This window comes from Hypanus sabinus, chromosome 8, assembly GCF_030144855.1.
Source record: "Hypanus sabinus isolate sHypSab1 chromosome 8, sHypSab1.hap1, whole genome shotgun sequence".
In the NCBI taxonomy this organism is placed as follows: Eukaryota; Metazoa; Chordata; class Chondrichthyes; order Myliobatiformes; family Dasyatidae; genus Hypanus; species Hypanus sabinus.
The window spans coordinates 154,360,698-154,429,235 of NC_082713.1; the positions used below are offsets into that span (position 1 = coordinate 154,360,698).

A 68,538-nucleotide genomic window follows, 5' to 3' on the forward strand; every position below is an offset into this window, starting at 1 on the left:
CCCTTCGGCCCAACTCGCTCAGGCTGACCAAGGTGAGTTTTCCTTCACCTCGCACTATCTCCCCCTAATAATGCTACCTAACTACAAATGTGTCCTTCTGCTCCTTACGAAATTTATATGTCACTTTTCTGGTGACTGTTCCCTGTCCAGTTATCCTTCGTATCGGTCACTACCCTCCCGGGGTTATCTCGCTATCCTACCTACACTAGTTCATGCTGTGCCTCGCACAGACTCTGCTCTTCACTGCTCGTTCATCGCCTCCAGCTTCTCGCACACGTCTCGCTTTATAACGTGGGTTATACTTTACCTTCCCCTCACTCCCTTGGCAACGGATTCGGCCATTGGCCCGTATCCGCAGCCCTGATCCTTTCTATGATTCATTGAAAATGAATGTGCATTTCCCGTTGTGACTGGAAACTTCACGTCGTTTGCACTAAGATTGAAAACTCCAAACACAGCCTTAGGTAACTGGCACCCTTCCACCAAACCCGGCGATCGCTGCGAAGACTATCTTCCTCTCACAGACTCCTCCTTTATCCCCACAGCCTTTCTGAAACACCCAGCTGTCTGGAGAGATATGTCAGGCGAAAAAATCGGAGAATTCGAGGTAAGACGGGCGAGAAGTTTTGGAGCTAACAGATTTACTTTGCCCCTGCAAATGTAATAAGCGACGGCCGGTTTGCGGGAACGAATTCAGTACAGTTAAAAGGTGGTTGTGCATTTGGCAATTTATGCGCTTATCAATGTGTTCAATAGGGGCCGGTCATCCGTAGATAGCGGGACACATTGCGGAGTTACTCAACATGTAACTGAAAATTGAAATCCTCCAGCTAGGGTTCTCCTCTAAGTCCAGAAACTGTGAGACTGTTAACTTAATCACCTAAAAATGCATGAATTTAATCAGGTTTGCATTTTAATTAGAAACTATTCACGTACCATCTTTCTAGGGATGCAGGAATTTGCCGAGGGTTCACTGTGAAAATATTCGAACACTTGGAAATATTTCCGTTCATTTCAACAACCGAACCCCAACCATATCTTGTTTATTAGGCCTATCCTCTTTGGAGATATTATTTGTTCGGAATTGGAACTATTGGAAGGAAAGGGACATTCGGTGTTTTTGAAATAAAAACACAAAATGCTGGCAGAACTCAGCAGGCCAGACAGCATCTATGGGAGGAGGTAGTGACGACATTTCGGGCCAAAACCCTTCATCAGGAGTTTTTATTTATTTCCAGCATCTGCAGATTCACTCGTGTTGCCGGTGTGTTCGAAAGTCCGGGGGCAGATGTTCAAAGAATCTACTGAACCGAGCAATGAGTCTGTTAGAATATTTCCCAGCAGACCAGTAACGTCGAGATGGCAATGGGTCCCTGGAGTGGAGGTTTCTCAGCCCGGTGGGCAGGGTGAAGGGAGGTACCCGATCGAGCACAACATAGCCAGCAGCAAATTTCCCAGCAGATTGGTGCAGCGTTCTTCTGAATTCTCGTGGGTGATCTCCCAGCAGATGTCCACAGTGTTTACAGAGGACTCTGCTGGGAGATGTCCTAGGAGATGTTAAGTGTTTACAGAGGTAGGAGATTCCCACGCAGATTGTCAGGTGTTTACAGAGTACTCTGTTGGGAGAGTTCCCGGCGGATATTCAAGCGTTTGCTGGAATCACTCGATGATAGGTGCTGCCCCCTGGTGCCTGGTCTGTAGTGACGCCGCTACCGCCAGGGGTGTGGTGCACTGTGACTTTCTCCTTTAAATGCGCTCAGGCACCCAAAAGTTTTTCTTAGGCATCTGACTGCGGGCACTTTCGGCGCGTTATATAGGAACGATTCGAGCTTTTCGTAAAGTAATTGTTGTCACCTTTCTCAGGGACTTTTATATCCGTCGCCGATCCGAGATCACGGGAATATTTACAAACCTAATAACAAAATGGAAGATGAGAAGATGAAAGAAGAGTACGTGCTTGATTATCACACCAAAGAGATCGACTTAGTGAACAGAGACCCAAAGCACCTGAACGACGATGTGGTGAAGGTAAGAAACAGGCCAGTTCTGGTTAAGTTGGGGTTTTTGCAAGGACAGAACATATTGCAAATAGGCAGCGCAGACTGCCCTCGATATTATGGTAAACACGGTAATTGCATAGAGTACTTTGCTTTCACTGCTGGTTCCGCGACTCGAATGAGGGGAGATTCAGGGACTTGCTGTCAACAGACGATTATTCTTATCGAAGAGTTCCAGACGGTGGAGGAGAAATAAACATGAAGATAGTTGAGTGGCAGTTCATCCGTGAACACCCGTTGATCCCAGGGCGACAAGAGCCAGCGCTTGTCTGCAGTCGTTTCCCGAAACCTGGCGCCCTCCGCGCTGTCCTGGAGGGTCCATGCGGTGAGCCATTGTTGGGGAGACGGGATGATCACCCCCTCGCTCTCAAATACCACGAACCCTCTGCAGCTTTAATGCTAGCAGCCAGCCTCAACTGTTCGAAATACATCGAAATCTCCTCATCCTCTTACTCCTCTCCCCCCCCCCCCACATTCCGAGATACTCCGCCGAGCACCGCACCCCGCCGAGCTATCCAAACCAGATACCCTGCTCCCACTGCCCAGAGTAGTTATCCTGGTGTCACTGTACCTTAAATCCCACACACCCTGGCCCATGGTTTCAATGCCAAATAGTTAGCTGATAACCTCACCCGTACTCCGCCGTACTTGAATCGCCCTTTCAGCCTAGAACCACCGCACTGGCCACCTGCTCGCTCAATCTTGCCTAAATTAGCCTGTTTGCCCCCAGGCCTCCTCAAAGGACCCCCCCCCCCCCCCAAGTTCACCCCACCCGGAATATGTTCCTGAACTCCGGACGGACTGCACTCAGTCCTTATTGCAGGCTATCAAAATAAACCCACCCACCCACCTCATTCCACTTGTCACAACCCAGTTTACGCAAAATATCCCACTTCAGCGCTTCCTTCCCAAAATACCAGGGCCGAATCCACCAATTCCCCGCCCACTCAACTCATCCCCAGAAACCCCAGCCCAACCTGAGTCCACCCTTCTGAACATACCACAGCCAGCTCCATCCATTCCACCCAAGACTCTCAATTCACCTAGCCTAGCAAAAGCCCTGAATATCGCACCTGTCCCATAATCACTCCACTCTTTTCTGCCCTTGCCAATACCAGCTGTGAGGACACTGTAACCAACCTCATACTCCTTCCAGCTGGCACCACACCCATTCTGCCCATCCCTTTCCCCCAACCTATGCATGGGGTAACTAACAGCAAACCCACACCACTATGTTCCCCTTCTGCCACCAATTCAGTACTACTTTGACTAACAAATCCACACTGCCTAGTCCACTCCACCATCTATTTGGTTTCAGAGCCACTCTGCCCATTCCACACCATTCTTCCCAATCCTGTGTCCAGAGGGTTCAACTGCCCAGTCCACTTTAGTACACCTACCACCCTTATTCATAAAAATTCTAACATACAGGAGGTTAATATCACAGTATACATAAGAATCAACTTTAACAGAATCTGTCCTGATTTTTTTCTGATTCATGTGCCTTTTATTCAAGGAAACTAACACAAATAGCATTGTCATGCGGTACAAGGGGAGCTAACTTTGTTTACAGAAAACTATCGGTTGTTTTAAACATGGCAAACTGTTTCAGACCAACCTAGAAACACAAAAAGCTTGAATTCTTTTTAGTTGCCATTATGACATTGCCCACATATCTGATTGACTCAAATAAGAAAGTATTTGATAGTTTATTGTAAAGGAGTATGGTGGACGTTTTGGGCAGAGACCTTTCATCGGGGTCTCTGCCAGAAAAGTCGACTGTTTACTTTTTTCCATTGACGCTGAATGCCCCGCTGAGTTCCTCCAGCATTTTGTGCGTGTTGCTCGGATTCCCAGCATATGCAGATTTTCTCCTGTTTGTGATATTGTGTATGATTCCCTTTAAACCAATATTCCAAAAAAATTCAGCAGTAATAGACGCTGTGAAATTCAAAAGTATTGAATTTGGGGACAGCAACCTTGCTAATCAGTCAAATGCACACTTGAATAATTAAATATCAATTATTGCCTTAAAGGGGGCAGCACAAACTTCATAAAGTGTAATTCATATATGAACAGGTGCAAGACAATGTCAATATCATAGAACTGACAGTAACTTTGCTTTATTGCATGTTGCTAAGACAGAAGGACATGGTTCTTTTTCTCTGCTATCTCAAACTTGTCATTTCCGCCATCCCATTCCTGCAAAGGAAAAATGTGCCACCTTAGTTCAGAGGATAGTGGTTTAGTAATTAAATATTCAAAAAACTTTGAAATTAACCATCACAGGACAATTTGCATTGGTAATACACCATTGCATATTGCATAATATTTTCTCTGTGCATTGAAGTGGTGAACAAGTAAATTTCACCAAGTCTATAAAATGCATCTTCAGTTTTACAGATTACAATAAATGGTTATCAAAGTGTTATGTTCTTAAAATGGAAATGTACAGTATCTGTTTTGACATCTGTACGTTTTAATTCTCAATCTCTTTGCTGTTACAAGTACAGCTCTCATTTGTAGGCCCCTCTAATAACCCCTCTACTTTTCATAGATGAAAGGAACGGCTTTTATGTTGTCAGCCATTGGTGAAATCATTTTAAAGATCATAAACTGGAACAGTTGAAAGGGTTGCCATTTGAAAATGTTCAAAGAGCCAAGCAATCGTTACTTTTAAGAAGATTTGCAAATTCATATTAAAAATTATTTGCAAATATGGATTTTGTAAAATAGTTCATGGAAGTAAAAGTAATGGTGTTCTATTAATGCTGGATCTACACTTATTGATATTGTAACAGTGGTAATTGTTTTTTTCTGAATGCACTGCTGAATAGCTCTTACAAAGCTTCAAAATGCAGTTGAGCCTATTTTTATTTGTTTATTTGCAATCTTAACATTGCAACAATTAAGTGATATGTTCTTTCATGACATGGTTCAATTGAATGCTAATTGGGATCTTGGGATTTTCATTTTCTTGTGCACTGCCACTGATCTCTGCTTGGACTACCACCAACTGGTGATCAAACACAACTGTCTCTCTTCCTGATCTGTTCAGCTTGGGTTTTATTTTTAATTCAACTGCCACTAGTTGGGGAGTTTTGTATTCAGTGGTAACCATCACAAAAGAGAGCACAGAGAGTCTATCTGAGCGATAATCTTCCAGAATGAATAGATTTATTGTTTCCCCCCCCCCCCCACCCTGTGAATTATATGCCATTTCAGCAAGTGGCTGGAATTGTGCTTCTTTGAACCAGATTGAAGAGGAGAGATGTGATCTTTCGAAAGCTTATTTCTTGTAACTCCAATGGTGCTTGGGTCGGTAAATCTGCTGGGTTCTTGCTGCAAGGGGAAAACCTCTACCAATAAAAACCATACAGTGCAGAGAAAAGTAAACTCATTCCAAGTTCTCTGAATGAAATGCTTAATATTGAGAGTCTGCATGTGTCCAATCAACTTACACTAGAGCTGAGTAACAACATGGGGATTCCATGCAACATTAATATGACGCCCGAGACTTCCACCTGATGTTTTGATACAGGAGTCATGCCAAGAAAATGAATAAGAATGAGTAGTTAACTAAAGGGGGGAGAAGGTAAGGAAAGCATGTCTATAATCTCAATGTTCTTGATAAAAAAATTAAGGGAAAGAAAATCCCAAGGATGAACATTAGTCTGAAAATGAATTGCTGAAAATCAGTATAGTTTTAGACAGAAAAGAGTAGGTCCAATCCAAGTATACAGAGCCATGAAGAGATCCTTAAAGGCCAATCAGAAGAAATATTAATTGTTGCTAATTAGATTAGCAAATGGAACTTAAGACTATCACTAAAAACAATGAAAGGAAACACTAGCAGAATTAGCAGGATTTCTAACTGAAAAGTTTGGAAAATTTTTAAAGTAAAAAATGGTACATGTCCACAGATCCCTGAAAGTTGCCTCACAGGTAGATAGGGTAGTTAAGAAAACTTATGGGGGGTTAGCTTTCATAAGTCGAGGGATGGAGTCGTGAGGTAATGATGCAGCTCTATAAAACTCTAGTTAGGCCACACTTGGAGTACTGTGTCCAGTTCTGGTCCCCTCACTATAGGAAGGATGTGGAAGCTTTGGAAAGGGTACAGAGGAGATTTATCAGGATTCTGCCTGGTTTAGAGAGTATGGATTATGATCAGAGATTAAGGGAGCTAGGGTTTTACTTTCTGGAGAGAAGGAGGATGAGAGGAGACATGATAGAAGTATACAAGATATTTAGATAGAGTGGACAGCCAGTGGATTTCCCCAGGGCACCACTGCTCAGTACAAGAGGACATGGCTTTAAGGTAAGGGATGGAAAGTTCAAGGGGGATATTACAGGAAGGTTTTTTACTCTGAGGGTGGTTGGTGCGTGGAATGCACTGCCTGAGTGAGTTGATGGAGGCAGATACACTAGTGAAATTTAAGAGACTACTAGACAGGTATATGGAGGAATTTAAGGTGCAGGGTTATATGGAAGGCAGGATTTAAGGGTCGGCACAACATTCTGGGCCAAATGGCCTGTACTGTGCTGTATTGTTCTATGTTCTATAAAAATGGATGACTATTGGAGAAATGTTGAATATTACATTTGCCAAGTCTGCTAATTTAAATTGGTTACCTCTTAGAACTAAGAACAGCGTTAGTAATGTAGGTGTGAGTCAGTTATTCTGATGCAGGTAGCATACTTATACAGCAGATTTGCACAGACAAAGGAATTACTTCTGCAGCTTGGGATCAAGAGGACTTTTCTGTTTGCTGCGAAAGTCAATAACAGAAGTTCCAGGTATCAGGATCACCTGCTGCATAAAGATCACCAGCAGTCAAGGTCAACAAAAGTGTCTTCAATTGTTATTTCAACTGCATTACTAACTACTGGCGTATGGCCAAGTGGTTAAGGCATTGAACTAATGATCTGAAGGTCACTACTTCGAGCCTCGACTAAGGCAGTGTGTTGTGTCCTTGAGCAAGGCACTTAACCACACATTGCTCTGCCAAGATGTATCAGCACTTGCCCTTCCCTTGGCCAACATTGGTGGTGTGGAGAGGGGAGACCCCCAGCATGGGCAATTGCTAGTCTCTCATTCAACACTGCCCAGGCCTGCACCCTGGAAGCCTTCCAAGGCATAAATCCATGGTCTCTCGAGACTAATGGATGTTTATTACTAACTACTGTTTTCCCATAATTCACAGAAGCAATTTCTAGCAATCATTCAAACCTAACATTCATATGCCTCATCGTGGCCTTGCTCATATAATACTGCCATAAGACACTTGATCACAACTTACTGCGGGTGTATAGTGCTGACATTTCAACCACAAGAAGCATTTCCTTTTTAGACAGTCCATCTAGAACAAGAGTGGCCTATTACTACTCCAGTTCTGAACCTGTGCATGAATTGTGTTGTTATGAGTGCTGAACAGACCTGATGGAAAATGGGGTGCAGGGTTAACCCCCCCCCCAGGAACTATGCTGCTAATAGGAGAGAGAGAGATGAAGAACAGAGGTAGAGACATCTGCTACAGATAAGAGTGAGAGAGAGAGAGAGAGAGAGAGAGAGAGAGAGAGAGAGAGACAGTTGATTTATGTATTTTGGCTCTTCACTGATTATTTACCTTTTGCTGCAAGGACGTTTCTTTGCTCGTTAACATTCCTGAGGAGACAGCAGGAGTGGCCTAGTTTGATGCACATAGACGTATTGAGTTGATGGATGGCTGATACCCTGTCCATGGGGATAAAAGACGGGTCTGGGGAGACACCCCTCAGACACACCAGTGGATACTGAAAGAGTGTTGTGCACCCACAGGAAGGTGGGGGCTTAGAGGACTGAATTGTGAGATCAGTCACAAAGCTCACAGTGGGACGGCTGGGCCGGTGGGGGCTTGTATGTGTGTCCACTCATGCCAGAGTGATGAGTCCACCATGGAAGAATGGTCTAGCTGAGAACGGAGGGGTCCTAACCGAATGACCACAATGGTACGATGGAATAAGAAGACAACAGAAGGTTTGCTGGATGCAGCTGCTCAATCTCTTGCTCGCTCTCTCTCTCTCTCCAACATTACAACACAACAACCAACTACTTCAGCACGAACTCACGAACTGAACTGAAATTTATATTCTTCTATGACAATTCATTTACCCCTAGACCTTGATAGAACTTGTTTCTTATTATTTATTATTATTCCTACACTTCTGTTTTTATTATTGCTAACCTGTTTTATATGTATATTTGCATTATTGATACTGTATTGCTTAGTTTACTAATAAACACCTTTAGTTACAGTACCGCCCAACTCCAATGTGTGCTTCCATTTCTGCTGGTCTGTTAACCCAGTTACGGGGTACGTAACTAATTGGGGGCTCGTCCGGGATTTTGATTATCAAATTGGGGGACTGGTGAATCGGGATACAAGTCCCTTGTCTGATCTGGTTGTATGGATAACCAGAAGGAAAACCAACTGAGATGGAGATTGACAAATTTTTAAAAGACCCAACTTCGGGGGCATTAGAGGATGCCAGAAAGGTGGAATTGTTGAGTATTGCAAGACAGTTGAATCTCTCGGCGGTGAAACCAGCGATGAGAAAGTTGGAGATACAGAGAGCAATAGCTGTGTATTATGTATCCCAGGAGGTGTTCCTGTCAGAGGCATTGAAGCTGTTCCCTGAGAGGAAACCAACCGAGAGTGAGCTTCAGTTACAGTTGGAAAGATTAATGTTGGCTGAGGAGGATAAGAAAAGGGAGCATGAACTCCAGATAAGGCAGCTGGAGAGAGAGAGGAGGCTGAAATGGAGAAGGAGGAAGCTAATAAGCGGAGGGAGGAAAGGGAGAAAGAGAGGCAGTTTGAGCTGGAAAAAAGAAGTTAAAGGCATCGAGGGGAGAGGACCAGGCAACAGACCCAAACAAGGGGTTCAAGATTGGTCAGGAGATTAAGTTGGTACCCCCATTCGAGGAGATGGATGTTGATAGGTACCCCCTCCATTTTGAGAAAGTTGCTTTGAATCAGAAATGGCCTAAGGAGAAGTGGGCTGTTGTGTTACAGAGTGTACTTAGGGGGAAGGCTCAGCAAGCCTATTCGGCATTGGCTATGGATGAGGCTAAAGATTATGATGAAGTAAAAAGGGCTATATTGAGGAGTGATGAGTTGGTTCCAGAGGCATACCGGCAGAAGTTCCGGAATTTGAGGAGGCCGTGGGACCGCACATATTTAGAGTTTGCCAGTGAGATGCAAATGTACTGGGATCAGTGGTGTGCCTCAAAAGGGGTCAATGGAAATTTTGATAGGCTGCAACAGCTGATGCTCATCCAGCAATTTAAAAGTTGCGTCCCTGATGGTATGAGGACGTAACTGGACGAGAAGGAGACAGCGACTCTGTCTGCGACTGCCAAGTTAGCAAACGAGTATGCCTTAACCCACAAGATAAAATTTCCCCCAAATAAGAGCTACGAGAGAGGCAGTAGGGACGGTAGAAAAAGCCCACCGGCTAAGGGAGAGAATAAGCTGGGGACTACCGGAAAAGGCAAGGAGGAGGAAAAGCAGGCTGGCAAGAAGTTTCCCAGCTTTATGTGTTATAATTGTGGGAAAGCTGGCCACATAGCATCTAAGTGCTTTGCTTATAAGAAGGAGACAGGAAAAGGAAAGATGACAACTCCGACTGGTTGCATTGAGCCGGTCAACAGACCGATGAGGAAGGCGAGGTTAGATAGAGCCCAAGAGGGGCATGAGAGGTTTATTTTGGAAGGGATGGTATCGGTGAAGGAAGGAGAAACCCCAGTTCCAGTGCGGATCTGGAGAGATACTGGGGCTGGTCGGTCATTGATTCTGAGAAAGGTGTTAGACTTCGGTGCTGAGACAGAGACTGGGGAGGTAAATGTGTTAAAAGGTATCGGAAAAGGGACTGAGGCCGTACCTTTGCGCAGGATATTTCTGAAATGTGACCTGGTATCTGGAACAGTCGAAATAGGGGTGCAGTCGGAACTACTGATGGACGGTGTGGAAGTCCTACTCGGTAACGATCTTGCAGGTGGGGATGTGTATTCAGCAGTGAAGCTGACAAGCAAGCCTGTAAGTGCTGAGGACCCGCCCATAGATTCCAAGATTTATCCTGCCTGCGCAATAACTCACAGCATGTCTAGAAAGGCGGCTGAGACAGGAACCAGTTTAAATGAGTCTGGCATTGATTTAGCAGAGATGTTTTTACCAGCCCTGTACCAGGAGAGGTTAGAGGATGGTAAAACGGAGAATAGTGGGGCTAAGGAAAGTAAGGGAGATGAAGTAGATTTAGTGTTGTCAAGGAACGGGATTTCGAACCTTGCCCATAAGATACCCCTAGGTGGACATTTTGGAGTGAGGAAGGAGGTTATGGAGGCACAGAGCCAAGATGAGAAACGGATGCAGCAGCTAGAAGGTCCAGGGTTGGACACTGGTGATTTATGTAGCTTGAAAGAGGCGGTTGTAGTTGAAGAAGTTGGCTTAACCTGCAAAGGTTGAGTTTACTCCGGATGGCAGTTGCTCAGAGAGTAACTGGGAGGATCAGGGGAATTTAGAATTTGAAAAGCGGACTGGTATTGAAAGCCTAGAAGAGGCAGATGTCCCGTTTGCCTGTGTTCAGTTTGTGAAGGTACCTGTGGATGCACAGGATACTGAACTGAGTGTTGAAGCTCAGGGAAAGTCTGAGGGGTCTGACTTGGTTGAAAAGGAATGCAGTCCTTTTGGGTCAGATGGAATTGGTCCAGTGAAGAAAGGGTTAACCTTGGCACCAGGAGAAAGTGAGGATTCTCAGTCACTGTTATTAAAAATTAGCGATGAGATGAATGCTGGTGAGATGGATATTATTGAAGATATTGGGGGAATAATGTTCCTAGACTTTTGAATAAAGTAAATTTAAAGTTGTGTTTGGTTCCAGGACTGTTGATCAAAGTGAAGGGACCATTAACTAAACAATGATTTGTCAACAAGGTGCCTGTGAATCAACTACAGTTTGTTTTGAAATTTAAGGATAAACAACTTGATGTTGTTCAACTATGTGATTTGGAGAGGCAGAACTTGAAGTGCTTTTTTGACCAAGAGGGATCACCTGCAGGTGTTAAACTGGAAACTGTTATGAACCCCGTAACTGGGTCACTTACCAGCAAAGATAGAGAGGTCCGTTGAAGTCTGATGATACTATTTTTAACAGTATTTATTAGTAAAAATACACAAAAATAATATCAATGCAAATATACAGATAATATACGTCATCAAGACTAAATCTAAAAGTGCGGGTATAATAATAATCAATAAGAAATACGCTCTATCGTTGTCTAGGGGATAATGTATTGTCTAATGGAAATATAAAGTTCACTCAGTTCATGCAGGCTGCAGCCTTTGAGAACCGCTGGGTTTGCAATGGTTGGAGAGAAAGAGAGATTTTGAGAAACTTGCCGGCTTTCCTTTTATGATTTCAATCCGTTAGAGTCTCGTTGTGGTGGCCGTTCACTTGTGGCCTCTTCTTTAGCTAAGCTGTTCTTCCATGGTGAGGCCACCAATTGCCAGGCAAGGGAAGGACGCACATGAGCCCCCCACCGGCTGTCGCTATTAAACGCTGTCACGGGATTTCTGGCATTTCTACTGGTGCGTCTAAAGGGGTTGTTCCCCAGACCCTCTTTTATCCTTACTCACGGGGTCTCAGATGTTGATCAGGTTGGGATGATGCAATCCCTCAACCAGCCCACTCTGGTCATCCCCTGAGGGGCTTCAATGAATAGTACAGTACTCAATATACAATTCCGTCTCTAAGAGACAATAGCCGTTATCAGTGGCTTTGTTTCGCTGAGGCCAGGACCCATTCCAAAGCTTGTGGATTCTGTGTGTCTCTCTCTCATCTCCTGGGTCCCAGACCCGAATTAATAGTGATGTTGCGATTCTCAAAAAGGAGGGGGCAACTTTGTACCCTTCGGCCCCTCAGAGTTGCGGCACATTCGTAACGAAACTAATAGAATTATAAAGATCCTGAAGATAAAATTAATGACTTGCTTAAAATTAATGAGTGGTTTGGAAGTTCAGCAAATGGGCTTAGTTTGGAAAACATTGGTGATAAGCTAGCTCCTGTGCAGGGAGTCTGTGAAGGCCTATTCCAAGCTGGTAAGCCTGCTAACCACATGAGAGTTAAGTGGAGAAGAGGCAAGGGTTTGACAAATGCCACTTTGAATAACAGGATCTGGTTTTGCGGGAATTTGACTTTTTTTTAGACCAAGCTTGTGAAAGATAAAGACAATATCATAGTAGATTGACTGAATGTTAAGTTTAAAAGTAAAATAGAGATTAGTATTTGCACAAACATCTGTAATGTACTACATTATAATCACACATGTATTGGTTCACACTTTGTAATATACACCTAAGCTAAGAATTATTCCACTGTAGAAAAAGAATTACTGGCACTTATCCTGGTGTTACAGCATTTTGAGGTCTACATTGGTTCGGCACAGAGACCATTGATAGTTTACACTGATCATAACCTCATGGTATTTTTGGCTAGCATGAAGAGTATAAATAGGCAGATATTAAATTGGAGTCTGTTGTTACAAGAAATCTATATTAAAATACAATAAGTAAAGGGGACTGACAATGTAATTGCTGATTGTTTATCCAGGTGTTAATTTGAATGTATGTCTGTGTTACTCTTGTAGTTAATGACCATTTCTATACTATATTAGACTCTGTAGTGTGCTTTACTAGTTAATTTTCACCCTGGTGAAAATTCCTGGAAGGATGGGGGTGTTATGAGTGCTGAACAGACCTGATGAAAATGGGATCCAGGGTTAACCCCCCCCCCCCCGGGAACTATGCTGCTAATGAGAGAGAGAGATGAAGAACAGAGGTAGAAACATCTGCTACAGTTAAGAGAGAGAGAGAGAGAGAGAGAGACAGTTGATTTATATATTTTGGCAATTCACTGATTATTTACCTTTTGCTGCAAGGATGTTTCTTTGCTCGTTAACATTCCTGAGGAGACAGCAGGAGTGGCCTAGTTTGATGCACATAGACGTATTGAGTTGATGGATGGCTGATACCCTGTCCATGGGGATAAAAGACAGATCTGGGGAGACACCCCTCAGACACACTAGAGGATACTGAAAGAGTGTTGTGCACCCACAGGAAGGTGGGGGCTTAGAGGACCGAATTGTGAGATCAGTCACAAAGCTCACAGTGGGACGGCTGGGCCGGTGGGGGCTTGTATGTGTGTCCACTCATGCCAGAGTGATGAGTCCACAATGGAAGAATGGTCTAGCTGAGAACGGAGGGATCATAACCGAATGACCACAACGGTACAACGGAATAAGAAGACAACAGAAGGTTTGCTGGCTGCAGCTGCTCAATCTCTTGCTCTCTCTCTCTCTCTCCAACATTGCAACACAACAACCAACTACCTCAGCACGAACTCACAAACTGAACTGAACTTTATATTCTTCTATGACAATTCATTTACCCCTAGACCTTGATAGAGCTTGTTTCTTATTATTTATTATTATTCCTACACTTCTGTTTTTATTATTGCTAACCTGTTTTATATGTATATTTGCATTATTGATACTGTATTGCTTAGTTTACTAATAAACACCTTTAGTTACAGTACCACCAGACTCCAACGTATCCCTCCATTGTGAAAACGTGGTGAGACCATGCTATCATGAGCTCATGGTTCAAAGACAGGGAGTCCAAGGCAATTGGGAGCCAGGCTGTACATTCAGTAATGTAACATTGCAATAGAGGGAAAAAGCATAGCTGAATCTAATTGGAACCAAGTACAATATCTCTTCAATGGTTATAAACATGTGTCATGGGTATTGCCTCCATTATGTTTTCAGCAAGGAAGTTCATTACTCATATTAATGCTAATCCAGCCATCAATAGAAACATAGCAAATCCCATCTTTATCTGTTGCCCTACACGTGTTGTAAAATGCTCGGCTCTCCTGATGTCCCAATTACGTCAAAATGAAGGCAGGTATACACACTCACTATTGGCAAGCTGCAACATTTTCCCTCCCAGTGTCATAAACAAATTTAGTCAAAAAAACTTTCAGATGTATAATCATATCACTTTATTCCCTTGTTCTGAGAATATTGCCCATGTCTCCATGTCCAGCTAGTACAGTGTGCTTGTGGCCACCATCCTAATTTACATCCTCCAGAAATTTAACCATCTGGTGTTCAAACATCAACCAGACCTATTACATGAAGCTCACTAATAAAACTTCTGTTCTATAAACTATCACAGTTGTTGTTAGTTAACCACCAAGGGTATATCAGAGCAAACACGAGGAAATCTGCAGATGCTGGAAATTCAAAGAACACACACAAAATGCTGGTGGAACACAGCAGGCCAGGCAGCATCGATAAGGAGAAGCACCTGTCAATGTTTCGGGCCGAGACCCTTCGTCAGGGTATATCAGAATCAGGTTTACTATCATTGAAATATGTAGTGAAATGTGTTATTTTGCTGCAGCAGTACAGTGCAATATACATACACACACATACAGGGGATTCCAGTTAACTTGGGCATCCGCTTGTTTGCGACAGCTCGTAAAGAACAAATACAAATCCAGAAAATAGTCAGAATTCCTTTCATTTATCTGGGACATTATGCTGCATAAGTGGGTCAAGACACTTGCCAAACATTTTCTAGCTAGTGTCAATCGCATGCACGTCATGTGGTCATTAGAGCAAACTGTTTTTAAATAACGTCACTTGTGTTCAGAAAGCAAAGATTTGTGTCACTGATAGTTGATGAATAACAAACAGAAAGACAATTCAGAACTATTTTGCTCACTGTGATTTCAAGCATGCATACTTGGGAATGCCAGAAACGGTTGTGGGTGGAAATGAAATTATTTCACTACATCAAGTTAGGAACTATAAAGAATTTGAAGGTATCAACAATTAATGAATTCCAGATGTATTAGTAACTAATACACAGTTTTATAGTACAGTAGCTGTTTTGATAATGCTCTAATTTGTTGTGTATTTCATTTAAATACTGTACATAGTTTCTTACTCAGTTAAATAGGAGTTTATTTTTTAATACCTATTTAACTATTTCCATGAAACTTCGGCTAATTGGGCAACTGTTTAAATGGGCCACAATGTACTGGTCCTGGTGTGTCCTAATTAACTAGAATTGTGTGTGTGTGTGTGTGTGTGTGTGTTTGTGTGTGTTCTGGTGCAGTTACTTAACCCTGTGCAGAATCAGAATCAGGTTTAATAACACTGGCATCTGTCATGAAATTTGTCATTCATGGCAGCAGTACATTGTCATACATAATAAATGCAAACTATACATTATATAAATACAGAAACACACACACACACATATACACACACACACACACACACACACACACACACACACACACACACACACACACACACACACACACACACACACACACACACACACACACACACACACACACACTCCATTCAGAAATCTGATGGCAGAGGGGAAGAGGTTGTTCCTAAAACTCGAGTGTATGTCTTCAGGCTCCTGTATGTCCTCTCCAATGCTAGTAATGAGAAGGGGACATGGTCTGCATGGTCAGGTTCCTTAATGAAGAATGCCACTCTTTTGAGGCAATTCATTTGAGGATATCCTCAATGATGGGGAGGCTAGAGCCCATAATGCAGCTGGCTAAGTTGACAATCCTCTGCCACTTTTTCCGATCCCGTGCAGTGACCCCTTCATACCAGACGATGATGCGCTCGTTTAGAATGCTCTCCACAGTACATCTGAAGAAATTTACTAGAGTCTTTGGTGACATATCAAGTCTCCTTAAACGGCAAATGAAATATAGCCACTCTGCTAAATATGGCATGTGAGTAAAAGACAGCAGTCAGAAAGACAGCCAGAAGCAAAGGTTCTAGCTTCCTCCTCCTGTCTGCCGCTGTTCACTATGTGGTTGGTGGCAAAGACGATGCCCCGATTATTGTTGAGATTGCGTGGTATGGAGGTCTGTTGGATGGCACCTACACAACCAAGTAATAAAGGGCTCTTTCAGTGCTTCAGACTTTGTTTCAATGCATTCATTGATTTAGCAAACCAATGGCCTGCTACATCACAGCTTAATTATCATTATGGTGTTCACTGTATGCATGTGCATAGATTGTAAGTAATATTGTCACTGGACAGCCCTTACCTCCCAGTAAATAGCCTTTTACATATCATGGTGACTTAAATGCAGGTGGCATGCTGCACTGTTTCAGAGCGGGTTCATGAATGCCAGCCATTGACCAGCATGGCACAACATGTTGGAAACACTCCTATGGGATTTAAAAGGAGTGAAATCCATTACCAATTTCAGCTTGTGTGGAGTTGGCTCGTGTTCATTAATGAGCAGTAACGTGCCTGTACTCAATGGCACTCAGCCACCAGAGGGAACGGAATATACTCAACAAGCCATGTAACCTCTGTCTGCTTCCCTCTGTCAAGATTAAATGAAACATAATGTCCGGTGTAAAGGTGAGGGACAGAACACACTGCGTACTTGCATAGGGACAGAGCAAGTGATAGGATCCACTCAATCTGACTGCCAATCTGTTCCGTCTCACCTTACAATGAGACACAGCCAATTTGACTACCTTGTGCACTACGAAGTGCTCAGGTGACGACCATCTTGTAGAACCGCTGCCGAGCTGTCAGTGTAGTCACATTATATTCTGGGGGAATGCCTTCTACTACATCCATATCTGGGTCAAAGCAATAAAGTTTTTTTTAAACTTCCTGGTATTCTGAAGGCTTTAATAAATTAAAGAACTTTATAATCAGTAGGTACTTAGGATCACTGACACAGCCAAATAAGAATCAAATTAGCAGCTACTCTGACAACAGGTAATGATTCCTTTAAATATTTTGTTGGGTGGTTCTTCTGCTGTAAAGTGCATTCAGCTGCTAAGAATGTTTGAAGTGGCAGCACAACCATTGTATGCTGAGCAACATATCGTCACCAAAGAGGCAGCCAACACAAATCTCCATGAGTGTAGGCGTGTATCAAATGCCATTTGGGAGCTAATTCTCATGTCCTGTCCATAAATAGATGTGGCAGGAGTGGATTTCTTTTAGTCCATGATTTTATTTTAGTAGCATCTGAAAAATTATCAAACTGAAAATATTCCCGAGTCCCCACATTATAGTAATTTTGCATTGACTGAGCCAGGGCTCATTGGAGTTCAGAAGAATGAGAACCCATCTCACTGAAGAGTATAAAATTCTAACTCTGTAATGATCTGAATCTATTTGCACTGAGATGAAGAGAAACTTCTTTCTCCAGAAGTTGGTGAAGTGGTGGAATTCTCTACCACAGAAAGCTGTGGAGGCCACATCACTGAATATACATCAGAATGAAATAGAAAGAAAGAAGACATCATGGGTTATGGAGAGAGAGTGAAACGATGAGGCCGTGACCATTTAAAGTAATGGAGCAGGTTAGAAGCACAAGTAGCCAACTCGTGTTTCCATTTTTATACATTTTATGTTTCTTAGGGTTTCACTGTAGATGGAAAGTTCTTTGCTGTCTGCTTTAGCTAAACTATGGAAATCTTTACAAGCTACCATATACAGAAAATAGTTTCACTATTAACTATTACTGGAAAATAATGGATGGTGAATATTGCTTTGTTATAATTTGTAAATAGTACAAATCTATAATAACATCAATAAAATGCTGAGATTCATGTATTAGTATTAAAGAGAAGGAAATGATTACATTTTAGTGTTTTCATATCTGACCTCACTGTAATAATCATGTAGAATGTATCAGTAACATTTGACCTCAGAATGTCAGATAATGTGAAAATTTATATAGGCCCATAACATATAAAACATAGAGCAAAGTGAAGCCATTCAGCCTATCCAGTCTGTTCTGACCTCATTGAAGTTGGGCTAACAGGCCTGTAATTCTATTGCCTTTTGCCTCCCTCACTACTTAAAAAGAGTGGAGTGAAATTCACAATTTTCCAGTCCTCTGGAACCGTTCATTATCTCAGGATTCTTGTACAATGACTATTAATGTCTCCACAATTTCTTCAGCTACCTCTTTATGAACCATGGGGTGCAGTCCATCTGGTCCAGGTAACTTATTTACCTACCTTCAGACCTTTCAGCTTCTACACAACTTATCCTTAGTAATAGCAACTACCCTTATTACTGCCCCCTGAATCTCTGGGATTTCATGTTGATGGTGTCTTCCGCAGAGAAGACTGATGTAAGATACTTATTCAGTTCATACATCCTTTGTTTGTTCCCCACTACTAACCCTCCAGCATTATTTCCAGTGGTCCAATATCTATATTTGCTTCTCCTTTACTCTTTTATAATAGAAAATACCTTTAGGTATCCTCTTTTACATTATTGTCTAGCTAACCTTTATATTTCCTTATTGCTTTCTTTTTGTTGTAATCTGTTGGTTTGTAGAAGCTTCCCAATCCTCTAGATTTCTTCTAAGTTTTGCTATATTCTATGCCCTCTCTTTTTCTTTTGTGCTTCCCTTGTCAGCCACGGTTGCCTCATCCTCCCTTTAAAATGCTTCTTATTCATTGGCGTGAACCAATTCTGTGTCTTCCAAGTGTTACGAAGGTGAAGCAACTCTGAGGGGCCGAAGGGTACAAAGTCGCCCACTCCTTTTTGAGAATCGCAAGATCGCTATTATTTGGGGTCTGGGACCCAGGAAATGAGAGAGATACGCATCATGAGAGAGGGAGATGCAGAATACACAAGGTTTGGAATGTCTCCTGACATCAGCGGAACGGAACCACTGATTACTGCCATTGTCTCTTGGAGAAGGAATTGTATATTGAGTACTGTTCTATTCATTGAAACCCCTCAGGGTCAACCAGAGTGGTCTGGTTGAGGGATTGCATTATCCCAACCTGATTGACATCTGAGACCCCGTGAGTAAGGATAAAAGAGGGGTCTGGGGAACACCCCTTTAGACGCACCAGGAGAAACGCCAGAAATCCCGTGACAGCATTTGATAGCGAAAGCCGGTGAGAGCTCGTGTGTGTCCTCCCTTGCCTGGGTGGCGAGCTCATCACAGGAGAACGGTTTAGCTAAAGGACAGGTCACACTTGAATGGCCACGACAACGAGACACCTGATGGGTCGAAATCATAAAGGAAAGCCGGAAAGTTTTTCTCTTTCTCTCTCTCTCTCCAACAATTGCAACACAGCGACAACCAAAAGACGGCAGCTTGTGGAACTGAAGTGAACTTTATATTTCCATCAGACAATACATTATCCCCTAGACAACAATAGAGCTTATTTCTTATTGATTATTATTATACCTGCACTTTTAGATTTAGTATTGACGACGTATATTATCTGTATATTTGCATTGATATTATTTTTGTGTATTTTTACTAATAAATACTGTTAAAAATAGTATCATCAGACTTCAACGGATGTCTCCATCTTTGCTGGTAAGTGACCCAGTTACGGGGTTCGTAACAACATGGGGCCTCGTCTCGAGATTTGATACCAAATTGGAGGGCCAGTAAATCGGGCTTTTAAGTCCAAACTTGGATCTGGTTGAGCGGGTAACCAGGCAGGAAACCAGCAAAGATGGACATAGAGGAATTTATTAAAAACCCGACTCTGGAGGCGATAGAGGCTGCCACAAAGTCGGAATTGATAAATATTGCGAAAGGACTAAATCTCGCAGAGGTGAGGTTGTCATTGAAAAAGCGGGAGGTGCGGAGGGCCATAACTCAGTATTATATTGTGAAGAATGTGTTTTTGGCTGAGGTATTGGAAAATATCCCTGAAAAGGTACCAGCTAGTGGACAGCTCAGTTAGAGTTGGAGAAATTGAGGCTGGAAGCAGAACAGAGGAAAAGGGAGTGTGAGCTCCAGCTAAAGGAGTTAGAGGTGAAAAGGGAGCAGGAAAGAGCTGCAAAGCAGAGGGAGCATGAAATTGTTAAAACAGCTGGAAGCAGCTGAAAAGGAGAAGGAGTATGAGGAGAAGGAGAAACAGAGGAAACATGAGCTGGACATGGAGAAATTCAGGCAAGAGTGAAGAGCTCAAGGGCCAGACCGAGAGGAGCGGTTTAATGTCAGTCGGGAGTTTAGGTTAGTACCTCCGTTCAAGGAGACGGATGTTGATAGTTATTTCTTGCATTTTGAAAAGGTGGCAGTGAATCAGACGTGGCCCAGAGATCAGTGGGTGGCGCTGTTACAAAGTGTGTTAAAAGGGAAGGCACAACGGGCGTATACAGCGTTGTCCATGGAGGAGGAGGAGTCTGAGAATTATGAGGACTTATGAGCAACGACTAATTTCAGTAAAGCAAAATTTAAGTTTGTGCTTAAAGCCTAAAAAGTTACATCAGAAAATTTCATACTGGTAATTTAACTCATGATTTTAACTTTGTCACAAGATGTGGGTAGAAGAGTATAAAGGTACAGGTATATGGTTTAAGATGGCACCGGAATCTGGCGACTCTGAGGGTGCTGTCCAGAGCCAACTACCCTCTACACTATCCTATACCCGAGAAACCCTTCTAAACCTCCAATTTGCTACATCTAGCAAGATCAATGACACCCTGGCAAAGCTACTGACCCAGCTGGAGATCATCAATGCGCCAGAATTGCTTCTTCAACTCCGGACCGTGCCTGGACCCGATCGGTGAGGCCTGGTCTGTTGGTGGCCATCCACAGCTGCCGGTAGTGAGGCCTCCGTTGCCGACCTCGGAAATCGAGCCCGGGGCTCGGCTGGAGCGGAGGGCCCCCCCACTACTTTCAAATTTCTTAGTATCTTTCTCTGCAGTTAGCCCTGACAAAGGGTCTCAGCCCGAAACATCGACAGTGCTTCTCCCTATAGATGCTGCCTGGCCTGCTGTGTTCCACCAGCATTTTGTGTGTGTTGTCTGAATTACCAGCATCTGCAGATTTGCTCGTGTTTGCTCAGTTCATGAACTTGTTTCAGCCAGCAGCCCTCCGGGATTAAGTGTCGGCTTCGGGGCCAGACCCGATCGACAGCCCGGGCCCCCGGCAGTTGGAAGTGGCAGTGGAGCCTCCCCCATCTCTTGGCCCAACTTGGAGCGCCCAACGACGCGACCCGCCGATCGATCCCCGCGGGATGCATCCACCAAACTCAAAAGAGCTGTCAACAACTCTGCATCGATGGAAACCTGGAAAGATACACTATTTACCGAGGAAGTGTGGGAAGAGAGCTGGGCTGCTGGTCAGATTGAAGCGGAGGGTCTTTAGGATCCCTCTGCCCACCTTCCTACCAGCTAATGTGCAAGCGATGGAGAACAAGGTGGATGATCTTAAAGGGAGACTCACCTACTGCAGGGAGATGCAGAACTGCTGTGTGTTCTGTTTCACAGAGACCTGGCTCTCCCCTGCCATCCCCGGCTGTGCCATCTGACCAGAGCGATTTTCAATCCATCGGATGGACCGCACGGCGCCTTCAGGCAAGACGAAGGGAGGTGGTGTCTGCCTACTGATCAACACTGCGTGGTGCTCGGACACAGTGGCACTGACAAGCTCCTGCAGTCCGGACCCGGAACATCTGGCCATGAAGTGTTGTCCTTATTATCTGCCATGGGAATTCACCTCGGTCATACTGACAGCGGTCTACGTTCCCCCCAGGCGGATGTGGAGTGGGCTGTGAATACACTGTATGCCAACATCAGTGAACTTGAGACCAGGTATCCGGAGGCTTTGCTCATTACAGCCGGGGACTTTAACCAAGCCAGCCTCAGAAAAGCACAGCCAAGGTTATACCAACATGTCTCCTGCTCCACTGGAGGCCCAAATATACTTGACCACTGCTACACAGCAGTCAAGGATACCTACCGTTCCATCCCATGACCTCACTTCGGAAAATCAGACCATCAGGCTGTCCTCCTCCTCCTGCCGGATTACAAACTGAAACTGAAGCCGGAGGTCACGGTGTCAAAAGTAGTGTCGTGTTGAACAGAGGAAATGGATGAGGTCCTCCGAAACTGCTTTGAATCGGTGGACTGGTTAGTATTCAAGGACTCGACAGCTAATCTCAATGAGTATTCCTCAGCTGTCACGTACTTTATCTGGAAGTGCACAGAAGACTGTGTGTCTCGCAAGACGATCCGGGTATTCCCTAACCAGAAACCTTGGATGAATTATGAGGTCCAGTCCCTTTTGAAGGCTAGAGCTGTGGCTTTTAGGTCCAGGGATACCAGTCACTACACGGAATCCAGGCGTGCACTCAGGAAAGCCATTAAGGGCACCAAAAGGCACTATTGAGCCCAGGCTAACCAGAGGGATGCCAGTAGACTATGGCAGGGTCTAAATGAGATCACTGGGCGCAAAGAAAAGGCTGGGAATGTCAATAACTGTAGTGCTTCTGTTCCTGACAAACTTAATGTATTCTACGCAAGATTCGAACAGAAGAGGAGCATCCTGCCCTCTCTGGATGAACCAGACCTGGTGGCATCGAGGTTCATCGTCACCAAGGAAGACATTAGAAGAGCCTTCCTGAAGATAAATCCTAGGAAGGCAACGGGCCCAGATGGCGTCCCGGGACGGGTTCTCCGGGCCTGTGCAAGTGAGCTAGCTGCAGTGTTTGCTGACATCTTCAACTGCTCCCTGCTTCAGTCTAAAATCCCCTCATGTTTTAAGAAGGCAATCCCGGTGCCGAAGAAAAGCAAGGTAGCATGCCTGAATGACTATCGACCTGTGGCTCTAACATCAATTGCTATGAAGTGCTTCGAGCGATTGGTTATGGCACACATCAACCATAACCTACCAGTCAACCTCAACACTTTGCAATTCGCCTACCAGAGCAACAGGTCAATGGCAGATGCCACCTCTCTGGCACTACATTCCTCCTTAGAACACCTGGAGAATAAAGACACATATGTAAGGCTCCTTTTCATCGACTACAGCTCTGCTTTTAATACCATCATTCCAAATAAACTGATTCCTAAGCTCCGGAACCTGGGTCTTTGCACTCAGATCTGCAACAGGATCTTCAACTTCCTCACAGACAGGACCCAGGCTGTAAAAATAGGGGACAAGCTCTCCTCTACAATCACTCTGAGCTCTGGTGCCCCACAAGGCTGTGTACTCAGCCCCCTGCTGTACTCACTGTACACCCATGATTGTGTAGCCATCGAAGTTTCCATCGAACTCAATATATGTTTGCTGATGACACCACAATTGTAGGCCGTGTCTTGGGTAATGATGAGTTGGAGTACAGAGAGGAAATTAAGAACCTGGTGGCATAGTGCGAAGACAATAACCTATCCCTCAACGTCAGCAAGACGAAGGAATTGGTTGTTGACTTCAGAAGGAGTAGCAGACCACATGACCCCATCTACATCAGTGGTGCACAGGTGGAAAGGGTCAAAAGCTTTAAGTTCCTCGGTGTGAATATCACAATTGACCTGACTTGGTCTAACCAAGCAGAGTCCACTGCCAAGAAGACCCACCAGCGCCTTTACTTCCTGAGAAAGCTGAAGAAATTTGGCCTGTCCCCTAAAACCCTCACTAATTTTTATAGATGCACCATAGAAAGCATTCTTCTAGGGTGCATCACAACCTGGTATGGAAGTTGTCCTGTCCAAGACTGGAAGAAGCTACAGAAGATAATGAACATAGCCCAGCACATCACACAAACCAATCTTCCATCCTTGGTCTCACTTTACACCACACACTGTCAGAGCAGTGCTGCCAGGATAGTCAAGGACAAGACCAACCCAGCCAACACACTTTTTGTTCCTCTTCCCTCTGGCAGAAGGTTCAGCAGCTTGAAGATTCATACGGCCAGATTTGAGAACAGCTTCTTTCCAACTGTGATAAAACTGCTGAATGGATCCTGACCCGGACCTGGGCCATACCTTCCAAATATCTGGACCTAACTTGCACTACCTTACTTTCCCTTTTCTATTTTCTAATTATGATTTATAATTAAAACTTTTTATTATATTTATGTGGGTTTGTACTTCAGGGAGCACGAAGCGCAGAATCAAATATCGCTGTGATGATTGTACGCTCTAGTATCAAATGTTTGGTGACAATAAAGTAAAGTACAGTGCCAAGGTAACTGTATATTGTTATTGCCCGCATTTCAATTCCCCAAGTTGCCCCAAGTCCCCTGATTTAGTAATTATGTGCACAGGTGGATAGCATCAGGCTGGACAGTGCTGCTCACAACAGAGCTGAATGTTGCGTAGTACTATAATGCTGATTCTATTCTTGAGATAAAGTAGAGTAAAATGTGTATTTTTGACTGTTACATACAAGGCACACAATGCACAACGGTGGTCATAAAGGATCTGAGAAAATTTTGGTCAAAGGTCCAATCAAGATAGTTTTCAAGTTGACAACTATCATTCATGTTTGGCATGTGAAACATCCCTTGAGCTAGGCCGGACTAAAATGTTAAGGCACATGGGACCAAGTGAGTTGATTGGTTGCATCCAAAATTGCCTTGGTAATGGGAGGCAGAGGATAGAGATGGAAGGGTGTTTTTCAGATTGGAAGTCTATGACCAGTGGTATGCTGCAGCAATTGCCAAATCTGCAGATCTGGGTATTTTATTTGTGATGAACAGTATAATAACAAATAGGATGTGAATATAGATGGTATGACTCATGTTAGTGGATGACTTTGAAGTTGTGTATAGCAGGATGTACATCAGATGGTGAGTTGTACAATGTGTTTGTAAAAGGAACATAGAATATACTGCATAGTGGTACAACACAGTAAAGGCCCTTTGGCCTACGATGTTATGCTAACCAATATAAATCTACCCTAAGATCAATCTAGCCCTTCCCATAACCCTTCATCTTTCTAGCATTCATGTGCCTTTTAAATGTCCCTTTTGTATCCATCTTTATCATCAACCCTGGCAGTGTGTCCCAGGCACCTTCCACTCTCTGTGCAAAAGAAAACCTACGTTTCAAATATCCACTAAACTTTCCTCCACTCATCTAAAACAGGATGTCTTCTGGTATTAGCCGTCACCACCCTGGGGAAAAGGAAATTAATCACGACCAGTGTGTGGTGATGAATTTTGAGAAGTCAAGTAGTGGTGGGACGACCACAGGTTGGGCATTGATGAGTGCTGGCAAATGGGGTGGGGGGCACAGGGTTTCACGTCCAATGTTCTCTGAAAGTAGCAACGAGAAAGATAGGATGGCAAAGAAGGTGCATGTTTGCCTTCACAGGTCAAGGCACAAAACCTTGAGAACATGTTCTCTCCAGGCTCAAGGAAAGTTTCTGTCCCACTCTTATCAGAATCTCGAATTGACCTCTCATAAGCAAAATGATCAACTCTAGACCTCCTAACCATTGCAACTTTTATACATTATTTGTCTACCAGCACTGTACTTCCTCTGTAGTGCAATAATAGATAAGCTATTAATGTGATTAATTGCCAGGATATTAGGCTATTTGGCCCACCGAGTCTGCTCCACCATTTCTGCATGGCTGACTCATTTTTACTTTCAGCCCCAGTCTCCTGCCTCCCCCCCCCCCACCCAATGTATCCCTTCAGGCCCTGACTAATCAAGAATCTATTAACCTCTGCCTTAACTATTCATAAAGACCTGGTCTCCACAGCTGCCTGCGGCAATTAATTCCACAGATTCACTACTCTCTGGCTAAAGAAGTTCCTGCTCATCCCTGTTCTAAAAGGACACCTCTCTATTCTGAGGCTGTGTCCTCTGACCATAGATTCTCGCACCATAGGAAACATCCTTTCTACATCCACTCTATCAAGGCCTTTCACCATTCAATAGGTTTTAATTAGGTCACCCCTCATTCTTCTGAATTCCAGTGAGTGCAGGCCCAGAGCCATCAAACGCTCTTCATTTGAAAACCCATTTAATCCTGCAATCATTTTTATGAACCTCCATTGAACTCTCTCCAGTTTCAGCAGAACTGTTCTAAAATAAGGGGCCCAAAACTGCTCACAATTGTCCAAATAAGGTCGCATTAGTGCTTTACAAAGTCTCTACATTACATCCTTGCTTTTATATTCTAGTCCTCTTGAAATGAATGTTAACATTGCATTTGCCTTCCTCACCACAGACTCAACTTGCAAATTACCCTTCATGGAATCTTGCACAAGGGCTCCCAAAACCCTTTATGCTTCAAATTTTTGTATTTTCATTTAGAAAATAGTCAATCCTTTATTTCTTCTACCAAAGTGCATGACCATACAGGTCCTGACATTGTATTCCATCTGCAGCTTATTTGTCCATTCTCTTAATCTGTCTAAGTCTTTCTGTAGCCTCTCTATTCCTCAAAACTACCTGCCCTTTCCATCATGACATATAGCATAAAAAGAATCAGTTATAACACAGACCCCTGTGGAACTCTACAAGTCACCAACAGCCAGACAGAAAAGGCTCCCTTCAGTCCCACTCTTTGTCTCCTGCCAAACGACCACTGCTTTATCCATGTTTGAATCTTTCCTTTAATACCATGGACTTGTAGCTTGTTAAGCAGCATCATGTGTGGCACCTTGTCAAAGGCCTTCTGAAAATCCAAGAGCTCCTCATCAATCAAATCTCCTTTGTCTATTCTGCTTGTTGTTTCTTTAAAGAATTGCAACTGATTTGGCAGGTAAGGTTTTCCCTTGTGGAAACCATGCTGACTACGGACTACTTTATCACGTGCCTCCAAGAAACCTGAAACCACATCCTTAACAATTGACTCCAACATCTTCTCAACCACTGAGGTCAGACTAACTGGCCTATAATTTCCTTTCATCTGCCTCTCTCCCTTCTTGAAGTGTGGAGTGACATTTGCAATTTTCCAGTCTTCAGGAACCATTACAGAACCATCTATTCCAGGTGACTTCTCTATCTTCAGACCTTTCAGTTTCCCATGAACCTTCTCAGTAGTAGTGGTAACTTTACACAGTTCATGACCCTTGACACCTGGAACTTCCACTATACTGCTAGTAACTTCCACAGTGAAGAATGATTCAAAATACTTATTCAGTTTGTCCACCATTTCCTTGTACCCCTTACTACTTCATTTCCCAGCAGCCCTATATCCACTCCCACCTCTCTTTTACACCACATATTTGAGGAAACTTTTGGTAGCTTCTTTAATATTAATGGCTGGCTTACTTTCATATTCTATTTTTTTACCTTCTTAATGATTTTTTATTTACTTCTATTGGTATTTAAAAGCTTTCCAATGCTCTAACTTCCCACTAAGTTTTGCACGATTATATGCCCTCTGTTTGACTTTTATGTTGGTTTTGACTTATCTTGTTAGCCTTGGTTGTATCATCTTGCATTTAGAGTATTTCTTCCTCTTTGAAAAGTATATATCCTGTGCCTTCCAAAATGCTTCCAGAAGTTCCAGCCAGTGCTGATCTGCCATCGTCCCTGCCTGTGTTCTCCTTCAATCAATTCTGGCTAACTCATTTTTCATGCTTATATAATTTCCTCTACTCTACTGTAATACTGATACATCTGACTTTAGCTTCTCCTTCTCACATTTCAGAGTGAATTCAGTCACCTTATGATCACTTCCCCGAAGGGTTCTTTGATCTTAAGCTCTCTGATCAATTCTGGTTCACTGCACAACACCCAATCCAGAAAAGCTGATCCCCTAGTGGGTTCAACACGAGCTGCTCCAGAAAACCATCTCGTAAGCATCCCCTCCGTAGAATCTGACACCAACCTGATTTCCCCAATATACCTCCTTATTGAGATCCTCCTTGATGACTGTAACATTTTAATAGATTTGAGGAGGCTGCTGTTGACAGAGTAGTTGCTAACTGGAACATTTTGCCAGAGGCGGTGTTGGGGTCAGATACAATTTGCTCTATTATATGCACTGTCTTTGACTTTTATGTTGGTTTTGAGTTCCCTTGTTAGCCTTGGTTGTGTCATCTTGTCATCTTGATGGGGTCTGATTAAGAGACATTTAAACAGGTGCTTAAGTAGGCAAGGCACAGAAGGATATAGATCCAGAGTAGATCAATAGCATTAGTGGAAATGTGCAAAACCGTAAGTATTGACGTAGACAGTCCATCATTTTCCTCCAGTACAGGACTTTATTTTTGCATTGTACAGATCTGTATCTGAATATCAATTAGCTTAATGAATGCATGGGTACGTATATCTACCTGCCTCAAAGCTTCTTGTTATGGTTGTGTGTTAATTTATTAGCTTGTCACCGAGTTACTTTGCAACAATAAAATGCAGCAGTGTTATAAGTTCTTAAAAAAAAAAGGTACAGGCATTATCTTGAAAAAAAAACCTGCCTGGTTGTTTCTGCCACCCCTGTGCAAAACTAATAGATAACTGGATACCATATCTTATTTGTAGATGCCTTGAATGGTCTATTTTTTAATATATAGTACCACCCTGATATCGTTCTCACTTTTGACTACTTACTGGAAAATAATGGGTATGGTTCATGTGGTGTTGTTTCAGTTGGAAATATTACCAATCTCTAAAATGCACAGCTGCCAAGTATTATTTTTTTAAATAACAACACTTGTATGGTGTTTTACATCCTCCCTCAATACAATTATCAATGCTGGTAGAATACATCTGGTGAATTTGACAGCGGAACTGACATTGCATTTGGGATAATGTGAGCATTTATGTGAAGCTTGAATAACTACTTCCACAGTTTCCATATTTTCAGTAATTTACAATTACTGAACCAGTTACTTTACCCTGTTTTGGCTAGGAGAGGATGTCATGAGGATAAAATAACTCCTTTGTCTGTAGTTGCAGAGATGCTCAATGCAATGAATTCACAACTCATTTTTGATGGAATGAAGCCCAGGGCTAAAAGCATAACCAAAAGAAATAGGCCATTTTGCAAATAAGCACAAATGTAGCGGTTTGGAATTGCAGAGCAAAAAGATTGGATATTAAAGGGTAAAAAAAAACTTTAGAACTTTCAACAGAAGTCAGCTGAATAGAGGAAGCCAGCGTACAATGCAGTGGGGAAGAGCAAGACAACAGGAGGAGAGTGGGGTTATTGCGACCAAGTGTGCTGAGTAACATTGGCTTGCCGTTCCACCTGCATTAGGAAAATGAGACCCGATGTGCTGGTGAATACAGCATATTGAGATTTCATAGAGATGGCAGATAGAGTTGTTCAGCATCATGCCTGCCCAAAACATTTTGATTTTAAAGCAAATAGAGTTTATTACTAAAGTTAATCATATTGTGTTTGTATTTCCCCTGACATAGGTGGATTTTGAAGAGGTGATCGCTGAACCTGAGGGAACTCACAGCTTCGATGGAATTTGGAAGGCCAGCTTTACCGTCTTCACAGTGACTAAATATTGGTGTTACCGGCTTCTCTCTGGGATCTTTGGCATACCGTTGGCAATTGTATGGGGAATTTACTTTGCCATCTTATCGTTCATCCACATTTGGGCAGTGGTGCCCTGCATTAAGAGCTACATGATTGAGATCCAGTGCATCAGCAGGGTCTATTCGATCTGCATTCACACCTTCTGTGACCCTTTCTATGAAGCCCTGGGAAAAATGTTCGGCAATATTCGGGTATCAATGCAGAAGGAAGTGTAAACAGGAAAATGTTGAAAGAAGTGATTGGTCAATTGATCACATCGCTTCCTACCAAATGGAAGCTCTGTTTCTTTATCACAGAAACATGTTGGTGCCTTTTCTAATAGCACTGATATAGGAAAAAATATGGTTGCATGCTCTTACATTACTTATCCCTGGCATGTTCTGTTACCCTTTTATGTAATTGCATTTTAACACTGATCTAAGCTTAAGGACTACATTCCTTTACTGCTAAACACTATGTGACAGGTTTTGTAAACAAAACGAGTCATTGCCTTTCTTTAGCAATTGGCCCTCTCGCTATTTCATTGTGCTGTTTCCCATGAAACCAGAGGCTGATTCACAGTACTGTATTTACTAGGACGGTAAGGATAAAGGATTAAACACTGAGCATAGGATCTTAAAGTAAAAATATGAACTATTTTGCAGTGAAATTATAATCATACCATTTTTAAAACTGCTATGCAACAAATAAATTGTATTTCTCGGTTTAATCTCTCCTGCAATTATCAGGATTTATAGAACCATTAAAATTTAAATATGATTTACACATTTAGGGTGTCAGTCTGGAGAAAGAATGACTGAACCCCATCTAAGTGCTGGTTAAATAGTTCATTATATTAGGAAACTGAATTACCGTGTGTGAAGTATGTCTTGTCTTCATGCCAAGAGGATTGACTCCTTCTGTCCACCACTGTCTAAACTATGCAATGTTCATTTTCTTTGGTAAGCATTTAAACACTTTGTGAACCTTGTGCATGTCTGGTATTAAACTCTCTAACATGCACCAAAACGTCAGGAGGACAATGGCAAAACAGTGTTGTTGTGTGCTTTGTGCTTGCAACATTTGAGAAGTAGTGTGAAATGAAAATACTTGCTGCACTGTAAGATAGCCATGTTAAATTGCCGAATGTAACTCGGATTTTCTATATTGTACATTGCAACATATCAATCAGCTTTATACAATATGCAACCCAGAGGGAGGTAATATCCAGAATTTTCCTGCTTAGACAATTGCAGCAGAGGTCAAAGGCCAGAACCATAACATGCTACTGAAGCACTGTCATGGGCAGAGGCACCTGTGGACATCTAGTTCTGTGCTGCATCCTCCACCTCTTTTAAACTTTAAAACACACTGAGAGCCTTGATACTCTTTCATACCAATTTCTATTGTCATTTTATACATGTCTAACCGAAGGTTAAAGGAATTGTTATAACTGCTGTTTTAAAGAATTACTGATGGAAAATTCTTTTTAAGGGTTGTGTATATAGTTAAAATATAGATTAAAGTCACCAGCAAAATACAAGAAATGAAACAGATTTTTAGATTTTTGCAAAAGCTATTTTATACAGGTGCATTCATATCACTTATTTACCATAAAGTATATAAAATTTAGCTTTTATTTTTTACTACCACTTTGAACTGTATTGCAAATTATTTGAACCCATGGTCAATTTCTTCCAAGTGTTATTAAAGCTTGCTGTTGCAGAAGTTGTTCAAGCATTCAAGATATTTTAGCATGTAAGAGCTGAAACAGTTTGAAAAAAATAAAGAATCAAATGTTTATACAAGTTGCCAATGAGTCTAAGTTACATCCTGAAATGTAATCTTCAACTTAATAATGAAGCTTCCTCTAGTATAAAGGGAACAAATTTCAAATTTCAAAGTAAGCTTATTATCAAAGTACATGCAATATGTCACCATATACTATGCTGAGATTCACTGAAGGTATAATTTAATTCATAACCATGAAGAGATCATTTGAACATAACACTTGGGGTTAATGGCTGGAGTCTTCATACTAACATTAGCTCAATGCTTTTTGCAGTATATAGCATTATAGATATATAATATAGTACCTCATCTGCAATAAGAGCACTTACATTTTCTATAGCACAATTATTCAAATCAAAAAATTACATTGTCCTTAATCAATACAGTTTCCCTAATGCTCAGTTCTCCCAGGTCCTCATCCTCTCAGCAATAAATGTTAGATAACTGTGGAATAGGGCAGCATGATAGTGTAGTGGTTAGCACAACGCTTTACAATAACAGCAACCCAGGTTCAATTCCTGCCACTGCCTGTAAGGAGTTCTGTTTGTTCTCACCGTGACCGCGTGGGTTTCCGCTGGGTGCTCCGGTTTCCTCCCACGGCCCTAGTGGTTGGTAGGTGAATTGGTCACTGTAAATTGTCCCTCGATTAGGTTGTGGTTAAATCGGGGGTTGTTGGCTGGCACAACTCAAAAGGCCAGTAGGTCCTGTTCCGTATTACAACTCAATAAATGAATATTTTCTAATAGTTAAAAATAGATATGCTGTGGTTTTTAAGAATGTGCTAAGAAATGCCCTTTGTCAGAAATACTTGAATAATTTAAACAACTGACCAACTGATAATTAAATCCAGTCACTATTTCCACCAGATCTCTTGGCAGCCTGCTCCAGTCACCTACCATTCTCGGTAGAAAAAACACTTTGCCCTGAATATCTAATTTAATCTCCCCCCAATCCCCCACTTTAAAGGCATATTCTTAGGTATTTGACCTCAGGAAAATTATTCTGACCGTCTACCCTATCAATGCCTCTCATGTGATGCCCTATTTCCCTCTATGTTATTAGTGAGAAACAGAATCAGAATCCTGTTTAATGTCACTGGCATATGTCGTGAAATTTGTTGTTATGTGTAGCAGCACATTGCAATACAGAATAAAAACTGAATTACACTATGAAGCATATATGTAAAAAGTTAAATAAGTAATGCAAAAAGAGGGAGAAAAAGTAGTGAGGTGGAGTTCATGGGTTCAATGTCCATTCAGAAATCAGATGGCAGAGGGGAAGAAACTGTTCCTGAACTGATGACTGTGTGCCTTCAGACTTCTGAACCTCCTCCCAGATGGTAGCAAAGAGAAGGGGGCATGCCCTAGGTGATGGGGGTTCTTAATGATGGATGCCGCCTTCTTGAGGCATTGTTCCTTGAAGACACCTTGGATGCTGGGAAGGCTAGTGCCACTTATGGAGCTGACTAAATTTACAACTTCCTGCAGCTTGTGCATTATATTAAGGGCCAATTGTTAATATAACAATGTTAAAGCAAATATCAAACAATCTTCAGGCCCAATATAAATCAGTGAAATATTTGTAAAAGTAAATAGTTTGTAATAGAAATTACCTGTTTGCCAATGGCAATTGCTTGTTTGGGAGATGTTTTCAATAGCGTGCCTTCTAAAATTAATCTTGGATGGTGTTTCAAAAACATCAGCCACCACAATGAACAGAAAACACTTTGCATCACAGAACAAAGTCCAAAATTATTATGCAGCCAAACTCCTAATTAATGTCCTTTAATTAGTTGACTAAATTAATCAAAATAAGTATTCCACACCCAAATGCAACTTAATATTATACACTTTCATCACATTCCCTTTGTCAATAACATAACCTATCTAATCCACATTGTGTCCCACCTCACTTCAGCCAGTTGGAAGGTGAATTGATTTTCAATACTTGATTGTACGAGTTCCGTCAAAGAATCACTTTCCTCATTAACAATAAACTGTATCAAATGAAGGGTTTAACATTCACAGATACTTTTAATACCCCCATAAATTGATTTCATGCTGAACAAGGTGAGTATTCCTTCACCTCTCACTACCTCCCCCTAATAATGCTACCTAACTACAAATGTGTCCTTCTGCTCCTTACGAAATTTATATGTCACTTTTCTGGTTACTGTTCCCTGTCCATTTATCCTTCGTATCGGTCACTACCCTCCCGGGGTTATCTCGCTATCCTACCTACACTAGTTCATGCTGTGCCTCGCACAGACTCTGCTCTTCACTGCTCGTTCATCGCCTCCAGCTTCTCGCACACGTCTCGCTTTATAACGTGGGTTATACTTTACCTTCCCCTCACTCCCTTGGCAACGGATTCGGCCATTGGCCCGTATCCGCAGCCCTGATCCTTTCTATGATTCATTGAAAATGAATGTGCATTTCCCGTTGTGACTGGAAACTTCACGTCGTTTGCACTAAGATTGAAAACTCCAAACACAGCCTTGGGTAACTGGCACCCTTCCACCAAACCCGGCGATCGCTGCGAAGACTATCTTCCTCTCACAGACTCCTCCTTTATCCCCACAGCCTTTCTGAAACACCCAGTTGTCTGGAGAGGTATGTCAGGCGAAAAAATCGGAGAATTCGAGGTAAGACGGGCGAGAAGTTTTGGAGCTAACAGATTTACTTCGCCACTGCAAATGTAATAAGCGACGGCCGGTTTGCCGGAACGAATTCAGTACAGTTAAAAGGCGGTCGTGCATTTGGCAATTTATGCGCTTATCAATGTGTTCAATAGGGGCCGGTCATCCGTAGATAGCGGGACACATTGCGGAGTTACTCAACATGTAACTGAAAATTGAAATCCTCCAGCTAGGGTTCTCCAGAAGTCCAGAAACTGTGAGACTGTTAACTTAATCACCTAAAAATGCAAAAATTTAATCAGGTTTGCATTTTAATTAGAAACTATTCACGTACCATCTTTCTAGGGATGCAGGAATTTGCCGAGGGTTCACTGTGAAAATATTCGAACACTTGGAACTATTTCCGTTCATTTTAACAACCGAACCCCAACCATATCTTGTTTATTAGGCCTATCCTCTTTGGAGATATTATTTGTTCGGAATTGGAACTATTGGGAGGAAAGGGGCATTCGGTGTGTTTGAAAGTCCGGGGGCAGATGTTCAAAGAATCTACTGAACCGAGCAATGAGTCTGTTAGAATATTTCCCAGCAGACCAGTAACGTCGAGATGGCAATGGGTCCCTGGAGTGGAGGTTTCTCAGCCCGGTGGGCAGGGTGAAGGGAGGTACCCGATCGAGCACAACATAGCCAGCAGCAAATTTCCCAGCAGATTGGTGCAGCGTTCTTCTGACTTCTCGTGGGTGATCTCCCAGCAGATGTCCACAGTGTTTACAGAGGACTCTGCTGGGAGATGTCCTAGGAGATGTTAAGTGTTTACAGAGGTAGGAGATTCCCACGCAGATTGTCAGGTGTTTACAGAGGACTCTGTTGGGAGAGTTCCCGGCGGATATTCAAGCGTTTGCTGGAATCACTCGATGATAGGTGTTGGCCCCTGGTGCCTGGTCTGTAGTGACGCCGCTACCGCCAGGGGTGTGGTCCACTGTGACTTTCTCCTTTAAATGTGCTCAGGCATCCAAAAGTTTTTCTTAAGCAGCTGACGGCGGGCACTTTCGGCGCGTTATATAGGAACGATTCGAGCTTTTCGTAAAGTAATTGTTGTCACCTTTCTCAGGGACTTTTATATCCGTCGCCGATCCGAGATCACGGGAATATTTACAAACCTAATAACAAAATGGAAGATGAGAAGATGAAAGAAGAGTACGTGCTTGATTATCACACCAAAGAGATCGACTTAGTGAACAGAGACCCAAAGCACCTGAACGACGATGTGGTGAAGGTGAGGAACAGGCCGGTTTTAGTTAACACGAGGGAATCTGCAGATGCTGGAAATAAGTAAGAACACAAAATGCTGGCAGAACTCAGCAGGCCAGACAGCATCTATGGGAGGAGGTAGTGACGACGTTTCGGGCCGAAGCCCTTCATCGGGAGTGTTTAGTTAAGTTGGGGTTTTTGCAAGGACAGAACATATTGCAAATAGGCAGCGGGGCGACCACTTTCAGTGGAAGTGCAGACTGCCCTCGATGTTATGGTAAACACGGTAATTGCATAGAGTACTTTGCTTTCACTGCTGGTTCCGTGGCTCTAATGAGGGGAGATTCAGGGACTTGCTGTCAACAGACGATTATTCTTATCGAAGAGTTCCAGACGGTGGAGGAGAAATAAACATGAAGATAGTTGAGTGGCAGTTCATCCGTGAACACCCGTTGATCCCAGGGCGACAAGAGCCAGCGCTTGTCTGCAGTCGTTTCCCGAAACCTGGCGCCCTCCGCGCTGTCCTGGAGGGTCCATGCGGTGAGCCATTGTTGGGGAGACGGGATGATCACCCCCTCGCTCTCAAATACCACGAACCCTCTGCAGCTTTAATGCTAGCAGCCAGCCTCAACTGTTCGAAATACATCGAAATCTCCTCATCCTCTTACTCCTCTCCCCCCCCCCCACATTCCGAGATACTCCGCCGAGCACCGCACCCCGCCGAGCTATCCAAACCAGATACCCTGCTCCCACTGCCCAGAGTAGTTATCCTGGTGTCACTGTACCCTAAATCCCACACACCCTGGCCCATGGTTTCAATGCCAAATAGTTAGCTGATAACCTCACCCGTACTCCGCCGTACTTGAATCGCCCTTTCAGCCTAGAACCACCGCACTGGCCACCTGCTCGCTCAATCTTGCCTAAATTAGCCTGTTTGCCCCCAGGCCTCCTCAAAGGACCCCCCCCCACCCCAGTTCACCCCGCCCGGAATATGTCCCTGAACTCCGGACGGACTGCACTCAGTCCTTATTGCAGGCTATCAAAATAAACCCACCCACCCACCTCATTCCACTTGTCACAACCCAGTTTACGCAAAATATCCCACTTCAGCGCTTCCTTCCCAAAATACCAGGGCCGAATCCACCAATTCCCCGCCCACTCGACACATCCCCAGAAACTCCAGCCCAACCTGAGTCCACCCTTCTGAACATACCACAGCCAGCTCCATCCATTCCACCCAAGACTCTCAATTCACCTAGCCTAGCAAAAGCCCTGAATATCGCACCTGTCCCATATTCACTCCATTCTTTTCTGCCCTTGCCAATACCAGCTGTGAGGACACTGTACCCAACCTCATACTCCTTCCAGCTGGCACCACACCCATTCTGCCCATCCCTTTCCCCCAACCTATGCATGGGGTAACTAACAGCAAACCCACACCACTATGTTCCCCTTCTGCCACCAATTCAGTACTATTTTGACTAACAAATCCACACTGCCTAGTCCACTCCACCATCTATTTGGTTTCAGAGCCACTCTGCCCATTCCACACCATTCTTCCCAATCCTGTGTCCAGAGGGTTCAACTGCCCAGTCCACTTTAGTACACCTACCACCCTTATTCATAAAAATTCTAACATACAGGAGGTTAATATCACAGTATACATTAGAATCAACTTTCACAGAATCTGTCCTGATTTTTTTTCTGATTCACATGCCTTTTATCCAAGAAAACTAACATCAATAGCATTATCATGCGGTACACGGGGAGCTAACTTTGTTTACAGAAAACTATCTGACATTTTAAACATGGCAAACTGTTTCAGACCAACCTAGAAACACAGAAAGCTTGAATCCTTTTTATTTGCCATTATGACATTGCCCACATATCTGATTGACATAAATAAGAAAGTATTTCATTGTTTATTGGAAAGGAGTACAGTCAACGTTTCAGGTAGAGACCTTTTATCAGCGTCTCTGCCTGAAATGTCGACTGTTTACTCTTTTCCATAGACGCTGCCTGGCCTGCTCAGTTCCTCCAGCGTTTTGTGCGTGTTGCTTGGATTTCCAGCATCTGCAGATTTTCTCCTGTTTGTGATATTCTGTAACATTCCCTTTAAACCAATATTTTAAAAAAATTCAGCAGTAATAGACGCTGTGAAATTCATAAGTATTGAATTTGGGGACAACAACCTTGCCAATCAGTCAAATGCACACTTGAATAATTAAATATCAATTATTGCCTTAAAGGGGGCAGCACAAACTTCATAAAGTGTAATTCAAATATGAACAGGTGCAAGACAATGTCAATATCATAGAACTGACAGTAACTTTGCTTTATTGCATGTTACTAAGAGAGAAGGACAATGTTCTTTTTCTCTGCTACCTCAAACTTGACGTTTCCGCCATCTCATTCCTGCAAAGGAAAAATGTGCCACCTGAGTTCAGAGGATAGTGGTTTAGTAATTAAATATTCAAAAAAACTTTTAAGTTAACCATCTCAGGACAATTTGCATTGGTAATACACCATTGCATATTGCATAATATTTTCTCTGTGCATTGAAGTGGTGAACAAGTAAATTTCACCAAGTCTATAAAATGCATCTTCAGTTTTACAGATTACAATAAATGGTTTTCAAAGTGTTATGTTCTTAAAATGGAAATGTACAGTATCTGTTTTTAGATCTGTACATTTTAATTCTCAATCTCTTTGCTGTTACAAGTACAGCTCTCATTTATAGGCCCCTCTGATAACCCCTCTACTTTTCATAGATGAAAGAAATGGCTTTATTTTGTCAGCCATTGGTGAAATCATTTTAAAGATCATAAACTGGAGCAGTTGAAAGGGCTGCCATTTGAAAATGGTCGAAGAGCCAAGTAATCAAGTTACTTTTAAGAAGAATTGTAAATTCATATTAAAAATTATTTGCAAATATGGAGCTTGTAAAATAGTTCATGGAAGTAAAAGTAATGGTGTTCTATTAATGCTGGATCTACACTTATTGATATTGTAACAGTGGTAATTGTTTTTTTTCAGAATGCACTGCTGAATAGCTCTTACAAAGCTTCAAAAATGCAGTTGAGCCTGTTTTTATTTGTTTATTTGCAATCTTAACATCGCAACTATTAAGCGATATGTTCTTTCATGACATGGTTCAATTCAAAGCTAATTGGGATCTTGGGGTTTTCATTTTCTTGTGCACTGCCACCGATCTCTGCGTGGACTACCACCAACTGGTGATCAAACACAACTGTCTCTCTTCCTGATCTGTTCGGCTTGGGTTTTATTTTTAATTCAACTGCCACTAGTTGGGGAGTTTTGTATTCAGCAGTAACCATCACAAAAGAGAGCACAGATAGTCTATCTGAGCGACAATCCTCCAGAATGAATAGATTTGTTTCCTCCCCCACCCTGTGAATTATATGGCATTTCAGCAGGTGGCTTTTTAAATCGAAGCAAGAGGTGGAGAGGGAAGAGGTAAAGGAAGCTCGGAGAGAAGTTTTTTTTAACAGATCGGGGCAAAGAGGCTAAACTGCGCAGGCGTGAGACGTAAGATGCCAGAATTTTAAAAGAAAAACTGCCATGTACAGAGGCCATCATCGTAGAGGATTGAGGCAGAGTGGGACGGCTTTGGCTCAGCGAGAACAGGAAGAGGCGAGCTTGAACAGGGCACGACTGCGCAAGCGCGTGAAAGTCGGCCTCTGAGATCAGCGGGGGAATTTAAAAAGCGAGCAGAGGCTGAGGACGAGCTTCACTCCAGGTGAGGTAAGGCCGGGTAAGCTCCTTTAATTAATCTATTTAGCTTAGGAGTAGGTAATGGAGGCAGCAGTTAGGGCAGTTGAGTGCTCCGTTTGCAGGATGTGGGAAGTCAGGGCGAGCAGAATTGTCCCTGTTGACTACACCTGTAAAAGGTGCATCCAGCTGCAGCTCCTGACAAACCGTGTTAGGGAACTGGAGCTGGATGAACTTCGGATCATTCGGGAGGCAGAGGCAGAAATAAACAGGGGTTACAGGGAGATAGTCACCCCTAGGAGTCAGGAGTCGGGTAGTTGGGTGACTGTCAGGAGAGGGAAGGGGGTTTTTCCGCTGAGATCATCGTCGAGAATGGCAGCTTAAGTCACTAGCTCCCCCGGAAAGACACGTATTAAGCCCCATTAACCCATCAAATGTAATATTTTTCGAAAAATATTTGAACTGAAAAGAGGGGCAAGAATGGGGAAAAGAAATGGAAGTGAAAAAAGCGACACTGCGGAGCCTGCGTCCCAGAGGAGAGCAACGAGCGGCTCTCGGACCCCACGGCGTGCTAGCGAGGCGGCGAATGTCTTCGAAATCCTTAAAGAGATATGGGAGTTCCGGATAGAAGTAGAGCAGCGGCTCCATGATATTAAGGCAGAGCTCACCAGCGTTAATCAAAAAATAGCGGTGGCAGAGACTCGAATTGAGAAGGTGGAAGATCGCGTTCAAAACGTGGAATGGATACTGAGTAAGACAATAAAAATAATACATCACCAAGAAGGTAAACTGCTTGACCTGGAGGGAAGATCACGGCGGAAAAATATCAGAATCTACAACGTTCCCGAAGGAGCCTATGACGGAGTTTGTGGGAAAGTTACTGCGGAACGCATTGGTTCTTCCCCCGGCCATGAAGCTGGAAGTCGTTAGAGCCCACTACGCGTTAGTCCCAAAACCTACCCAGGATAGAAAGCCGTGCTCAATAATAATTAAATTCCTTCGGTACAGCACCAAGGCGGAGATTCTACGAAGGGTCTGGGATAAGAAGAGAGTGTTTTTAGATGATATATTAATATATTTTGATCAAGATTACCCCCCCCCCCCCGCGGTCCTCCAGAAACGCAAAGAATACTCTGAAGTAAAGCGAGTACTAAAGCAAAATAAGATTAGATTTCAAACTCCGTACCCAGCTAAACTTCGAGTGTTTTATGACAATCGGACGCAGTTGTATGGGACAATGGAAGAGGCGACTACAGACATGAAGGCCAGAGGATTGCCCGTCAGTATGACCAAAACGAGGGAAAGCCTGACAGAGGAATTATCCCGCTCCGCTTGGGAAATAATGCGAGAATCGAGAAGGCAGGAGACGGGAGGAGGCCGAGAGAAATATATCAGGAAAAGACCGGGAGTTTCCCAAAGACAGTCCTCACCCCCTTCAGAACAGCCATAAGGTTTGGCTAACTTTTAAAATGTTCAGAAGCTAAATGGAAGCAAAAGTATGCGGTGATATACCTATCTCGAGAAATACTTATTATAATGAGGATTTCATATTACTTAGTTGTTATTCTTTATTCGCTCACTTACTCCTTTTTCCCCACCAAAATGAGCATATATATATATATATATATATATATATATATATATATGTGTGTGTGTGTGTGTGCATATATGTGTATGTGTGTAATGTGTGTGTGTGTGTGTGTGTGTGTGTATATATAGGAGGAGTACACAGGGAAATCTTTTCTGTGTAATGGATTTGTTCACTGACTTTTATGAATACTGCAATGGGGGCCCTCAACTCACAAGTAGGAGGGGTTATCCCCCACAGCTAGACATTTCCTCAAGCTCAACACAGGGTCATCTACTAGAGACCTCAGCCTTGGAATCACACGTTCGTTGCCATTTTTGTTATTATTTGAGTTTCTTGGTTCTTATTTGTTCAGGGAGTAGATCGATTAAGTTTTATTCTAATTTCAATGGTACATTGACAGATAAATACAAATGACTAAGGACAAGGTAAAATTCATTTCTTTTAATGTAATTGAGCTATTAAATCCAATCAAACGTAAGAGAATGTTATCCAAAATGAAAAAAGAACAAGCTCATGTAGTATATTTACAGGAAACTCATTGAAGTGATAATGAGCATAAAAAACTAAAGAGAATGGGCTTCACTAATCTGTTTTTCTCCTCATATAAATCAGGACATAGGAGAGGAGTTGCTATTATCTCAAGTAAGCTAAATTTTGAGAAAGTATTTGAAATGGGAGATAAAGAGGGCAGATATATTCTGGTAAGGGGGAATATAGACAGCAATTCAGTTACTCTATTGAATATATACGCACCCCCGGGAAGTGATATTGGTTTCTTTCAGAAAATTACTTATATTATGGTAACGGAAATAGGTCTCCTGATATGTGGGGGAGACTTAAATTTACAATTACAACCAAACTTAGACTCTTCCAATAGAAAAACCTATGAAACAAAAATCTTTACATAAGGAAGTTAATACACTTTTTGAGGATGTTGGTTTAATTGTGTTACGAAGCCCCGTAACTGGGTCACTTACCAGCAAAGATAGAGAGGTCCATTGAAGTCTGATGGTACTATTTTTAAAAGTATTTATTGATAAAGGGACACAAAAATAAGATTAATGCAAACATACAGATAATATACGTCATTAATACTAAATCTAAAGTGCGGGTATAATAATAACCAATAAGAAATAGCTCTATCATTGTCTAGGGGATAACGTATTGTCCGCTGGAAATATATAAGTCACTGTTAGTTGATTCAAGCTGCAGCGTTTTGGGTTTAAGAGAGAGACGGTTTAAACTTGCCCAGGTCTTTTATGATGCCAATCCTTTTAGTCAGGGGCGTGGGTTTCCCCGTTGTTAGCTGAAAGCAGTTTTCCATGGTTCCAGCCACCAGTCCCAGGCAATAGAACTGAATGCACGTGGCCTCCTTCAAATGGCTTCCTGCTATTACGTGGTCGCTTACCGTTTCTTCTGGTGCATTTGAGGGGCTGTTCCTACAGACCCTCTTTTATCCTGACTTGCAAGGTCGCAGATGTCAATCAGGTTGGGGTTGATGCAATCCCTCCCTCAACCAGCCCACTTTGCCTGAGGGCGTCCACGTAGTACAGTCTCCAATCCACAAATTCACCTTCCGGAGACAATGGCCATCTCCTGTAGCTTTACATCACCGGGGAAACGAGACATTCCGCACGTCTCTCTCATTTCCTGGGCCCTCTGACCCAACCCAACAGTGATCTTGCGATTCTCACAAAGGAGGGTGCTGCAGGCATAACAATTGATATATGGAGGAACCTTTTCCCTGACAGAAGAGATTACACTCATTATTCTGCTCCACATTCTATATATACAAGAATAGACTATTTCATAACATTTTGAAAAGACAAAGACAAAATAAACACCTGTAGAATTGGGATAATAGATGTAAGTGACCATGCACGTATATATTTATCTGTTGATTTTGACCTACAACCAAAGAATACTATTTGGAAACAAAATTCAAGTCTACTCAATGATCCGTACTTTAAGGAACAAATTAAAAAAGAAATTGGTCACTACTTAGAATTTAATGATAATGGAGAGGTTTCAACTCCCATTCTATGGGATACTCTGAAGACGGTCTTAAGAGGGAAAGTTATAGCGATATCTTCATATAAGAAAAAAATAAGGAATAAAACATTAGAGGAATTACAAAATAGGATGAAGGAACTAGAGAAAAAAACACTAATTGAATTTGGCACAGGATGCATTAGGGAAAATTAAAAGAATTAGGAATGAAATAGATAATTTGGCTACACAAGAAATCAGGAAAAACTTAATGTTTCTGAAACAGAGACATTATGAAAGTGGATCGAAATCTATGAAAATACTGGCATGGAAACTGAAAAAAAAAATAGCAGAAAATACAATTCGTAGAATTAGGGACCCAAGAACAAAAATGATAAAAAGTAAGCTAAGTGAAATTCAAGAAGTTTTTGAAGTGTTTTACAAAACTCTATATTCCAAAGTTCCAGGGGGAATCATAACCCAAATTGACACCTTCTTGAATTCTCCAGAGTTACCCACTTTAAGTGCAGAACAAAATAGAATGATGACTGCTGACATAACTGAAGTTGTATTAAAAGCTACAATTAGTAGGCTTAAATTAAGCAAGTCACCAGGATCAGATGGGTATATGGCAGAGTGGTACAAATAATTTAAAAATGAGTTAATTCCTGTTTTACTCCCCACACTGAACTGGGCTCTAAAAAAGGCACAAATGCCACCCAGTTGGAAGGAAGTGATAATCTCAGCTATACCGAAAGAAGGTAAGGATAAAATGGAATGTGGATCATTTAGACCAATATCCATTCTTAATATAGATTATGGGTTATTTACCTCCATCATGGCTAAATCACTAGAGGAGTTTCTACCCATACTGATATGTAATGATCAGACAGGTTTTATATGACAACACCAAACTCAAGACAATATACGAAGGACACTTCACATTATGGATCATGTACAAAAAAATATCAAAGCAATAGTGGTGATAAGCGTGGATGCTGAAAAAGCATTTGATTTGGTTAATTGGAATTTTCTTTACAGAGTTTTGCATAGATTTAGTTTCCAAGACACAATTATTAAAACTATACAGACATTATATGACAATCCTACTGCTAGGATTAAAATCAATGGATATTTACCAAATAGTCTTACCCTAGAAAGGGGCGCGAGACAGGGTTGTGCATGGTCACCAATACTCTTCGCATTATATCTGGAACCATTAGCTCAATACATCAGACAAAATTAAGATATCAGGGGAATTACTATTAAAGGGACAGAGCATAAATTGGCTTATTATGCAGATGACATTTTGATCTATCTTGGGCAACCAACATACTCTTTACCTAAATTAATGCAATCCTTTGAACAATATGGTCAATTATCAGGATACAAGATCAATATAGATAAAACCTAATTACTTTCATATTACTATAGCCCACCAAGAGAAATTGAAAGTTGATACCCCTGGGCATGGCGCACAGAGTCTTTCAAATATTTGGGCATCATTTTGCCAAAAGATTTGGCAAAATTATCAGAATGTAATTATCAGCCTTTATATAAAAAAATTAAGGAAGATGTGGCAAGATAGAACCTGATTCCTTTTTTCAGTCTCAGTTCAAGGATTGAGTCTATTAAAATGAATATACTTCCCAGACTGTTATATCTCTTTCAGACCCTACCAATAGAGATTAATCAAAATCAAATCAATGAATGAAACAAGATGCTATCAAGGTATATTTGGCAGGGTAAAAGGCCTAAAGTTCGACTCAAAACTTTGCAATTAGCAAAGGAAAAGAGGGGGGATGGGGCCTACCTTCTCTTAGAGATTATTATTTTGCAGCACAGTTGAGAGCTGTGATATGTTGGTGTAACCCATCATATGACGCTCAATGGAAAAACATTGAGGAGCGGGTACTTCCCATTCCCATACAAGCAATTTTGGCTGATAACAACCTGCAAAGGTACATAAATGCTATTGATAACCCATGGGTGAAATTGACTCTTAAAATATGGAAAACTACTGTAAAAGAATATAATCTAGAAGGAGATATTGCAATTTTTAAATGGTGTGCATATGAATCGGATTTTACACCAAATAAATTGGATGCTAGATTTAAGGACTGGACAGCTAAAGGAATAACAGTTCTTTGCAACATAATGAAAGAAGGAACACTGTTCAGTTTTGAAATGCTTAAAGAGAAGCACTTATTAGAAAAACAAGATTTTTATCAGTATTAACAGATGCGACAATAATGTTAATAAGATGCTTTAAAATGTAACCAAGGCAAATACAGGCTTGATAGAGCTCTTTAGAAAAGCATATAATTCAGATAATGGTAGTAGAATCATTTCAAGCATGTATAAGGGGTTGTCAAACCTTAAAACACATTCGACTTCATACATTGAAACAAAATGGGAGAAGGAAGGAGGGATAATTATATCTGAGGAAGAATGGACAACAATATGGAGATATCAATGGAAGTGTACCAGTTCACAGAAATGGAGGGAGTTTAGATGGAAAAACTTGATAAGATATTTTATTACACCCTCTCAGAAATCCCATTATGATAGTAACCTCCCTGTTTGCTGGAGAAATTGTGGAAATCGAAATGCAAATCATTATCATATTTTTTGGGACTGCCCTGTTATCAAAAACTATTGGAGGGGGATACATAATGCCCTACAAGACATTCTTAAATGTGAAATACCCTTAGAGAGTAAGACCATATATTTTGGATATACCTCAAGAATGGTTGAAAAGAGATAAATATTTAATGAATATACTGTTGGTGGCTGGTAAAAAGACTCTTACTAGGAAATGGTTATCACAGGAGAGCGATGGAAATTACAATGGGCATTTACAAAATGGAGAATATAACAGCATCTGTTAATCATAAGCTGGAACAAGTTGATTCATACTGGGAAAATGGTTTAACTACATAATGCCTCATAGGCCTGATTTTACTCTCACAAATCAATGAATCTGTTGTGTAAAAAAAAAAGATCACTCCCTACTTGCACATAGTTCTTTCCTTTTGCTTGTTTTTTTCTTTCCACTCTTTTCTATAAGTGTATACCTCAGATAAATACTTCGTGGAGATTTCTGATATATATGACTATATGATATATATGTACAATGTCTGAAATACATCTTATAGAAATGTTTGTTTGATGATGAACCAATAAAAAATAAATTACAAAGGAGAGGGAAGGGGAATAGACAGGAAGAGCAGAGCACCCCTGTGCCCATTCCCATCAACAATAAGTATACTGTTTTGGATACTGTTGGTGGGGATGACCTACCAGGGACAAGTTGCAGTGGTTGCATCTCTGGCACCGAGACTGGACTCTCAGCTCAGAAGGGAAAGAAGGAAAAGAGGAGAGCAATAGTGATACGGGATTCAATAGTTAAGGGGACAGATAGGAGGTTCAGTGGAAGAGATCGAGAATCCCAGATGGTCCATTGCCTCCCTGGTGCCAGGGTCCACAATATCTCGGATCGAGCTCTCAGTATTCTCAAGAGGGAGGGTGAGCAGCCAGATGTCTTGGTCCGTGAAGGGACCAATGACGTGGGTATAAAGACTGAGGAGGTCCTGAAAGGTGAATTTAGGGAGCCAGCTGCCTAGTTAAAGGACAGGACCTCCAGGATAGCAATCTCAGGATTGCTACCAGTGCCACGTGCAGGTGGGTTTAGAAATCATAAGGTAGTGCAGATCAACACGTGGCTGAAAACATGGTGCAGGAGGGAGGGCTTCAGATTTATAGACAATTGGGCAGTTTTCCAGGGAAGGTGGGACCTGTTCCGGCGGGACGGTTTACATCTGAACTGGAGGGGGACAAATATTCTTGCAGGTAGATTTGCTAGAAAGGCTCCAGTGGACATAAACTAGACACGAGGGGGGACGGGAACCAGAGTGTAAGAACAGATGTATGGGAGATGGAAGAAAAAGAGGACAGTAAAGTTCTTTGTACTGTTTGAGATAAACAGAGAGGAAGAGGTGGAGAATTTCTTAAATGCATTTATTTTAATGCTAGGAGTATTGTAAGAAAGGTGGATGAGCTTACAGCATGGATTGATACCTGGAAATATGATGTTGTAGGTATTAGTGAAACATGGTTGCAGGAGGGGTGTGATTGGCAACTAAATATTCCTGGATTTCATTGCTTCAGGTGTGATAGAATCAAAGGGAGAGTGGGGGGGAGTTGTTGTGTTGCTTGTCAGAGAAAATATTACAGCGGTGCTCTGGCAGGATAGATTAGAGGGCTCATTTAGGGAGGCTATTTGGGTGGAATTGAGGAATGGAAAGGTGTAGTAACACTTATAGGGGTGCATTATAGACCACCTAATGGGAAGCGAGAATTGGAGGAGCAAATTTGCAAGGAGATAGCAGATATTTGTAGTAAGCACAGGGTGCTGATTGTGGGAGATTTTAATTTTCCACACATAGACTGGGAAGCCCATACTGTAAAAAGGCTGGGTGGTTTGGAGTTTGTAAAATGTGTGCAGGGTAGTTTTTTGCAGCAATACATAGAGGTACCAACTAGAGAAGGGGCAGCGTTGGATCTTCTGTTAGGGAATGAAGTAAGTCAGGTGACAGAGGTATGTATTGGGCAGCATGTTGGGTCCAGTGATCACAATGCAATTAGTATCAATATAATTATGGAGAAGGATAGGACTGGACCCAGGGATGAAATTTTTGATTGGAGAAAGGCTAACACTGAGGAGATGTGGAAGTGTCATAAGGGGACATGAGGCTGGACCCAAGTGCAGGACGGAGGCACTGAAGTACTAGGGGCAGGACGGGAACAACTAAATGATCGACAAGATGTGGTGATCATGGTGTGTGTGAAGGACGTGACATTCAAGGTGATTCTGGGGTTCCGGGAGAGTCTTAGAGTTTAGGCAAGGCAGGATCTTAGAGTCTGTGGAATTGAAGTGTGTGGCCACAGGGTGATCCCGCCACTGCTGGAGGACCAAGCACCGGTGTTCGGAAAAACGGTCTCCCAGTTTGCAGTGGGTCTCCCCAATGTATAAATGGCCACATCGGGAGCACCAGATACAGTATATCACCCCAGTTGACTCGCAGGTTAAGTGGTGCCTCACCTGAAAGGACTGTCTGGGGTCAATTCCACAGACCACTCCCACTCCAACATGTCTGTCCATGGCCTCCTCTACCGTCAAGATGAGGCCACACGCAGGTCAATGGAGCAATACCTTATCTCCCATATAGGTAGCCTCCTACCTGCCGGCATGAACATCCAACCCACTGACTTCCATTGATATCCCTGCCCCCCCCAACCTTACCCCCATCCCTATCTATTATTTTAGTCTGATTCTCTTTCTCTCTCTTTCCCCCCTCACTATAATCTCTCCCCCCAGCCTTACCGTTCTTTCTCTTTTATTTCCCATAATTCTCCACCTTCCCCCCTAGCCCATTTCCCTCCAGCCTATCACTTCCCAGCTCTCTACTTTATCCCTCCCCCCACTTCTTATCCCCCCTCGACCATCCCATGTTACTTCACTCCTGATAAAGGATAACGGCCCGAAACGTCGTTATTACCTCCTCCCATAGATGCTGTCTGGCCTGCTGAGTTCTGCCAGCATTTTGTGTTTTTTATTTATTTCCAGCATCTGCAGATTCACTCGTGTTGACTTTGTTATATGGCTGGAATTGTGCTTCATTGAACCAGATTGAAGAGGAGAGATCTGATCTTTCGAAAGCTTATTTCTTGTAACCCCAATGGTGCTTGGGCTGGTATATCTGCTGGGTTCTTGCTGCAAGGGGGAAAACTCTTACCAACAAAAACAATACAGTGCAGAGAAAAGTAAACTCATTCCAAGTTCTCTGAATGAAATGCTCGATATTGAGAGTCTACATGTGTCCAATCAATTTACACTAGTGCTGAATTGTATAAAATAACAACGTGGGGATTCCGTGCCACATTAATATGATGTCCGAGACTTCAACCTGATGTTTTGATACAGGTGTCATGCCAAGCAAATGAATAAGAATAAGTAGCTATCAAAAGGGGTGGGGGGAGAAGGTAAGGAAACCATGTCTATAATCTCAATGTTCTTGATACAAAAAGAAAATTAAGGGCAAGAAAATCCCAAGGATGAATATTAGTCTGAAAGTTGTTATGCCTGCAGCCCCCTCCTTTGTGAGAATCGCAAGATCATTGTTAGGTTGGGTCAGGGGGCCCAGGAAATGAGAGAGAGACGTGCGGAATGTCTCGTTCCCCCAGCGATGTAAAGCTACGGGACATGGCCATTGTCTCCGGAAGGCGAATTTGTGGATTGGAGACTGTACTACGTGAACGCCCTCAGACAAAGTGGGCTGGTTGAGGGAGGGATTGCATCACCCCAACCTGATTGACATCTTCGACCCTGCGAGTCAGGATAAAAGAGGGTCTGTGGGAACAGCCCCTCAGACGCACCAGAAGAAACGCTAGCACTCCCGTGATAGTAGGAAGCCATTTGAAGGAGGCCACGTGCGTTCGGTTCTGTTGCCTGGGACTGGTGGCTTGTAACACGGAAAACGGCTTTTAGCTAACAACGGGGAAACTAACTCCCCTACTCAAAGGATTGGCATCATAAAAGACTGGGCAAGTTAAACCGTCTCTCTCTTAAACCCAAAATGCTGCAGCTTGAACGAACTAACAGTGACTTATATATTTCCAGCGGACAATACAGTATCCCCTAGACAACGATAGAGCTATTTCTTATTGGTTATTATTATTCCCGCGCTTTTAGATTTAGTATTGATGACATATATTATCTGTATGTTTGCATTAATCTTATTTTTGTGCCCCTTTATCAATAAATACTTTTAAAAATAGTACCATCAGACTTCAACGGACCTCTCTATCTTTGCTGGTAAGTGACCCAGTTACGGAGTTCGTAACAAAATGAATTGCTGAAAATCAGTTTTGCTTTAGTCAGAAAAGAGCAGGTCCAAACCAAGTATACAGAGCCGTGAAGAGATCTTTAAAGGCATAGCAGAAGAAATATTAATTGTTGGTATTAAATTAGCAAATGGAACTTAAGACTATCACTAAAAACAATGAAGGAAACATTAGCAGAATTAGCAGGATTTCTAACTGAAAAGTTTGGAAAATTTTTAAAGTAAAAATGGATGAGTATTGAAGAAATGTTGAATATTACATTTGTCAAGTCTACCAATTTAAATTGGTTACCGCTTAGAACTAAGAACAGCGTTAGTAATGTAGGTGTGAGTCAGTTATTTTGATGCACGTAGCATACTTATACAGCAGATTTTCACAGACAAAGGAATTACTTCTGCAGCTTGGGATCAAGAAAACCTTTCTGTTTGCTGTGAAAGTCAATAAAAGAAGTTCCAGGTATGAGGATCTACTGTTGCATAAAGATCATTGACTTCATACCAGCAGTCCAGGTCAATGAATGTGTCTTCAATTGTCATTTCAACTGCATTACTAACTATTGGCATGTGGCCAAGTGGTTAAGGCGATGGTCTAGTAATCTGAAGGTCGCTAGTTCGAGCCTCAACTAAGGCAGTGTGTTGTGTCCTTGAGCAAGGTACTTAACCATACATTGCTCTGCAACGACACCGGTGCCATTGTATCGGCCCTTGCCCTTCCCTTGGACAACATCGGTGGCGTGGAGAGGGGAGACTGCCCAGGCCTGCGAAGCTTTCCATGGTCTCTCGATCCTAACGGATGCCTATTACTACTGTTCTCCCATAATTTACAGAAGCAATTTCTAGCAATCATTCATATGCCTCATCATGCCCTCGCTCATATCACTTGATCACACTGCAGGTGTACAGTGCCGGCATTTCAACCACGAGAAGCATTTCCTTTTTAGACAGTCCGTCTAGATCAAGAGTGGCCTATTACTACTCCAGTTCTGAACCTGAGCACGGATTGTGTTAACGTGGTGAGACCATGCTACCATGAGCTCATGGTCCAAAGACAGGGAGTCCAAGGCAATTGGGAGCCATTCAGTAATGTAACATTGCAATGGAGGGAAAAAGCATAGCTGAATCTAATTGAAACCAAGTACTCTCCAACTTGTTCAATTCTCTCCCACTGACAGAAACACATTCAGTCAAAAAAAACTTTCAGATGTATAATCCTATCACTTTATTCCCTTGTTCTGAGAATATTGCCCATGTCTCCATGTCCAGCTAGTCCAGTGCTCTTGTGGCCACCATCCCAACTTACATCCTCCAGAAATTTAACCATCTGGTTTTTAAACAACAAGCAGACCTATTACATGAAGCTCATTAATAAAACTTCTGTTCTATAAACTATCACTGTTGGTGTTAGTTAACCACCAAGGGTATATCAGAATCAGGTTTACTATCATTGAAAAATGTAGTGAAATGTGTTATTTTGCTGCAGCAGTACAGTGCAATATACATACACACACATACAGGGGATTCCAGTTAACTTGGGCATCTGCTTGTTTGCGACAGCTCGTAAAGAACAAATACAAATCCAGAAAATAGTCAGAATTCCTTTCATTTATCTGGGACATTATGCTGCATAAGTGGGTCAAGCCACTTGCCAAACATTTTCCAGCAAGTGTCAATCGCATGCACGTCATGTGGTCATTAGAGCAAACTGTTTTTAAATAACATCACTTGTGATCAGAAAGCAAAGATTTGTGTCACTGATAGTTGATGAATAACACACAGAAAGACAATTCAGAACTATTTTGCTCACTGTGATTTCAAGCATGCATACTTGGGAATGCCAGAAACGGTTGTGGGTGGAAATGAAATTATTTCACTACGTCAAGTTAGGAACTATAAAGAATTTGAAGGTATCAACAATTAATGAATTCCAGATGTATTAGTAACTAATACACAGTTTTATAGTACAGTAGCTGTTTTGATAGTGTTCTAATTTGTTGTGTACTTCATTTAAATACTGTACATAGTTTCTTACTCAGTTAAATGGGGGTTTATTTTTTAATACCTATTTAACTATTTCCACGAAACTTTGGCTAATTGGGCAACTGTTTAAATGGGCCACAATGTACTGGTCCTGGTGTGTCCCAATTAACTAGAGTGTGAGTGTGTGTGAATGTGTGTGTGTGTGTTCTGGTGCAGTTACTTAACCCTGATCAGAATCAGGTTTAATAACACTGGCATCTGTCATGAAATTTGTCATTCGTGGCAGCAGTACATTGTCATATATAATAAATGCAAGCTATACATTATATAAATACAGAAACACACACACACGCACACACACGCACACACACTCCATTCAGAAATCTGATGGCAGAGGGGAAGAGGTTGTTCCTAAAGCTCAAGTGTATGTCTTCAGGCTCCTGTATGTCCTCTCCAATGCTAGTAATGAGAAGAGGGCATGGCCTGCATGGTCAGGTTCTTTAATGAAGAATGCCACTCTTTTGAGGCAACTCATTTGAGGATATTCTCAATGATGGGGAGGCTAGAGCCCATAATGCAGCTGGCTAAGTTGACAACCCTCTGCCACTTTTTCCGATCCCGTGCAGTGACCCCTTCATACCAGACGATGATGCGCTCGTTTAGAATGCTCTCCACAGTACATCTGAAGAAATTTACTAGAGTCTTTGGTGACATATCAAGTCTCCTTAAACGGCAAATGAAATATAGCCACTCTGCTAAATATGGCATGTGAGTAAAAGACAGCAGTCAGAAAGACAGCCAGAAGCAGAGGTTCTAGCTTCCTCCTCCTGTCTGCCGCTGTTCACTATGTGGTTGGTGGCAAAGACGATGCCCCGATTATTGTTGAGATTGCGTGGTATGGAGGTCTGTTGGATGGCACCTACACAACCAAGTAATAAAGGGCTCTTTCAGTGCTTCAGACTTTGTTTCAATGCATTCATTGATTTAGCAAATCAATGGCCTGCTACATCACAGCTTAATTATCATTATGGTGTTCACTGTATGCATGTGCATAGATTGTAAGTAATATTGTCACTGGACAGCCCTTACCTCCCAGTAAATAGCCTTTTACATATCATGGTGACTTAAATGCAGGTGGCATGCTGCACTGTTTCAGAGCGGGTTCATGAATGCCAGCCATTGACCAGCATGGCACAACATGTCGGAAACACTCCTATGGGATTTAAAAGGAGTGAAATCCATTACCAATTTCAGCTTGTGTGGAGTTGGCTCGTGTTCATTAATGAGCAGTAACGTGCCTGTACTCAATGGCACTCAGCCACCAGAGGGAACGGAATATACTCAACAAGCCATGTAATCTCTGTCTGCTTCCCTCTGTCAAGATTAAATGAAACATAATGTCCGGTGTAAAGGTGAGGGACAGAACACACTGCGTACTTGCATAGGGACAGAGCAAGTGATAGGATCCACTCAATCTGACTGCCAATCTGTTCAGTCTCACCTTACAATGAGACACAGCCAATTTGTCTACCTTGTGCACTACCAAGTGCACAGGTGATGACCATCTTGTAGAACCGCTGCCGAGCTGTCAGTGTAGTCACATTATATTCTGGGGGAATGCCTTCTACTACATCCATGTCTGGGTCAAAGCAATAAAGCTAAATCCAAGTTTTTTTATTAAACTTCCTTGCATTCTGAAGCTTTAATAAACTAAAGAACTTTATAATCAGTAAGCACTTAGGATCATTGACACAGCCAACTAAGAATCAAATTAGAAGCTACTCTGACAGCAGGTAATGATTCCTTTAAATATTTAGTTGGGTGGTTCTTCTGCTGTAAAGTGCATTCAGCTGCTAAGAAATTTTGAAGTGGCAGCACAACCATTGTATGCTGAGCAACATCAGTTTTGTGTTCTGATTGACATCACAATCTGCCTTTCAGCTTAATATCGTCACCAAAGTGGCAGCCAACACAGATCTCCATAAGTGTAGGTGTGTATCAAATGCCATTTGGGAGCTAATTCTCATGTCCTGTCCATAAATAGATGTGGCAGGAGTGGATTTCTTTTAGTCCATGATTTTATTTTAGTAGCATCTAAAAATGTATCAAACTGAAAATATTCCAGAGTCCCCACATTATAGTAATTTTGCATTCACTGAGCCAGGGCTCATTGGAGTTCAGAAGAATGAGAACTCATCTCACTGAAGAGTATAAAATTCTAACTCTGTAATGATCTGAATCTATTTGCACTGAGATGAAGAGAAACTTCTTTCTCCAGAAGTTGGTGAAGTGGTGGAATTCTCTACCACAGAAAGCTGTGGTGGCCAAATCACTGAATATACATCAGAATGAAATAGAAAGAAAGAAGACATCATGGGTTATGGAGAGAGAGTGAATAGATGAGGCTGTGACCATTTAAAGTAACGGAGCAGGTTAGAAGCACAAGTAGCCAACTCGTGTTTCCATTTTTATACATTTTATGTTTCTTAGGGTTTCACTGTTGATAGCAAGTTCTTTGCTGTCTACTTTAGCTAAACCATGGAAATCTTTACAAGCTACCATATACAGAAAATAGTTTCACTATTAACTATTATTGGAAAATAATGGATGGCGAATATTGCTTTGTTATAATTTGTAAATAGTACAAATCTATAATAACATCAATAAAATGCTGAGATTCATGTATTAGTATTAAAGAGGAAATGATTACATTTTAGTGTTTTCATATCTGACCTCACTGTAATAATCATGTAGAATGTATCAGTAACATTTGACCTCAGAATGTCAGATAATGTGAAAATTTATATAGGCCCATAACATATAAAACATAGAGCAAAGTGAAGCCATTCAGCCTATCCAGTCTGTTCTGACCTCATTGAAGTTGGGCTAACAGGCCTGTAGTTCTGTTGTCTTTTGCCTCCCTCACTACTTAAAAAGAGTGGAGTGAAATTCACAATTTTCCAGTCCTCTGGAACCGTTCATTATCTCAGGATTCTTGTACAATGACTATTAATGTCTCCACAATTTCTTCAGCTACTTCTTTATGAACCATGGGGTGCAGCCCATCTGGTCCAGGTAACTTATTTACCTACCTTCAGACCTTTCAGCTTCTACACACCTTATCCTTAGTAATACCGACTACACTTATTACTGCTCCCGAACTCACGCGAACTTTATGTTGATGGTGACTTCCACAGTGAAGACTGAAGTAAGATACTTATTCAGTTCATACATCCTTTGTTTGTTCTCCATTATTAACCCTCCAGCATTATTTCCAGTGGTCCAATATCTATACTTGCCTCTCCTTTACTCTTTTATAATAGAAAATACCTTTAGGTATCCTCTTTTATATTATTGTCTAGCTAATCTTATTTCCTTATTGATTCTTTTTGTTGCCATCTGTTGGTTTGTAGAAGCTTCCCAATCCTCTAAATTACTTCTCATTTTTGCTATATTCTATGGCTTCTCTTTTTCTTTTATGCTTCCCTTGTCAGCCACAGTTGTCTCATCCTCCTTTAGAATGCTTCTTCATTGGCGTGAACCAATCCTATGTCTTCCAAGTTACTCGCAGAAACTCCAGCCATTGTTGTTCTACCATCATCTCTGCTAGAGTCCCCTTTCATTCAATTTTGGCATCTCCTCTCTCTTGCTTCTAGTTACTTTTACTGTTCTGTAATACTGATATATCCTATTTCAACTTCTCCTTCTCAAGCTGCAGAGTGAATTACTACCTCCTAAGGGTTTCTCTGCTTTAAGCTCCCTAATCAAATCTGATTCATTACACAACATCCAATCTAGAATTGCCTAGTGGGCTCAACCACAAGCTGTTCTAACAGGCCATCTTCTAGGCATTCGACAAATTCCTTCACTTGGTTTCCAGCACCAAAATTACTTTCCTAATCTACTTGCATATTGAAATTGTAACTGCCCTTTTTACATGCATTTTCTATCCCCTATTGTAATTTGTATCCCACACCCTGACTATTGTTCGGAGGCTTGTATATAACTCCCATAATGCTCTTTTTACCCTTGAAGTTTCTTAACTCTATGACAAGGATTATACTCCTGATTCTATCGTACTTCTTTCTATGGATTTGATTTTATTTTTAACCAACAAAGCCACTCCACCCCTCTGCCCACCTGTCTGTCCTTTCAACACAATGTATATTGTTGGATGTAAAGCGCACATCTGTGATCTTTTCTCAAATACAGCACCTTCAGTCCTGTTTTCACCTCTCATGTTTTCAATTTTGCTTCTATATTGCCTGAAGTTAAATTCTCATCCTTTTCTAAGCTTTTTGTATTACCTTTATTTCAGAGGCTTCAGTGACCTCTCCAGCACTCTCCTTACCTTTCAGTTTATCCATTCTATTCCAAGCTCTTGAACACAACCCCGTTCCCTCCCCCTCACCACTATTTTGTTTAAAGCCTTATCTACAGCCCTGGCTATACGATTTTCCAGGACCCTGGTCTCAGCATGGTTCAGGTAGAACCCGTCCCATTGGGACAGCTCCCTCCTTCCCTAATACCATTGCTTTTGTACCATTAATTCAGACTCGCTTCTCCCACCCCAATCTTTGAGTCATGCATTTAACTCTCTAATCTTATTAGCCCTGTGCCAATTTATATGTGGCTCAGGTAACAACACAGAGTATCTTACCTTTTTGGTTTTATATTTTAATTTCATTCCGAGCTGCTCAAATTCCCTCAACAGACCCTCATTCCATGTTCTTCTCACATTGCTGGACCATGACAACTGAATCGTCACCCCACTGCCCCACCCACCAATTCCAAATTACTCTGCAGGTCAAATGATACGTCCCAAACCCAGATGCCAGGCAGACAACAAAGCGTTCAGGAATATTGACCCTTGTGACAGAGTATTGTGTGTATTCCCCAGACTATACTATCTTCAGTTACAGCTACATTTCTCTTCATCTCTACCCAACTTCAGTGGCTCTCTGAACCTCGGTGCCACGGTTTAGTTGCTCATCATTTCTACAGCTCCCTGTCTTATCTCACAGGGAATAGCAATCTCAGGCCAGTTGGACAAGTTCAAGGCAGCACCATCTTTTGAATTCTCCCACCTGCCTGTAGCATCATTGGGACATCTTTGGGAGATGCATTGAGGTCGTATGTGTAGCAAATCGTCTCCCATGTCACCACATTGCTTTCACTCTAACACTATCATCATACTTTCTCAGCCTAACACTACGTGACGTTAGTTACCACAAGATTAGAAACAGCAATGACTAATCTCATTAAAGCAAAATTTAAATTTCTGCTCAAAGCCTACAAAGTTACATCAGAAAATTTCATACTGGTAATTTAACTCATGATTTTAACTTTGTCACAAGATGTGGGTAGAAGATTGTAAATGTACAGTGCAAAGGTAACCGTATTTTGTTATTGTGTGCAGATAAGTTGCCCAAATGCCCCAAGTCCCCTGATTTAGAAATTATGTGCACAGGTGGATAGCATCAGGCTGGACAGTGCTGCTCGCAACAGAGCTGAATGTTGCGTAGTACTATAAAGCTGATTCTATTCTTGAGATAAAGCAGAGTAAAATGTGTATTTTTGACTGTTACATACAAGGCACACAGTGCACAACGGTGTTCATAAAGGATTGAGAAAATTTTTGACCAATCAAGATAGTTTTCAAGTTGACAACTATCATTCATGTTTGGCATGTGAAACATCCCTTGAGCTAGGCCGGACTGTAATGTTAAGGCACATGGGACCAAGTGAGTTGAATGGTTGCATCCAAAATTGCCTTGGTAATGGGAGGCAGAGGATAGAGATGGAAGGGTGTTTTTCAGATTGGAAGTCTATGACCAGTGGTATGCTGCAGCAATTGCCAAATCTGCAGATCTGGGTATTTTATTTGTGATGAACTGTAATAACAAATAGGATGTGAATATAGATGATATGGCTCACATTAGTGGATGACTTTTGAAGTTGTGTATAGCAGGATGTACATCAGATGGTAAGTTAATGGAACATAGAATATACTGACTAATCACGAATCTATCAACGTCTGCCTTAAATATTCATAAAGACATGGTCTCCACAGCCACCTGTGGCAATTAATTTCACAGATTCACTACTCTCTGGCTAAAGAAGTTCCTGCTCATCCCTGTTCTAAATGAACACCTCTCTATTCTGAGGCTGTGTCCTCTGACCATAGATTCTCCCACCATAGGAAACATCCTTTCTACATCCACTCTATCAAGGCCTTTCACAATTCAATAGGTTTTAATTAGGTCACCCCTCATTCTTCTGAATTCCAGTGAGTGCAGGCCCAGAGACATCAAAAGCGCTTCATATGAAAACCCATTTAATCCTGCAATCATTTTTATGAAACTCCATTGAACTCTCTCCAGTTTCAGCAGAACTTTTCTAAATAAGGGGCCCAAAACTGCTCACAATTGTCCAAATAAGGTCGCATTAGTGCTTTACAAAGTCTCTACATTACATCCTAGCTTTTATATTCTAGTCCTCTTGAAATGAATGTTAACATTGCATTTGTCTTCCTCACCACAGACTCAACTTGCAAATTACCCTTCATGGAAACTTGCGCAAGGGCTCCCAAAACCCTTTATGTTTCAAATTTTTGTATTTTCATTTAGAGAATAGTCAATCCTTTACTTCTTCTACCAAAGTGCAAGACCATTCAGTTCCTGACATTGTATTCCATCTACAGCTTCTTTGTCCATTCTCTTAATCTGTCTAAGTCTTTCTGTAGCCTCTCTATTTCTCAAAACTACTTGCTCCTCCACCTATCTTCATATCGTCTGCAAACTTTGCGACAAAACCAGCAATTCCATCATCCAAATCATTGACATATAGCATAAAAAGTATCAGTCCCAACACCGACCCCTGTGGAACACTACAAGTCACCAACAGCCAGACAGAAAAGGCACCCTTCAGTCCCACTCTGCCTCCTGCCAAATGACCACTGCTTTATCCATGTTTGAATCTTTCCTGTAATACCATGGACTTGCAGCTTGTTAAGCAGCATCATGTGTGGCACCTTGTCAAAGGTTTTCTGAAAATCCAAGAACACAACATCAATCAAATCTCCTTTGTCTATTCTGCTTGTTTCTTTAAAGAATTGCAACTGATTTGTCAGGTAAGGTTTTCCCTTGTGGAAACCATGCTGACTACGGACTATTTTATCACGTGCCTCCAAGAACCCTGAAACCACATCCTTAACAATTGACTTCAACATCTTCTCAACCACTGAGATCAGACTAACTGGCCTATAATTTCCTTTCATCTGCCTCTCTCCCTTCTTGAAGTGTGGAGTGACATTTGCAATTTTCCAGTCTTCAGGAACCATTACAGAACCATCTATTCCAGGTGACCTCTCTATCTTCAGACCTTTCAGTTTCACATGAACCTTCTCCGTAGTAGTGGTAACTTTACACAGTTCATGACCCTTGACACCTGGAACTTCCACTATACTGCTAGTAACTTACACAGTGAAGAATGATTCAAAATACTTATTCAGTTCGTCCACCATTTCCTTGTACCCCTTACTACTTCATTTCCTATATCCACTCTCACCTCTCTTTTACACCACATATTTGTGGAAACTTTTGGTAGCTTCTTTAATATTAATGGCTAGCTTACTTTCATATTCTATTTTTTACCTTAATGACATCTTAGTTACTTCTATTGGTATTTAAAAGCTTTCCAATCCTCTAACTTCCCACTAATTTTTGCTCGATTATATGCCCTCTGTTTGACTTTTAATTTGGTTTTGACGTATCTTGTTAGCCTTGGTTGTATCATCTTGCATTTAGAGTATTTCTTCCTCTTTGAAATGTATATATCCCGTGCCTTCCAAAATGCTTCCAGAAATTCCAGCCACTGCTGATCTGCCATCGTCCCTGCCTGTGTTCTCCTTCAATCAATTCTGGCTAACTCATTTTTCATGCCTCTGTAATTTCCGCTACTCCACTGTAATACTGATACATCTGACTTTAGCTTCTCCTTCTCAAATTGAGTGAATTCAATCACCTTATGATCACTTCCCCAAAGGGTTCTTTGATCTTAAGCTCTCTGATCAATTCTGGTTCACTGCTCAACACCCAATCCAGAAAAGCTGATCCCCTAGTCGAGCTGCTCCAGAAAACCATCTCGTAAGCATCCCCTTCGTGGAATCTGACACCAACCTGATTTCCCCAATATACCTCCTTATTGAGATCCTCCTTGATGACTGTAACATTTTAATAGATTTGAGGAGGCTGCTGTTGACAGAGTAGTTGCTAACTGGAACATTTTGCCAGAGGCGGTGTTGGGGTCAGATACAATTTGCTCTATTATATGCACTGTCTTTGACTTTTATGTTGGTTTTGAATTCCCTCGTTAGCCTTGGTTGTGTCATCTTGTCATCTTGATGGGGTCTGATTAAGAGACATTTAAACAGGTGCTTAAGTAGGCAAGGCACAGAAGGATATAGATCCAGAGTAGATCAATAGCATTAGTGGAAATGTGCAAAACCGTAAGTATTGACATAGACAATCTATCATTTTCCTCCAGTACAGGACTTTATTTTTGCATTGTACAGATCTGTATCTGAATATCAATTAGCTTAATGAATGCATGGGTACGTATATCTACCTGCCTCAAGGCTTCTTGTTATGGTTGTGTGTTAATTTATTAGCTTGTCACCGAGTTACTTTGCAACAATAAAATGCAGCAGTGTTATAAGTTCTTAAAAAAAAGGGTACAGGCATTATCTTGGGAAAAAAAAACCTGCCTGGTTGATTCTGCCACCCCCGTGCAAAATTAATAGATACCTGGATACCATATCTTATTTGTAGATGCCTTGAATGGTCTATTTTTTAAATATATAGTACCACCCTGAAATCGTTCTCACTTTTGACTACTTACTGGAAAATAATGGGTATGGTTCATGTGGAGTTGTTTCAGTTGGAAATATTATATTTCATTACCAATTTCTAAAATGCACAGCTGCCAAGTATTATTTTTTTAAATATAGAAATAACAACACTTGTATGGTGTTTTACATCCTCCCTCAATACAATTATCAATGCTGGTAGAATACATCTGGTGAATTTGGCAGCGGAACTGACATTGCACTTGGGATAATGTGAGCATTTATGTGAAGCTTGAATAACTACTTCCACAGTTTCCATATTTTCAGTAATTTACAATTACTGAACCAGTTACTTTACCCTGTTTTGGCTAGGAGAGGGTGTCATGAGGATAACATAACTCCTTTGTCTGTAGTTGCAGAGATGCTCAATGCAATGAATTCACAATTCATTTTTGATGGAATGAAGCCCAGGGCTAAAAGCATAACCAAAGGAAATAGGCCGTTTTGCAAATAAGCACAGATGTAGCAGTTTGGAATTGCAGAGCAAAAACATTGGGTATTAAAGGGTAAAAAAAACATCAGAACTTTTAACGGAAGTCAGCTGAATAGAGGAAGCCAACATACAATGCAGTGGGGAAGAGCAAGGCAACAGGAGGAGAGTGGGGTTATTGTGACCAAGTGTGCTGAGTAACATTGGCTTGCCGTTCCACCTGCATTAGGAAAATGAGACCTGATCTGTTGGTGAATACAGCATATTGAGATTTCATATTCTTCCAGGTTGAAGAAGAGGGCAGGGAACATCATAAAGGACTCCTTCCATCCTGCGCACGGACTGTTTGAACTGCTTCCGTCTGGTAGGCGCTTCAGATCCCTCCAGACTAAGACTAATAGGCACTGGAGGTTTTTTCCCTACTGCTGTCACTTTGCTGAACAGTTAACTGCCGGTTAACTGTCGGCTAACTATTACTTGGATTGCACTACTTGTATGTATAATCTATATTTTCATTTATATTTATCATTATTATTGTTATGAGCAGAGAGACAACATCTGCCGGAAGTAAATTCCTTGTATGTGCACAGGTACTTGGCGATTAAAGTCTGATTCTGATTCTGATTCTGATGGCAGATAGAGTTGTTCAGCATCATGCCTGCCCAAAACATTTTGATTTTAAAGCAAATAGAGTTTATTACTAAAGTTACTCATATTGGGTTTGTATTTCCCCTGACATAGGTGGATTTTGAAGAGGTGATCGCCGAACCTGAGGGAACTCACAGCTTCGATGGAATTTGGAAGGCCAGCTTTACCGTCTTCACAGTGACTAAATATTGGTGTTACCGGCTTCTCTCTGGGATCTTTGGCATACCGTTGGCAATTGTATGGGGAATTTACTTTGCCATCTTATCGTTCATCCACATTTGGGCAGTGGTGCCCTGCATTAAGAGCTACATGACTGAGATCCAGTGCATCAGCAGGGTCTATTTGATCTGCATTCACACCTTCTGTGACCCTTTCTATGAAGCCCTGGGAAAAATGTTCGGCAATATTCGGATATTATTACAGAAGGAAGTGTAAATGGGAAAATATTGAAAGAAATAATTGGTCAATTGATCACATCGCTTCCTACCAAATGGAAGCTCTGTTTCTTTATCACTGAAACATGTTGGTGCCTTTTCTAATAGCACTGATATAGGAAAAAATATGGTTGCATGCTCTTTCATTACTATCCCTGGCATGTTTTGTTACCCTTTTATGGTACTGCATTTTAACACTGATCTAAGCTTAACAACTACATTCCTTTACTGCTAAACACCATTTGACAGGTTTTGTAAACAAAATGAGTCATTGCCTTTCTTTAGCAATTAGCCCTTCTGCTATTTCATTGTGCTGTTTCCCATGAAACCAGAGGCTGATTCACAGTACTGTACTTACTAAAACCGTAAGGATAAAGGATTAAACACTCATAGGATCTTAATATATGAAGTAAAAATATGAACTATTTTGCAGTGAAATTATAATAATACCATTTCTAAAACTGCTATGCAACAAATAAATTGTATTTCTCTTTTTAATCTCCTGCAAATCAGGATTTATAGAAACATTAAAATTTAAATATGATTTACGCATTTAGGGTGTCAGTCTGGAGAAAGAATGACTGAACCCCATCTAAGTGCTGGTTAAATAGTTCATTATATTAGGAAACTGAATTACCGTGTGTGAAGTATGTCTTGTCTTCATGCCAAGAGGATTGACTCCTTCTGTCCACCACTGTCTAAACTATGCAATGTTCATTTTCTTTGGTAAGCATTTAAACACTTTGTGAACCTTGTGCATGTCTGGTATTAAACTCTCTAACATGCACCAAAACGTCAGGAGGACAATGGCAAAACAGTGTTGTTGTGTGCTTTGTGCTTGCAACATTTGAGAAGTAGTGTGAAATGAAAATACTTGCTGCACTGTAAGATAGCCATGTTAAATTGCTGAATGTAACTCAGATTTTCTATATTGTACATTGCAACATATCAATCAGCTTTATACAATATGCAACCCAGAGGGAGATAATATCCAGAATTTTCCTGCTTAGACAATTGCAGCAGAGGTCAAAGGCCAGAACCATAACATGCTACTGAAGCACTGTCATGGGCAGAGGCACCTGTGGACATCTAGTTCTGTGCTGCATCCTCCACCTCTTTTAAACTTTAAAACACACTGAGAGCCTTGATACTCTTTCATACCAATTTCTATTGTCATTTTATACATGTCTAACCGAAGGTTAAAGGAATTGTTATAACTGCTGTTTTAAAGAATTACTGATGGAAAATTCTTTTTAAGGGTTGTGTATATAGTTAAAATATAGATTAAAGTCACCAGCAAAATACAAGAAATGAAACAGATTTTTAGATTTTTGCAAAAGCTATTTTATACAGGTGCATTCATATCACTTATTTACCATAAAGTATATAAAATTTAGCTTTTATTTTTTACTACCACTTTGAACTGTATTGCAAATTATTTGAACCCATGGTCAATTTCTTCCAAGTGTTATTACAGCTTGCTGTTGCAGAAGTTGTTCAAGATATTTTAGCATGTAAGAGCTGAAACAATTTGAAAAAAATAAAGAATCAAATGTTTATACAAGTTGCCAATGAGTTTGAGTTACATCCTGAAATGTAATCTTCACCATAATAATGAAGCTTCCTCTAGTATAAAGGGAACAAGTTTCAAATTTGGAAGTAAATTTATTATCAAAGTACATGCAATATGTCACCATATACTATGCTGAGATTCACTGAAGGTATAATTTAATTCATAACCATGAAGAGATCATTTGAACATAACACTTGGGGTTAATGGCTGGAGTCTTCATACTAACATTAGCTCAATGCTTTTTGCAGTATATAGCATTATAGATATATAATATAGTACCTCATCTGCAATAAGAGCACTTACATTTTCTATAGCACAATTATTCAAATCAAAAAATTACATTGTCCTTAATCAATACAGTTTCCCTAATGCTCAGTTCTCCCAGGTCCTCATCCTCAGCAATAAATGTTAGATAACTGTGGAATAGGGCAGCATGATAGTGTAGTGGTTAGCACAACGCTTTACAATAACAGCAACCCAGGTTCAATTCCTGCCACTGCCTGTAAGGAGTTCTGTTTGTTCTCACCGTGACCGCGTGGGTTTCCGCTGGGTGCTCCGGTTTCCTCCCACGGCCCTAGTGGTTGGTAGGTGAATTGGTCACTGTAAATTGTCCCTCGATTAGGTTGTGGTTAGATTGGGGTTTGTTGGGCGGCACATCTCAAAGGGCCGGTAGGTCCCGTTCTGCATTGCAACTTAATAAATAAATGAATATTTTCTAATAGTTAAAAGTAGATATGATGTGGTTTTTAAGAATGCCCTAAGAAATGCCCTTTGTCAGAAATATTTGAATAATTTAAACAACTGACCAACTGATAATTAAATCCTGTCACTATTTCCACCAGATCTCTTGGCAGCCTGCTCCAGTCACCTACCATTCTCAGTAGAAAAAACACTTTGCCCTGAATATCTAATTTAATCTCCCCCCAATCCCCAACTTAAAAGGCATATTATTAGGTATTTGACCTCAGGAAAATTATTCTGACTGTCTACCCTATCAATGCCTCTCATGTGATGCTTTATTTCCCTCTATGTTATTAGCAAGAATCAGAATCCTGTTTAATGTCACTGGCATATGTCGTGAAATTTCTTGTTATGTGTAGCAGTACATTGCAATACAGAATAAAAACTGAATTACACTAAGAACCATATATGTAAAAAGTTAAATAAGTAATGCAAAAAGAGGGAGAAAAAGTAGTGAGGTGGAGTTCATGGGTTCAATGCCCATTCAGAAATCAGTTGGCAGAGGGGAAGAAGCTGTTCCTGAACTGATGACTGTGTGCCTTCAGGCTTCTGAACCTCCTCCCAGATGGTAGCAAAGAGAAGGGGGCATGCCCTAGGTGATGGGGGTTCTTAATGATGGATGCCGCCTTCTTGAGGCATTGTTCCTTGAAGATACCTTGGATGCTGGGAAGGCTAGTGCCACTTATGGAGCTGACTAAATTTACAACTTCCTGAAGCTTGTGCATTATATTAAGGGCCAATTGTTAATATAACAATTTTAAAGCAAATATCAAACAATCTTCAGGCCCAATATAAATCAGTGAAATATTTGTATAAGTAAATAGTTTGTAATAGAAATTTCCTGTTTGCCAATGGCAGTTGCTTGTTTGGGAGATGTTTTCAATAGCGTGCCTTCTAAAATTAATCTTGGATGGTGTTTAAAAAGCATCAGCCACCACAATGAACAGAAAACACTTTGCATCACAGAACAAAGTCCAAAATGATTATGCAGCCAAGCTCCTAATGAATGTCCTTTAAATTCATTATTAGGTTAAATTAATCAAAATAAGTATTCCACACCCACATGCAATGTACATTCCCACCACATTCCCTTTGTCAATAACATAACCTATCTATCCACATTGTGTCCCACCTCACTTCAACCAGTTGGAAAGTAAATTGATTTTCAATACTTGATTGTACGAGTTCCATCAAAGAATCACTTTCCTCATTAACAATAAACTGTATCAAATGAAGGGATTAAGATTCACAGATACTTTTAATGCCCCCAAAAGTTGATTTCTGTGCTCTACTGAACTGGAAAATGAACCCTGAGTTTCAGGACACTCTCAGAGAATCTAACACAGCTACCAGATGGTGACCTCACATCTTCAGCACAAAAGGCTGGGGGAAGTCAGCAGATCGGGTAGCATCTGTGGAGAGGAATATAGCGTCAACATTTTGTGATGAGACCATTCATTGGGACCAGAAGCTGCAGAATCTCATGTAGGCATTACATCCTCAAAGTACAAAATAAATTTTATTATGAAAGTACAAATATGTCACCATATACAACCTTCACATTCATTTCCCTGCAAGCATACTCAGCAAATCTATAGAATAGTACCTATAACAGGATCAATGAAAGAGCAACCAGAGTGCAGAAGATGACAGACTGTGCAAATACAAATATAAATAAATAGCACTAAATAACAAGAACATGAGGTAACTAGATAAAGAGTCTTTAAAATGAGTTCATTGGTTGTGGTAACATCTCAAAGTTTAGCAACTCATATTAAATCCTGATCTCAGGTAATATCTATGTGAAGTTTGAATGTTCTCCTTGCAACCCTATGGGTTTCTCTCAAGTGTTGTCTAGATGGGCCAAAGGGCCCGTTTCTCTTCTGTACTTTTCTTTGATTCTAAGTTCTGATATTCTCCCACATCCCACGGGATGGTTTGCAGACTAAATTGCCACGGCTAATCACCCCAAGTATGAAGGTGACTGGTAGAATCTAGGGCAAATTGATATAAAAGAGTGCAAAATGATATGGGAAGAAAATAGGTTTAGGGGAAATGGGTGACTGATAATCATCAAAGACTCAGTCAAGTAAAGGGCCTGTTTCAGTGCTGTATAACTCTATGACTTGTTCTCAATCCTGACCTCTGTTGCTGTTTATATAGAGTTTGATTTCCCTGTGGCCTTATGGGTTTCTCTCAGGTCAGTAGTTTCCTTCCACATCCCAAAGACAGCTAGACCGGTAGGTTAACTGGCTACTGTAATTTACCACTAACATAGAATCTTTGGGGAGTTGATGGCAATGTGGGGAGAATAAATATAAGATTAGTGTAAAGTTCTGGTAGATGGCTAGCATGGGCTCACTGAGCCAGAAGGTCTGCTTCCATGTTGTATGGTTCTATGATTCTAATCCCACTGGGCTGGCACTGCTTCCATCACTGGCCCTCATGGCTCGGCTGCGCCCCAGTATGGAAGCAACACCTGTGTATCACGATAAAACCTGGGTGCAAGCGGGTCAGGCTATCTGGAGAAAGCAATTTAAGTTTCACGGAAACACACCGGCTTTCCACACATGAAACGGGCACAGCAAAAAACATACAGAACAATACAACAGCTTCTGCCCAACCTGACAATACACCAGTGGGCTTGTTAGGAATGTACTGACGGCCATCTGCAAAACGTGCAGCTTTGATTTTAAACAGAAAACCTCGAATCACAGGAAAGCAGTCACTACATTAGTGTACAGATGGGCCTACTGGGTCAGGAAGTCATTGCCTTAGCAGGCAGGAAACAGGCTCCAGGAGTGCCTTTTAAAATGAGGCTCACCTCCTTTCAGGTTGTGTGCAGACTTGAAAGTCTACCAGACAATGCCTTGCTGATTTGATGTGTGTTTATCTACCACTTCACCAAACCACAACCATATGCTGGACTTTTCCTGACAGCCTGAATTAACGAGCATGTTATGTTTATGCTCATTCCAGAGGCATTGTCTCTGTAACTGGGTTTCAGCAGGCTATGGCTACTGGATGAAGTGACATCCTATTCAGGGCACTGGTGTGGACCCAAAATGTGAAATTATTCTCCCGTGACAATGGCATCAATCCTGTCAATCCATTCCTTGTCCCTGCAAATTATCTCCTCTCAGGTAACTAACTAGTTCCCTTCTGCAAGCCGTAAATAATTCTGTTTGCACTATCCTTACCGGCAGTCAGTTCCAGGCCATTAACTACTCACTTTTAATAAATAATTTTCTCACTTTGTCCTCGCGTTTTTGTCCAAAATCTACAATGGCAATCAAAATTGAACTGGTATCAGACCAAGATATTCATTTTGCTACATCCATTGGTTAAATCCTGTTGGAACATGGTTTTTCCCTGTGGTCTGCTAGTGGGGATATAGCATTCGAAAGTGGAAAGGCCTCGAAAGAGAGGATGTTTCCTACGCTGGGGGAGTCTAAGACCAGAGGACGTAGCCTCAGAATAGAGAGATGTCCTTTTAGAATGGAGATGAGGGGGAATTTCTTTAGCCAGAGAGTGGTGAATCTGTGGAATTCGTTGCCATAGGCTGCTGTGAAGTCCAAGTCATTGGGTATCTTTAAGGAAGAGGTTGAAGAGATTCATGATTAGTCAGGGTATGAAAGGATATGGGGAGAAGGCAAGAGACTGGGGCTGATAGGGAAAATGGATCAGCCACGATGAAATGGCAGAGAAGACTCAATGGGCCAAATGGCCTAATTCTGCTCCTATATCATATGGTCTTATGGAGTTGAGGAGGCATGGGAAGGAACACAGCAAGGAAAGCAGCAAAGGAAATTGCAGGCTGCTGGGAGAGCCAGATTTATAAAGGAACCATTCCTGAATGTGTCTGGCAATGAAGGGAAGAACGACAGAGCTCTGGCACTCAGTCAGTTCTGAACTACAGTCCCTCTCTAGCTCTATTCTGTGCAATGCAAGATCGGCACGTTGTCTGGGCTGTTCTATTCAATAGCTCCTGCTTCTTTCTGTTGTTTTTTTTTCCAGTTCTTTAGTCTCTACACCACCAGTTTTTGAGATGTTGGCACACATCAAGAGATGCTGGATTTTCTGGAGAATTATCTTCTTTCTCTCCTCTGGAAGCTTGGGCATTGAAAAGAAGATGAAAGTTAGTACCAAGGCCTTGCAGCCTGAGGTCATTGAAGGAATGATATCACTTCAATGTTAAATAAGGTGTTCATGGAGACACAGCAGTTAGTATTTCTGCCTCACAGTGCTAGGGACCCTCTCTGGACAGAGATTGCACTTTTCCTCCACAATCCCTTGGGCCTTAATCTGGGTGGTTCAGTTCACTCCCCTATCACTATGATGTACAGGTAGAATAACCCATTAGTGTAGCTTAATGGAAAACAGAATCAAAGGAGAGTTTGTGGACATGATTAAAAAGTACAAGTTGTAAGGATCAAAGGTGAATAGGCAGAGGAGAATGGGACTAATATGTCCACACCCCTGGGAGCAAGCATGAAGTCAATGAGACATATAGTTGATATAGATATAAGGAAGATTGCCAGTTTTTCATTGTCAGGGTTAT

At 41.6% G+C, this 68,538-nt stretch overlaps 2 protein-coding genes across 3 annotated transcripts; both read left to right on the forward strand.

The window, feature by feature from the left end:
• Positions 1–411: 411 nt before the first annotated feature.
• LOC132398614 (caveolin-1-like) lies at positions 412–31,170 on the forward strand. Its single transcript, XM_059978274.1, has 3 exons — positions 412–607; positions 1,864–2,028; positions 29,264–31,170. Exons 1-3 carry the CDS (start codon positions 578–580, stop codon positions 29,603–29,605), a joined length of 537 nt encoding a protein of 178 aa, XP_059834257.1. The 5' UTR covers positions 412–577; the 3' UTR covers positions 29,606–31,170.
• A 2,180-nt stretch (positions 31,171–33,350) lies between these two features.
• Positions 33,351–63,210, forward strand: LOC132398615 (caveolin-1-like). Of its 2 annotated transcripts, none has more exons than XM_059978275.1 (3): positions 33,351–33,804; positions 34,910–35,074; positions 61,323–63,210. In XM_059978275.1, the coding sequence occupies exons 1-3, from the start codon at positions 33,775–33,777 to the stop codon at positions 61,662–61,664; spliced, it is 537 nt and encodes a 178-aa protein (XP_059834258.1). In that variant the 5' UTR covers positions 33,351–33,774; the 3' UTR covers positions 61,665–63,210. The 2 variants fall into 2 exon arrangements, with proteins under 2 accessions (XP_059834258.1, XP_059834260.1); XM_059978277.1 differs by lacking the exon at positions 33,351–33,804 and adding an exon at positions 34,109–34,619.
• Positions 63,211–68,538: the final 5,328 nt, after the last annotated feature.

Bases quoted from the DNA above. Each gene is read 5' to 3' on its own strand.
- LOC132398614 (XM_059978274.1), top strand. From the start codon at position 578: ATGTCAGGCGAAAAAATCGGAGAATTCGAG. The intron at 608-1,863 runs GTAAGACGGGCG...CACCTTTCTCAG, and splicing joins AAAAAATCGGAGAATTCGAG to GGACTTTTATATCCGTCGCC. The intron at 2,029-29,263 runs GTAAGAAACAGG...CCCCTGACATAG, and splicing joins TGAACGACGATGTGGTGAAG to GTGGATTTTGAAGAGGTGAT.
- LOC132398615 (XM_059978275.1), top strand. From the start codon at position 33,775: ATGTCAGGCGAAAAAATCGGAGAATTCGAG. The intron at 33,805-34,909 runs GTAAGACGGGCG...CACCTTTCTCAG, and splicing joins AAAAAATCGGAGAATTCGAG to GGACTTTTATATCCGTCGCC. The intron at 35,075-61,322 runs GTGAGGAACAGG...CCCCTGACATAG, and splicing joins TGAACGACGATGTGGTGAAG to GTGGATTTTGAAGAGGTGAT.